The 72,089-nt window shown below is 35.3% G+C and overlaps 5 protein-coding genes across 11 annotated transcripts in view; 4 read left to right on the top strand and 1 right to left on the bottom strand.

Annotated features, from left to right (window-relative positions):
- Positions 1–12,405: 12,405 nt before the first annotated feature.
- LOC140964068 (uncharacterized) lies at positions 12,406–23,542 on the top strand. Of its 2 annotated transcripts, none has more exons than XM_073423572.1 (8): positions 12,406–12,655; positions 13,156–14,438; positions 15,098–16,445; positions 17,207–17,486; positions 19,129–19,236; positions 19,312–19,590; positions 22,572–22,715; positions 22,922–23,542. In XM_073423572.1, exons 2-8 carry the CDS (start codon positions 13,220–13,222, stop codon positions 23,108–23,110), a joined length of 3,567 nt encoding a protein of 1,188 aa, XP_073279673.1. In that variant the 5' UTR covers positions 12,406–12,655; positions 13,156–13,219; the 3' UTR covers positions 23,111–23,542. The 2 variants fall into 2 exon arrangements, with proteins under 2 accessions (XP_073279673.1, XP_073279674.1); XM_073423573.1 differs by lacking the exon at positions 12,406–12,655 and adding an exon at positions 12,710–12,948.
- A 1,435-nt stretch (positions 23,543–24,977) lies between these two features.
- On the top strand, positions 24,978–34,708 carry LOC140964081 (uncharacterized). 3 transcript variants are annotated; one of them, XM_073423602.1, is made up of 10 exons: positions 24,978–25,544; positions 26,050–26,812; positions 27,498–28,122; positions 28,978–29,152; positions 29,735–30,095; positions 30,991–31,101; positions 31,654–31,996; positions 32,883–33,108; positions 33,211–33,432; positions 34,234–34,708. In XM_073423602.1, exons 1-10 carry the CDS (start codon positions 25,030–25,032, stop codon positions 34,385–34,387), a joined length of 3,495 nt encoding a protein of 1,164 aa, XP_073279703.1. In that variant the 5' UTR covers positions 24,978–25,029; the 3' UTR covers positions 34,388–34,708. The 3 variants fall into 3 exon arrangements, with proteins under 3 accessions (XP_073279703.1, XP_073279705.1, XP_073279704.1); XM_073423604.1 differs by having other exon boundaries at positions 29,005–29,152; XM_073423603.1 differs by having other exon boundaries at positions 24,979–25,544; positions 26,050–26,797.
- A 1,539-nt stretch (positions 34,709–36,247) lies between these two features.
- LOC140964090 (glutamate decarboxylase-like) lies at positions 36,248–38,763 on the bottom strand. Its single transcript, XM_073423615.1, has 6 exons — positions 38,535–38,763; positions 38,248–38,452; positions 37,725–37,925; positions 37,162–37,630; positions 36,937–36,989; positions 36,248–36,804 (listed from the first exon to the last, which is right to left on the bottom strand). Exons 1-6 carry the CDS (start codon positions 38,618–38,620, stop codon positions 36,331–36,333), a joined length of 1,488 nt encoding a protein of 495 aa, XP_073279716.1. The 5' UTR covers positions 38,621–38,763; the 3' UTR covers positions 36,248–36,330.
- A 22,458-nt stretch (positions 38,764–61,221) lies between these two features.
- LOC140964669 (probable cyclic nucleotide-gated ion channel 20, chloroplastic) lies at positions 61,222–67,095 on the top strand. Of its 4 annotated transcripts, XM_073424538.1 has the most exons (13): positions 61,222–61,370; positions 62,189–62,691; positions 62,756–62,947; positions 63,190–63,288; positions 63,522–63,659; positions 63,960–64,208; positions 64,348–64,608; positions 64,756–64,901; positions 65,004–65,081; positions 65,244–65,373; positions 65,547–65,793; positions 66,394–66,556; positions 66,666–67,094. In XM_073424538.1, the coding sequence occupies exons 2-13, from the start codon at positions 62,194–62,196 to the stop codon at positions 66,781–66,783; spliced, it is 2,319 nt and encodes a 772-aa protein (XP_073280639.1). In that variant the 5' UTR covers positions 61,222–61,370; positions 62,189–62,193; the 3' UTR covers positions 66,784–67,094. The 4 variants fall into 4 exon arrangements, 3 of the variants coding, with proteins under 3 accessions (XP_073280639.1, XP_073280638.1, XP_073280640.1); XM_073424537.1 differs by lacking the exon at positions 61,222–61,370 and having other exon boundaries at positions 66,666–67,095; XR_012172913.1 differs by lacking the exons at positions 61,222–61,370; positions 66,666–67,094 and having other exon boundaries at positions 65,584–65,793; positions 66,394–66,551.
- Positions 67,096–71,793: 4,698 nt separating this feature from the next.
- The window catches only part of LOC140964925 (homeobox-leucine zipper protein HDG11-like), a 4,162-nt gene continuing 3,866 nt past the window's right edge, over positions 71,794–72,089 (top strand). The window contains exon 1 of the mRNA XM_073424914.1: positions 71,794–72,089. This exon is cut by the window's right edge and continues 417 nt beyond it. The gene's annotated coding sequence lies outside the window, so the exon portion shown is untranslated.

The following is a 72,089-nucleotide window of genomic DNA, read 5'->3' on the forward strand; positions in this document are numbered from 1 at the left end:
ACTCATTTTCTAGTCGATTAGTGATAACCAGCTAAAAAATTTAGAGTAAACGCGTACGTTGTCCGGCAGTTAGCTCTTTCACTAGTCGATTACAGAGGACCAATTAGAAAATTTAGAGTGAGCGTTGTCCAGTGAGCTCTTCCACAAAACCATATTGATGTGAGGAGAATTCCTTGCGTATGTGTTGATGAAATGTGGTAAAGTACCAACATAAGTACCGATATCTATAGGGCAAGACAATGTCCTTGTTAGTGAGAAACGGGATTTCATGATTGTTCACCCTTGTGCAGCTATGTTTGTACATGGAACGTAGCAGTCTCAGACTCAAGATGCATTACAATATATCAAAGTGGACTGAGTGACAACAAAGTGCAACTCTCAAAATTTCTAGGCATTACTTATATTTAAACTCTATAATTAAAAATCATGGCCCAGGAGGTTTGTTTCGGTCTCCAAACCTTATTTTGTCCCCTGGATGAGGCCATTATTTCACTGATGTTACTGTGAAGATTCAAAATCTATTATTGTGAGGCGAGTTGTAGCAGTCGGTTTAATAAGCATTTGACCATCATTAGTAGCCACTAAATGCCCTTAAAACCAAGATTAAAAGCCATTAAATCAACATTTTGATCAAACTTGCAACAACTAAAAAAATCAAGAAAGAAAGAAAGATCCAGAAATGCAGCTCAAAATTTGAAATGCAAAAGGACATATGCAGCTGCTAAAAGTGAGTTGTAACAATACATTCAATGGACATTAACAATCTTGAATGAGTAATAAAGGCTGCACCTTTCAGATGCTCATATTGACCCATAAACAGTGGGCAAAGGCTAGAGAACTCACACCACAAACTAAACACAAAAGCTGTCCAACTTTGGAAGCATTTGCAGCAAATTTTCGAGCCCCTTAGCAACAATATTTCAACAGCATCTTGGAGTTATATCCAATCTAAGTTGCTGCCCATTTTTCGATCAAAGTTACTGTCAAGTTCGAGCTAAATATTACTGTCCAAATTTGAAGCCTTGCAGCAGCAGTTTTCAAAGCAATAATCGAGCAGCCTTCCTTCTCGTAGTCTCGATCAAAGTTCGGTTCCAACTCGAGCAGCCTTCCTTCTCGCAGTCTTAAAGATTTAAAAACGGTAAATGGGTTTTTGCTATACTTTTATATACATGACTTGCATTTCATAAGTGTACTATTTGATATATATATTGACATACTTGTTTTCATAAGTGTGTTCACGTTTGCACAAAAATAAATTATATATGTTTCTTGAAATTTGATCGGCATATGTTATTCCTTTGATTTGCTAACTGATATTTAAAAGCATGTTTGAGAAAAATATTGTTTAAGACACTGTTATGATTTACATTTGAAAGGTCAGGAAATTTCAATATTTGATTTGGCTCTGATGTGGTGGGATATAATAACGGATACTATGGCCTCGCCTCCTTATATGATATAACTTAGGAAACTGATCATCAGTTAGCCATATAAAATAAGATTATTTTCACTGCCTTGTTTGATTTAATATGATATGATATGATTAGAACATGCTGTCTTTATTCGAACGTCGAGTGTTCCACGTCTCGGTCTCGAGGCGTGACAGTTATGTTGAACGTGTTAATCAAAATCTAGTATTTTGGTCTTGTTTAAGTATTCGAAAACAAAATAAATGGCCTTTTTGTTAGTATCATCCCTTAGGCATAGTTTGGTACATGAGATAAGGGAGAGATTGATAAATAATCTTCCTTGTCCCATGTTTGACACCTTTTTAAAAAGCCCATGATAATGATAAATAATTTTTTAAAAGGATAAAATGTCCCTTCTATTAGGTGTGATAATTTAAATTTAATGATAAAATACACAGCAAATGACTTAATTACCCTCAATTTATAAATGATTTTTATAAATCTATGCTAGTAGGTAGAAATTAAAATCAAATAAATATTTGACGGATCGTGTTCTCGGCACCTTAGGGGTGCTTCAACACAATAAATCAATGAGCTGCAATAGCTCGTGTTATAAGAATGTATACATCGATGAATTAGATCAAGTTTGGTATTAAACCAAGCGGAAAACACTTGAAATAATCATTCGTTAAGAAAACTGATATGTTTTATATATTGTGCAACTGACGAACTGAATTTACGGGAAAATCAGTTGGAGCTTATATCAGTTCAGTTATGGACAAAACTGAACTGATATCAACTGAACTGATCAAATCAGTTAAGAACAAAACAAGCAGTTAAACGGTTAAAAGACACAAGATATGATTATGGATGTTCGGAGACTTCAACTGCTCATACGTCACCCCTTCTACCTCCACGGGTAGGATACACTAGAAGACTTAGATTTATACAACACCTTGTATAAATCCTACACAGCTTAGGACTTACCCACTGCCTAACTGAACTCTTAGTCTAGACTGAAGGCAGCACCTTCCAGCCAACACTTGTTTAACGTCTGTGTGTCAAAGACTACATACACAAGTTTATTGTCTTTGTTCAAGACTGTAATTTGGGTGGTGGTGCGTGTGTGTGTGTGAGAACTGAACAATAAATACTACCAAAAAGTGTTCTCACACACTGAGGGAAATAAGCTTCTAATTTAAGCTGATATAACTTTGAAGTGTTCCCTTGACTAGGCTGATTGCTTCTTCAAAGCAGATATGCAATATGCATGCCCTCTCTTCTTTTCTTGTGTTATCTCTTTTAACCACACTGTGTGTATATTGACTGAGTCTTCACTGATCTTCTATTTATAGGGGTGAAGCTTGATCGTACAGTGAGACTCAATTATTGTATCCGTTGCATTTTGAATTTGTTCTTTGGAATCCATTCCGGAACTTTTGGCTTTAAGCTTCTGATGCAACGTTCATGATTGTACTGTGATAGTACAATTGCTTTTGTACCTTTGCGCATAGCTGTCATCCATTACGTAAGCTTGTCGTGATCTGCAACTGATTGCTCTTAACTGAAGTTCTGAACTGGTTCTTCAAACTGATCAGCAGCTGGTCTTTGAACTGATCTAGTGAAATCAGTTGACTCGTCAGCTGAACTAATTTTACTGATTCAGTTTACCTGGTCAGCTTGGATTTTCATCAGTTGAACTCTTCATCAGCTGGCCGGGCTTCTAAAGATCTTCTGCTGAACTACCTCTCAGCTGGACATTCAGTTCAGCTGGTTGCGATGCATCAGTTGAACCGGTTCAGTTCGTTCAATCAGTTGGTTCTTTCAGTTAGCATCTCCGATAACTTTAGTTTTGGCTCGTAAACTGATCATTTCAGTTTCAGCTATCTGCGCACTAAGGTAGGTTATTAGAAACAAAATAACAAGTTTTGTTAACATCAAAATTAAGCAAAGATTGAGAACTTGAAAAGTTCCAACAATATTTTTATTTATTTTTATATATTATATAATATGATAATTATATAAATGAATTCGAGATAATTGTATAAATAATTTTTATAAATCTCAATAAAATTAGTAGTATCAATCGATTAACCTAAAAAATTGATATTTGACTTGACTCACAAAATCAAGGGCTCAATTATCATATTATATAATATATAAAATTAGGTAAAAATAAATAAATCATGCAAACACTATCGGCGCATGATCAGATAAAAAATATGAACTCAAACAACAACTTTGAAATTATAAAATTTATTATGATAAAGTTAATTTTGTTATTACAATCTAATATATAAATTTAATCACTCTTATTAAAATCATACCAAACATTAAATATAATATCGTACATCTTATTTATTCTTAACTTATCCTTATATTATATATCACGTACATGTTTATCTTATCATGTGTATCAAACTATGCCTTAAATGACTTCAACAAATGAGTGTCTTGTTGAATCTCATTCCCGTGTGAATTGGATGGTTGCTGTAGTATATGCATTTTTATAAAAGGGAAAGAGTTTAACTTTTATGCGGTCGATAAATTCTATGTTTATGAAAAGGAAAAGCCAAGCATGATATGTATCTTGAACTTGGATCTTTGGATTCCGGGCCACATTTTGTCTCGAACATTTTATATTAATGGTTTGATTCTGTCGAAAGAGACCCCTCAATGCGCGCAAAATTCCTATTGGAACTGGAGAATGTTCTTAGTTATTGCCGTCGTGTTCTAACTTCTTCTGCTTGTCTGAATCGTATTTTTCTTCCTTAGATGGCTGGCAGTTCTTTAAATTCCGAGGAGATGTAAACGAATCCTAAACATGGTGATCAGGATTAGTCGAGGCGTGTCATGGCTAAACGATTCAAGAAATATCAAATCGATGCGCTAAATGCAGCTTTTGAAGAATCCGAACACTTGACTAAACAGAAGAAGCTTGAGCTTGTGGGATTGACAGGACTGGATGTGGAGCAAATTACGAGCAGGTTCAACCGAGAGCGGTCCAAAAGACGAACCAAGGAGAAGATGGAGGACTTGGAACAAAAGAATGTCCATCTCCAAGAACAACTGAGCGAGAGCAAAGAGAGGGAAGCTGTGCTCCATAAGGAGCTGCAAGCAAGCAAGGAGAGGGAAGCCGAGCTGGAGGCCGAGAATTGGAAATTGAAACAACAGCAGCTGGGAATGGATGAATGCAACTCTCACTATGATCCAATTCTCATGTTCGTGAAAGGGTTAGCAAAGAATTAGGAAAAATGGTTTTTTATCACCAAAAAAAAAAGAGAGATTGGATTATCAAATAAAACAATTTACAATTTCATAAATAAGCTTTCAAGAAACTCATGTTTAATCACATTCCTTAATAGATGTTTTTGTGTAATTCAATCATAGTATTAACATAAGAGATAATGTCTTGTGTTCGATTCCAATGAATGGTAAGATATTCAATTATTGAGATAATGTTGTTATATATGAATTAATAATTGTCTGAAGCAGGTGATCAATCAAAATATGATGTTTTACTATTGTATGATTTAAAATTAAATATTTAAATTGTATCATTACATAAACTATGACTTTTGGAGAGACAGACAAAATTTTAATTGTATTATCAGTATGATTGACATTATTCCCAATTTTTCTTTTAATAATTCTGTTGTCATTGTCACGGATTTGTCTAGAAATTAAATATATATTTTAGCTGTTTATTTTTGGGAAAGTTGGTGAAAAATCTCCAATCAAAACATTTCTTTGGGTTCACTCCCTACCCACAAAATTGTGGTACTATGTCATACAAATTGTGGTACACTTCATGTGGAAATGTGGTACACTTCATGTGGAAATGTGGTACTAAAAAAATAAACAGGGACTGAACACAAAAAAAAACGACGGCTGGGGACTGAAAGCCAATTTCCCGTTTATTTTTTTAATTTTTGATTGCATGCACCACTGCTTGCTGATGGAATAGATGATGTGATGTTGTTCGAATATTAATCGAATCTTGATTTCAATCATTGGCTTCTCCCTGGTGAGGGCCGTGTCAGCTATGGCATTTGTACTCCTGACGTTGCATAAAAGGAATACAAACAAAGATAGAAAATTTGATAATAAAGATAAATATGATTTTATATAGAATTTAAAAGATAAATTATTTTTATCTTTAAAAAAAATTATGTTGTCATCTGGAAATAATAAATTGGACCAAGATATAGTGTACCAAATCAAAATTTGAAAAATAGTCAAATAATGTTCGTTATTTTTTCAGCATTTTCCAATCTCACGTCAATATTTTCAGTATCACGTTAACATTTTGTGATGTTACATAAGTAATTAGACCAAAGTTTAATATATATCAAAACCAAATTTCGAAAATTTAGCAAACAAAAAACAAAAATTTAAATTATTTCAAAATTTTATATTTATTATCGTGACTGATAAATCGATGTATGCTGACATAATTTTAATTTAGAATTTGTTTACCTTCAACTCTCCACTTTGATGAAGACCTATAGTCGTAAAGATGCATGTTGATGGCTTCAATCATTGTTTTGTGATGTTAATTTAATAGTACCTAGTTGAGATATTTAAATTGAGTGTGAGAAGAATTTAACTATTTGATATTTAATATCATGAATTATCTGTAATAATTAGTCCCACATAAATGTTGTTCACCTTCTTTTTCTATGCATAATATAAATCATAATTTTTTTTAAAATATATATTTCAATTAATAAAAATTATATTTATTCATTTATAAAATATAAGTAATTAATATTTAACTATATATATGAAATGTATAAATTGATAGTTTGAATTGATTGTATGAATAATCATTATAATAGATGAGATATTTAAATTGAGTGTAGGCTTTATAAAAAAAAAAGTTACTTAGGTTTTTTTTGATAGCGGAGAGTTGAAATTAGATTTTTTTGATTTTGACGTGGCATTGATGCGACGGAGTGGAGACCACAAAAATGCGGTTGTAAGGTTTTTAGGGTTGTGGATGGCCTTTTATTCATAATATTATGATATTCCAATAATAATTTTTATTTAAGTGTTAGAATTTAAATATCCGGATAGTTTTGCTACATATATCGAGAATTATGTGTGTGTGTGCGCGAAGACGGTAAATATATGTACATAGTTATTGTGAAATATAATAGAAGACATAAAATATAATTCCGAGCATAGGATAAACAACTAATATCAACCTTTTTCACGACAATAGTTAGATAAATATGATAGTTTTAATATTAACATTGAACTTACTAACATCCAAGATTCTAAATAGCGTGAAGAGTGATGAAGTAACGGTATCAATGCTAATTCATCTTATTGCACTCTTGTTACATTTCTATATTTTTCATTGACCAACATTAATAAGTCACACATAATATTAAACTTTGGTTCATTAAATTTTCAATGTTCAGTTTTGATTAACTAACTTTTTTTTTTTGGGATACTAAGTCTATTTCGTCGAAGTATTGATGTGTCACCAGAAAGTACTCAATACTGACGTAGAAGCATAAATTGTTGCCTCATCCGATGACATATCAACAATTGGACTAAAATAACCGAAAATTACTAATTAGCGTACCAAATCAAACTTGAAAACTTAACGGACTAACCCAAATTGGACAATTTGTAGACAAAATAATTATTCTCCCCAAAATATACATGAAAATATTCCTTCCAATAGAACTTATGTTATTCCTGGTCACACCAAACATAACATAAAGAAAGGCAAGCCATTGAGTCAAAGATAATATTTTTAGTCTACATGGGCCATGCATAAGCCGAATAACAAATACAGGCCGTTGATCGTGGAGAATCTCCGCTAACGTCACCGCCACACAAATTTGAAATGATTCCCGAATTGCCAACCATCTTCTACTGCTGTGAGCCAATGGGACAAAAACCACCCAAGCATTAATTTATGGCGAAGATTCCATTCTTCTATGTATCTGCACCATTGCGTAAGACCCACAATGGCGCAATGAATAATTAATTTACACCTATATATATGTGTGTGTGTGGGTGTGCATGCATAGGCCATCAGGAGTTGGGCCTGAATCGGCGGAAGGACTTGTCCGGGGCTTAGATATGGAGTTAAACTTGTATTTCTTTCAAGTTTTTGGAAGAAAACAAGAGGGTTTTACTCCATATCCAGTCCTGGGCGAGTTTCGTTCAGCCGCTGCTCTGTGTTTGACCCAAGGATCAAATTAACCCACAAATATGGAGTTTTTTTTATCAGAACAAATATGGAGTTAATGTACGGAAGTTTACTTTGTTTTTGGAAAAAAGTACGTTTGAAATCCACTGTGTTTTCCACTCCTGTTGTTTTGGATACGTATGGCGGTGCAAGCTATTTGCCAGGCTTTAGTGCTTATTTTATGTCTTTGTTTATGTTCTTGAAAGAAATTTTTGCCAACTTGATCGGTGCTTAGCTGTTTCTTTTCTCTGTTTTGGTTGGATCATGCGTGACGGCTGCAGACTCTTGGCTCAGGTTGAATTTTCTGAGGATTTATAAGTGAATAAATAATTCACTTCCCATTTAAGGTGAGACAACTCTTTTGGACTGAATTTCTTGTGTTCAATCGCAGACCTTTAATGCATTTTTGTTGAGGTGACATTATCTAAAGGACGAAATTGTTTAAGATCAGAAAGTACTTGAAGTGATATAAACAGCAGTAGCTTTTTAGAATGACCGGTTTTCGAATCATTTGACGCGAATGATGAGATTCAACATTTTTTCTTCATCTCATGTTTTAGTTCAAGATTTACAAGAATTAGAGTTGGAAAAAATGATCATACTATTATTATCTCTCAATTTATCATCTCATCTCATCTCACGATTCAAATGATGTCTCTTAATAAAGTCACCAGTCATTCATGTTTAGGTGGTCTAGCATCCATCAATTGCATTTTGTCAAACCAAGTTCTTAAAATATTTTCACTCCTAATTAATAGATGATAAAATAACTTTGCCTATTTTTAACTTTAGGTCTTATTTAACTGGAATGCTGAAATGGCCGAAAAATTCTGACGTAGCATCATAAATTGCTTACTCAGACCAAAATAACCAAAATCTAAAAGTTAATATACGAAACCAAATTTTGAAAAATTCGTGAACCAGAACCCAAAATGAACAAGTTAGTGGACTTAAAAAAAATCATTTTCACTTAATAGATTGGTTAATTCGTATAACTGTCACTGCAAAAAGTTTCACTATAAAAATTACATATGGCTCTAGTTAATCTTATCTTATTCCAGTTTACCTCCTAATCCAGTGCATACACGAGCTTGGCGATATCCAAGCAAGGAAAAGGTTCTGTACCGGGACACTGTCGAATACTCATACAGGGACTGTGTGTGTATACATATATATTCAGCATATACAGCCTCTGTATGACTATTATGTGTGTGTGTGGGGGCGCGCGCGCAGGAATACAGCAATTATTGGGATGAAATTGTATTACCCGCACAATTTGGGTTTGAACTCAAGACCATATGAGATTTAGGACCTCTCACTCGGCTAAACGATCCTTGGTTGCTGGTTATAGTTTTGACATTTGTTACTTTTGATTTTCTGTTTTTAAAATTAAAAATAAAAAAAATCAAACCGATCATTTTATAAATCATATATGCTCAAAAAGTTAAATAGGGTAATGTATCATAAAGATTTTTCTTATAAGATTTGATCGATTGGGTGATCGAATTATTCAACTACATCATATCCAAAATGATTATAATTAAGAATCACAACAAATACCTATTTTTAAATTCTTGATGTGTAAAATAACTAAAAACTCTGTTTGATTTTATGTGATATTTGTTTGGAATTTCTAATTCTGTATAATGATGAAATGTTCGATATTTTTAGAGATCGTAAAAGAGTTTTCCAATTTTATGAGCAATTCATTAGTATTTTACTATTTTAAAACGTATAACAGCCGAATTTGTAGTCATGATCAAATCATAACTCAAAAGTGCAAACTCGGATGGAAAATGTTACTTTACACTCTAAAAAAATGTTAATAACACTAGACCTTAGTTATAAAATTTCTTACTCGAAAAATTTACTCTTATTTATTTTTTCGTTATATTACAAGATTTTAATTTGATATTAAAAACACAAATGTAATATTTTTGAATGTTAGAAAGTAGATTTTTTATATTATAAAAGTTTTCATAAATTTTTATCATCTATAAATAAAATATTGCAGGTTATTCTTAAAATTTAATATTTTAACCCAAGCATTATTAGTAGCATAAAAGATATTCGTCAATATAATTAATTTAACACACAAAATGTTGGGATGTACAAATTTTTTATTTTCCAATATTTTGTTACATTTTTTTTATAAAATACAAAAATATAAAAGGATTTTTATTATTTTATATCAATTTTTTTTTACCGAATATCTTAATTTTTTGGAACATAAAAATATTAATTTGGATTATACTCATTTACATATACACACACTAAATTTTAAAATCAACCCATATTTTTTTTGGCTTTATATTCTGAAAATATTTATCTACAATTTAACTATAAATTTGGCAGACAATATTCTATTTTATTAGTATTGATATTTCCTTTATAAGAAAATACACTCTTGCTTTTCGGATTATACATTTCAAAAAATATAAAATCGAAAATCCAAACCAAAATTTAATAAAAATCAATCTGAAACGACCGTTTTGCACACCCTTAGCGTCCGAGACGCCTGCGGATGATCATTGATCTTTCGGCACGAAGAGGGTCATCTAGAATTTGAAGACGTGAATGAATGACACACATATTTTTGTATTATCGTTAGATGCTAGGATATTTGCAGGCTATATAGCTCTTTTACTATCGCCATCTCCTGGTGAGTACTACAAAGAAAAGAAAAGTTAATGCTGGAGTACTTGGAACTATCCATAAATCCAGAAATGTTGCTAATTAACATCCACCATTTTGGCAATACAGATGGCATTTCTTTGGGAAAAACATCCTCCTACTTTTCGACTGTCTTTCGAGTCCCTTTCGCTTGTCGTAATCAAGTTTTTTTAATCAATAACTAATATTGATACTAGGCATTCCTATAAGTATGGAACTAACGACGACTGCCGGCTTGGCATGAGAAGCCATGGCTAAACTGAGAAGTACTGTCAGATTGTTAAGGCTCTCATGTCCACATTCGAAGCCGAGCCCGAACACTTAACCAAGGAGAAGACGATAAATTTACAGGACTGGATGCATAAGGAGCAGATTGCTAGCTAGTTTAATCCTAAGTAAAAGGTTGCGCAAATAAAGCTTCGATAGGAGCTTGTTCAAGACAACATACCAAGGGAATTAAAGGGATCATGGAGAAGAAAACAAGCGTATCCATCGGGTGAATCGAAATTCTATTACAGCTATACATATAAAAGTTTGGATTGAGAAGCAAACTTATAGCTCGTCAGGTACCAAGGTCTTAGTTTGTGACGAAATATCGAGTTTGAGATTCATTTGTTAAAACCCCACCCCGCAAAAAAAAAAAAGAAAAGAAAAGAAAGTGTAACTGAAATAGAGATAAATTGGAAATCCTTTACAATTATGATTTTAATCATCGTATTTTCCTGTTAGAACTCTTTTGTTGGTGTCTAGACATTACAGCTGTTACAACATTTCCCTGCTCAATGTTAGATTGAAATATGAGAATCTAAAATTATTATTGATAAGGGTAAAATGTGGTGAATACAAGAGCATTTATAATTTAGTTCAATTTATTTTGTCATATTTTATTATCATGCATATATACAAAAAAGTGTAATAAATTTTATCCGACTTTTTTTTTAAGGGGATTTTTTTTTTTTTGATATACTAATGAATTGTCTAGTTTTATGTTTTGTTCATTAAAATTTCAAATTTTGGTTGTGGCACACTAGCTAACTTTTAATTTTCGACTATTTTTGTTTAATTGTTGATGTGACATTTAAAAAGGTAGCAATTTTCGAACGTCAGCATTTCTCATGACACATCATAAATTGGACCAAAATAGTCGAAAATTAAAAATTAGAACATATATCAAAACCAGATTTTGGAAAGTTAGTAAACCAATTAAAACCTAAAATTGAACAAGTTAATGAACCAAAAAATGATTCTCTTACAAAAATAACTGATAACAAGATGTAAAATGATTAGAATTTATCGTGTTAGAAAATGATGTAATGTATATTATCATTCTTCTCAATATTTTCAGAAGTACAAAAACTTACTTTTACAACAACAATTTATCTCCTTTAATACGTATATAATATATACTTTCTTAATTTTTTTTAAAAAAGAAAGAATATATACTTTCTTTATGGTTAAAAATTAGAAACATTCCAAAGAAAAAGTCGGATAAAACGACTCAAGTTTGTTCACGAGCAGAAAGAAAATAACAACCGAGAACAAGAAATAAGAATATTTTGTGTGATCGTAAAATAAGTAAAACAAAAACAAAATGTTCTTGTTCGTAGTTTGGCATTCAAAATAAAAATATTACTAAAATTTAAATTAAATCATAAAATATAAAAGAGTCAAGCTAGAGCATGGAATATGTTTGGTACAACTAGTGGCCTAACTTGTACCATACATTCTTATTCATGTAATTCATTCTTGGCCTAGGCTAGATCTTTCTTAGGTCAGTAACATAGGAGTGAAGAAGAATCAATCATTAATTTATGTTTACATAAATGAAAAATTATAATTTCAGTTATTTCAACATTTTTTTCCGTAAGAAGTGTTAACGTCAATTTTGCATCAGAGTCAGTATAAAAAATGATTAAAATGAAAAATAAAAATAAAAATTTGAAAACAATAGATATAAAAAATATATAACTAAAATTGAAATTCGATAACATAGATAATGAAACCGTAAAATATCAAATTTGATTTTATTCGAATACCGGACAAAACCTTAAACAATTAAAATCAGGCCAAACAAGGGTTCCACTTAACTCCCAAAGCCAATTCCGAAAAAAGCCTAACTTCACAAAAAAAAAAAAAAAAAAAAAAAACCATCAAAGATTCAAATTAAATGTCTAATATTTGATAAGAAAAGTGGACAAATTCCTTTTCTTTTTAAAATTTTTTTAGCAACTTTATCTTACTACTCTTTGCTTCCATGTTTTGTTGAACCAATTCTTGAGTTTGGGGCAATGTATTCAATAGCACCGTGTTTGGTTTCTCATGAGGAATATTCTTCGATCCATGAGCTTCGTTTTTACTCCAGGTTTACTCTATTATATTATTTCCTGTTTCATGTTTTCTTACCCGTTTGATTTGTTGTGGCTATCGTTTAGCATTTTTGGTTTTTATTTGTATATTATGAAGAACTATTGGTGCTTATTAGGGTTCGTTAAAGAGCAGATCTTCATGCAATCTCCGTTGGTTTTTAATGTTGAATCCCGATAAAAAGGGTTTTTTTTCCCCAAGTGTGGTGACTGTAAATCTAATTTTCTATGTTGGGATCCATGAAGTGCCGCTTCTACTTTTTTTTTCCTTAGCTCTTGTTTCAGTATTATGGTACTTGTAGATTTATTTTTTCTTCCTTTATTGTGGTATTTGTTATAGTGAGTAATGCGTGTTTCTTTTATTCAGTGTGTGGAAGTTAAAGACCGTTTACTCGATTCAATTTCTAATTTGTGGGAGTAATCTCTGATTATGGATTTGAAAAGTAGTGAATCTGGTTTAACATATTCGATATCCTCTCTTTTTGTTTTTTAATTCCAGGGTTAACTGAGTGGTGGTATCTCTAGTAACTGGTGGTTGGATTGAGCTAATTGTATCTGTATAAATGGCTGATTCTAATCCCGTTGATGGGATACTAGACTTTCTGCGAAGGAACAAATTTGGAAAGGCGGAGGCTGCTTTACGCAGTGAATTGAGCAATAGACCCGATTTGAACGGGATTCTTGAGAAGCTTACTCTTAATGATAATGAGCCAGCTGGTATGTCAGGAGAAGAAGCGAATGCAGGAAAAGTGGTGGAAGAGGATCGGAAGGCGATAAGTTGTCGACATGGTGGAGAAGGTTTGGATGATTCGAAGATTTTGAGTAGTGCTGAGGCTTCTGAGGAGATAATTGTGAAAGAGGTGGAGTGTGGAACATGGAAAAATGCGTCCGAGGGCAAGTGGAAAAGTTGTGGTAGTGTTGGAGAACGGAGTAAGCTCAGTGAGTTTGTTGGAATCAGTGATAAAAATTTTACCTTCTCCAAAACTGCTGATGATGCTGTGCTTGATTTGTATTCATGGAGTTATAGCACAAACAATAGTCCAGTTCCTTCATATCAAAATGATGGTGACAATGCCAATGAAAATAATTTATTGGGATTCCGGGTTACTGGGAAGGCGTCGATGAATTCAGCTGAGGCTCTTGAGATTTGTAATGTTAATTCCGAATCTGGGGAAAATTGCTTTTCTAGTGAGAAGGGATTGTTTTGGCCTGGTAGTGTTAGTGACTCCATTGTAGAAATGAGGCACAAGAGTGATAAAAGTGAGCTCAAGGAAGTTGATCAACAAAGAGAGCCTAGCATTACAAGCTCTAAAAATGACATTGTGGGTAATTCCTGGTCCAAAAGTGATGTATCTGCCCATCTGCCTTTTCCCATCAAAACTGTTTTTCCCTTCTCCAGGGAAGGTACTTCAACCAGTTATGATTGTCCTGTCTCCATTGTTGATAAAAAGGAGGAGAAAAGAAAATTTGAACAAAACGACTCCAGGACAGCTATAAAGGAGCAAGTGGATGAGGTGGGAAGAGCTCTGTACTTTGGGAAGACTCAGGGTGTGCCAAAAGGTTTTGATGAATTAGAATTTCATCTTGCATCCGAGAACCGAAAGGAAGAGTTGCCAAGGCTAGCACCAGTAAGACTTAACTCAGAAGACAAGTCTTTCAATATCCATTGGGAGGAGAAATATGAGCGTGATGATAGTGATGCAAAGATTTTAAATGCTGACAACGCTTATCTCATTGGATCATTTCTCGATGTGCCTATAGGCCAAGATGTCAATCATTCAGGTAGACGCTGAAATCTTCAATATTTAGTTGATCATTTTCTCTTTGTGCTGTTACTGATAACACACGCAATGAGTTTTTCTATCCCGCCCATCGTTTGCCCCATTAACTCAAATGCGAATAAATGAAAAGTATTGTCGTGTAATATCAGAAGTGCGGCTTAACCATTTATGAACTTATTATTGGATTGAAGAAAAAAAATTTTGAATGTGTGATGTGTACTTGTAGATCACTTACTCATTAAAAAAAATGCACCCCAATAAGTTCGTCCAAAAACTTTCAGTATGTCAAATTGTATAAGATATTACCTGTTTTGAACAATGTGGACCAAAAGTTACTTGATCACAATCTTGATGCTACTTGTTACGAGATTCACTATTTGTGTGATTAGGAACAAGCTTTCTACGATATCTGGAGAGGGAGAACTTATAGAAGTAGATTTTGGGTAAACTAAGTTAGGTAATTTCCTCGTGAGTGCGCTGTTGTCTATTCTCTCCCTTTCCTTTTCAATTTTTATTCCCCAAATCAATTTATACTCGGAACTATTCTACACTCTTTTCATTCCCACAATCCCATCTTATTATCATTAATAAAACATTTCTTCTGTCTCTTCCATGAAACCAAGAGACCTTGATATGAAGTTGTCTTGTATTGTTTTATAGGGAAACGGACAGGAGGGAGTTGGCTCTCTGTGAGTCAAGGCATTACCGAGGATGCTTCTGACCTTGTTTCTGGTTTTGCAACTATTGGTGATGGATTGAGTGAATGCATCGACTATCCCAATGAGTACTGGGACTCTGATGAGTATGAAGACGATGACGACGATGGATATATGAGGCAACCTATTGAAGATGAGGCCTGGTTTCTGGCTCATGAAATTGATTACCCGAGCGACAACGAAAAGGTTACAGGTCATGGAAGTGTTCCGGACCTTAAAGAAAGGGAGCAGGAGAAGGACGATGAAGATGATCGGTCATTTGCTGATGAGGATTCTTACTTCTCTGGAGAGCAGTATTCGCTCTCAAAAAATGTTGATCCAGCTGTATCTTCAGATGATCCTCTTGGTTTGACAAAGAAGGAGATTTACCAGAAAAGTAATGAGAATGGGTTGATTGGTCCATATGATGGGAAGTTGATGGATGAGGTGGAGCTAAGTTTAATGCGCACAGAGCCTGTCTGGCAGGGCTTTGTCGCTCAGACTAATGAACTAAGAATGCTAAGAGATGGAAAGGTCGTGGATGATCGTGGAAAGCCAAATCTGGATGATATCTGCTTGGATGATGATCAGCATGGTTCAGTTAGGTCTATTGGTGTTGGAGTCTGCAGTGATGCTGCAGACGTAGGCAGTGAAGTGCGGGACAGTTTGGTTGGAGGTAGTGGTGAAGAGGACATAGAGCACTTTCACTATCACAGTGGTGGTTTCAATGGATCTGGACACTCACTGCATGAATCAGATAAGAACACTGGTGAAAGATCCAAGAAACAGATGCACGGAACAATGAAAGATAGTTCTGACAGTTATGTAAAGTGTAATGACAGGAATGCATATAAACAGGCAAAAAGCCACATGGATGGGGGCTTTTCTTTTCCTCCTCCTAGAGATGGGAAGTTGGTGCAAGCAAGTTCTGGTAAATCTTTGTTGTCAAACAAGGACACTGCAGTCAATGGTGTGGGTGAAGAGTCTGTAGTGACTAATGGTGACATATTTTTATCAAGAAGACGTAAAAGCAGCGACTCTTCTCCGTATAAGAGTTCAAGGGAAGGAACTAATGCTTATGCTGGGGAATCAGCAAATTCTAGTCCTTCTTCTCTTTCAAAGTATGGTTATATCGAAAATGAACTTGCAAAGAAAGAAAAGGATGCTTCCATAGAAGATGGAAGAGGAGAAGATCCTTCGGCATTGTTGGAGGATGAGGAAGCTGCTGCTGTGCAAGAGCAAGTGAAGCAGATCAAAGCACAAGAGGAGGAGTTTGAAACCTTCGATTTGAAGATTGTTCACAGGAAAAACAGGCATGCGAACTTTTTTGCTGCTGATCACATAATATGATGAATGGTCTTCTTATTTAGAATTAAGTTTTGTGAACGAACTCTTACCGCGGTTCGCTATGCTAGTCTCCACACCCCATAGATTGTCGTAAACTAAAAATCAATAGCAGTTCAATTTCTATTGAACTTTTTAGTTTATGATATGATTATATCACAGGTTACAGCAAACTTTGACATGTGTCTTGTTTTAATTTAGCAATTTCATAAAAAACTGGGAAATTGGGTTCAATCTCTGGTATTGGTGGCAATATATCATGAGTTGAGAGTGCAGCACACTGTTGGCTATATTTAACCTTGTTTCTACTTTCTATGCAACATAGCTTTAGCCTTTATGATTTGCGAATGGGAAGATATGAAGCACTGGCTTTGACTGAAGTATTGTGGAAATGTACTGTCTGCAAAGTTAATAACTCTGAAAATTTTCCACAAGATTGAGTACAGTTTATGTTATCACCAGGAACCACGTACTTTTTATGTTCTAATTAGCCTATCATGCTGCAAATTGTAGTTTGTTAGAATTCGATTTAAGTAGCTTTCTTCTGTTAAGTGGCATATTTGCACTTCACCTTTTTAACCTTTTTATGAAATTTAGTTTCCACTATGATTGTTTTCATTTCTTCACACTGCCTAATGTTGAAATTCCACTTATTCAAGTGATCAAGTCTCTCATTTTTACACGTGTAATTTTGGAATGTGTTTCCTTATATGCTCTGCTTTTTGTTCAGAACTGGCTTTGAGGAGGACAAAAACTTTAATGTTGTTTTAAATTCGGTCATCGCTGGGCGCTATCATGTTACCGAGTATCTTGGATCAGCTGCATTCAGCAAAGCCATTCAGGCACATGACCTTCACACAGGCATTGATGTTTGTGTGAAGATCATAAAGAACAACAAGGATTTTTTCGATCAGAGCCTTGATGAAATCAAGCTTCTCAAGTATGTGAACAAACATGATCCTGCTGACAAGTATCATCTTCTTCGATTGTATGACTATTTCTATTATCGAGTAAGTTAGCATTTCCTTCATCCCTTTGGCGAACACAACGCTTATGGGGTCTTGAATTGTCAATATTTTATTCTTTAATAGTTTACTAAGTATGTATCGTTAATTTTTTAGAGCTTGGATCTAAGGTTTGAACTTTGAACATACTTTCTCTATGTCGGTTACCCCATGGTGGGCTGGATTTCCTTCTTTTTTCTAACCTTCTTCATTTCAAAGTAATTATTTTCTTGAGTTTACTTATCATGGGAAAAGGCAGTGCCAGATCTAAATGTCCAAAAGAATTATGTTGAAAGGTTATGTAGTGCTTGGCAAAATACTTATTTTGTGTCATTGATACAATCATGCAGAATCGTCCAAATTAGCCCTTGGTTGGCATTAAAATGAGGGAAATAATAGTACATGCAATCAAAATTTTCTCATCTCGAGCACACTCACCTAGCGTGAACATGAACTCGATAGGACTGACTTGTGGTGACTAGCGCAACAAGCACATGTCGCATTACCGTCCTTACAGCTGATCCACTCAACCAAAATCCCATTTGATTTCCGAATAACCTCAGATCAACATAACATATCTATTAAAAGCCCACAAGGTGTGCATCTAGACTTAAGACTCGTTGCAAGGCTCTGCCTTTGCACCTCAACACAAGGTAATGTACAGTCCTTTAACGAAGCAGGCTCCTTAAACATAAAGCCCTAGTGTTGATGCGCGATTTAAAGGCTCCAGACCATTTATAAGCACGCCTCCAGTATGGAGATAGAAAATTCACGATGAATGCAATATAATGAACTTATATACTAATGTATTTTGTTTTGTTCTTTAATAATTTGTAAAATACATGTTTAGATTCTAGCATGTCGTTATTCATGGTGCTTCACTTCAATGAACACCAATCTACAAAGTGTACACAAGAAGGCAAAAAAATAAACCGGAAGTTAAGTTACTGCATATGGGGGGGAGGGAGTGGGGAGAACGTGTAGGGAGTTAGGGAAAAATATTTTGTTAGTTCGAGTTATCTCTTAAGATAGGGGCAAGGAGAGGGTTTGCAATCTGAATATCTGATGATCTCCTTGTTGTTAGTTTATTCCTTGTAATTATTGATGAACACTGTTTCTTGTTTCCTATTGTAAGATATAATAGCACTTTGATATTTTCTATATATTCTGGGGAGCTTTCAGTACCACTCTAGTTTCAGCTTTTTGAAATGGGGCCTAAGATAGGATTAGCTGAAACAAGATGTGCAACTGCATTGATGAAGCCACTGCAAGCTTTAGAGTGTCTGCTTCATTGTTTAAAAAATGCAATTAACAATAGAGAAATGATTTTCATTAGGGGCTGACAGGGCCGTCTTCAGCAGCTTAAAACGTAGATGAGAATCAAAATTTCAGAAATAGTTTAATATATAGCTTATTATTTCTGAACAACTTTACGCGTCAAGTTTAGTATATTTGGTAACAATGCATAAAAGCCTATCTTCTTACCTGTGTATGCTCCTGGTACATGTCCCTGCTGCCAACAAAGTGTGTTACTCGTTTTGTGTGTTTTTAATTATTTTTGCATTTTTTTAATTATTTGGGATATGGTAAATGCAATTTATGTTTTGTAAGCTCATCTTGCTTTTATTGATCTTTGTTCTTTATGCAGGAACATTTGTTGATTGTATGTGAACTGCTTAAAGCAAACCTGTATGAGTTTCACAAATTCAACAGAGAATCTGGAGGAGAAGTCTACTTTACAATGCCAAGACTGCAGGTTTGTCTGACACTTGTGTGCTTGTATCTTTTTTTATGTATTCCTCTCTAACTTTTGCAGCCTGGATTTGTGCAGTCAATTACAATTCAATGCTTGGAAGCACTTCAGTTCTTGCACGGTCTTGGCCTCATACATTGTGACCTGAAGCCTGAGAATATATTGGTTAAAAGTTACAGTAGATGTGAGGTGAAGGTTATTGATCTTGGAAGTAGTTGTTTTGAGACGGATCACCTTTGCTCATATGTTCAATCTAGGTCCTACCGTGCTCCGGAGGTCATTTTGGGGCTTCCATATGACAAAAAGATCGATATTTGGTCCCTCGGCTGTATCTTGGCTGAACTTTGCACAGGCAATGTAAGCTTTTCTATTCTTAGTTCATTTTCATCTGTGATCAACTTGGTAATTTATAGCTTTCTTTTCCCATACTAACCTAGAAATCATGAATCTTGTTATTTCTTTTCTTAGATCTGGGTTCGTGCTTATTTGGCTTTTCTTGATTTTGACACTCCATTTGTACTTGGAACACATTTCAAAATCTTAACTGTATTGTAGATGTGATTACCTCTCCTTGTATTCCTTGCATCCTTACTCTTGTACTAGGAAAATTCTTGTTGCTTAACTTGTTTCTGATTTCCTTCGAGTATTGTGCAAAAGTGTAGTCTAATACTTTCTTGCAGTTGATGTTTCATACCTGATGTTTAGTTGTTCTATTCAGAATCTGAGTTCAGGGCAGGGCTTGTCTTAGGCTGAAAGTTGGGAAACCTAACAGGCTCTAAATTGCTACATGTCTATAAATTCTGCAATTTGCGCAACGTGCTTCATTTCGTGTTCTTCTTCAAGTATCTCACTATTAGAACACTTCCATGATGTTGCTGTTTGTTATGGGCCCAATATTACTGGGCCTAGATATTTAACAAGATTAAGGCCCAATTCCGGAAGGCCCATAGGTGTTTTACAGTTCGCGTGGAAGGAGAGGAAATGAGAAGAATAAAATGAGAGGCCAGGGAAGGGGGATATGCATTGAGTTCTTCTTTGAGAGTTTTGTTACCACCATTGTTAGGGTGAAGGGAGAATTCTCTTGTACCGAGATTTCTTCTATGGGAAAAATATTTAAATATATATAGTTCATTTAATCTGTTAAAGTGCAAATACTAGATTGTGTTCCTAACAAATTGGTCCGACCTAACGGATTTCTCAGCGGGGAAGAAGATGGCGACCACAGATTTTGACGTGAGGGTTAGCGGATTGGAGGAAAAGGTGCTGAAATTAGCAGAGGATATGAACTCGATGTTGCTGGATTTACAGGAGAATGTGAATTCAATAGGCAACACAGTGAAGAGTTGGTAGATTTAAAAAGGTGGTTGGAGCAGCTAATTAGAGGAGAAGAAAGGGCCAAAGTGGGAGACAAGATTGATAACCAGTTGCTGAACAAAGAGGAAGAGAAACCCAACAAGCAAGCTGTTAAGGAGAAAGTCTCGACCGGCGAAGAGAATGATCAAGGCAGAGGAGTTGCATATCATTGAAGGGAAGCAAAATATTGAAGAAAAATCTGAGGACATAGAGATAAAGAAGAAGCAGGTTCTCAAACAAGGAGTTTTACCTGAGATTGCTGGAATAGACCTATTTGGAGGGGCATTCGAGGCTGAACCAAACTCTGAAATAACCATGGGTTATACGATCAAATCACTCAGAAATCACGTTCAGTTGTATGAATGATCCTGCGCATCCTTGGTTCCGATGGTTTAAGAAGAAACCTCCAGATAAGGCAACGCCTCTGTGAAAAGGTCTCGCTGCCTGGATGCAGGGCATCACGATGGAGTGAGTGGGATGTGGCTAACCCAGTGGGCCGTGCAGGAAGAAGAATTTGGGGCAGAAAGATGGCGTGTGCAACATGTGGTTCTGGTTTTTTGTGAGAGCGGATGAATTGGACTTTTGGGAGGAAAGAAGACGTACACACTCAGGGGATAGGGGTTAGGTTGGAGCAGATGCAAAATACACAGAGCAATGACCCTCCTCCTCAAGTTATTGTATTATTTCAGGCCATTGATATGAAAGTTTGGGATGATCAGGAGTGGGCTAGGGTTGTAGAAGAATATTTGGGCCTTATCATCCATGGGGCCCAAAGAGGTGTTATAGGCCAGCCAAATCAGTGCGTATGCGCCACAATCCACAAGTCGGGCAGAGGAAGAACTTGGAGAAGTTAATCCTTTGATAATGAAGTCAATTACATGAAAGTTGTGGAGTAAAGGTTCTTGTAAAAGGAATGAAAGTTGTGGAGTAAAGGTTTTTGTTAAAGGAATGGGTGGACATAAACAACATTGGTTGTTTTTCCACCAAAAGGAGGTCTTCTTGAGCTTAGCAAAAGTGCTCCTCATGGCGATCAATTTATTGATTTGCTGCTCTCAATTCGTCAAAACTCCTTTGCGTGTGTAATGCCTGAACGGTCCAGACCTTACCTAAGGTTACGACCATTGGTTCACCATTGTTGTTATTGACTAGGCATGTTGAGTTGAGAGAAATAGAAGTCCAAGGCCACTTTACCAACTTGGCAGCAGGTGTAACCAACGGCTCCATTCCAGACAAAGGGAAACTGAGACCACTTTTTGAGAAAGCTCTTTCTCTGTTAATAGACACTATACTTGAAATCAAGGAGCATATCTGTGGCAACGACAAGAATTTCCAGCCTTTAGTTGGTGATGACTCACAAAGCAGAGTGACATGTGAATTTATTGACGACATGGCCAAGGCCTTCGACGAGGACCAAGAAGAGTTTCTTTCCACATCTCTTTCGAAGGCTTTTACCTCACTCTATCCACAGATTGCTTACCTTTTCCCAGCCAGGACTGTGTTGGAAAAATCACGCATAGAAGTGGAAATTCAAGTTGACAACATGTTATCAAATTTGAATTCTGGAGCCAAGCAGAAAAGGAACTTTAAAACCCAACTACCAACTCTTAGCCTTGAGGACAAGGCTAATCTTAAGGAGGACGGTATTGTTACGGGCCCAATAATATATTTAACAAGATTAAGAAGGCCCATAGGTACGTGGAAGGAGAGGAAATGAGGAGAATTAAATGAGAGGAGAGGGAAGGGATATGCGTTCAGTTAATTTTTGAGTGTTTTGTTACTAGCGTTGCTAGGGTGAAGGGAGAATTATCCCTTGTAAAAAGATTTCTTCTCTGGGAAAGATATTTCAATATATATAGTTCATTTGATCTGTTAAAGTGCAAATATACTAGATTGTGTTCCTAACACTGTTATTGTTTGTATTATTATGATCTTGACGTTGCTTCCTTGGAACTCTAAAATGGAGTTATAATTTTTTATTCATGTAGGTGCTTTTTCAAAATGATTCTGCTGGCACTCTACTTGCTCGAGTAATTGGAATCATAGGCCCGATCGACCAAGAGTTGCTTGCAAAGGGACGAGATACATTCAAATATTTCACCAAAAATCACATGCTTTATGAAAGAAACCAGGTAAACTTATTTTATGCCATGTCTTGGCTATATTCCACTCACACGCAAAACTTGTTACCAACTTATCATATGCTAATAACTTGACAAACAGAATTGAAAAGGATGCCTATTTTAAGGTTCCCAAAGTATGTATTGATTGAATGCATGAATGATTTGTATTGCTGTTGTACTCTTTTTCACCATGTAATCGGTTCGATAATTTTCAGGACACTAACAAACTGGAGTATTTGATACCCAAAAAGTCATCCTTGAGACATAGGTTGCCAATGGGAGATCAAGGCTTCATCGACTTTGTTGCGCGTCTGCTCGAAACAAACCCAAAGAAGCGGCCTTCTGCAATGGAAGCATTAAAACATCCATGGTTACAATATCCATATGAACCAATATCTTCTTAAAAATATGAAATTCTTGGATGCATTATTACCTATGAAGGCAGCCTTTTAGTGTGCGTCCACTCACAGGATTGGAGAAAATCTCCCTCCATCTCGGCTTGCTCATTGAATCGACGGGATTGTAAATTTCAAGTGCCTTCTCAATCGATAAGTGTAATTGCTATTAACGGGTGGTTGATCTTCCTTTATCCACGGTCATCTTGCATTCTCCTTCACCATGACTGAAATGTAACTCGCCAACGGTATTGATGCTTAGGATTAATTTTTCTATCTTGTTTGGTGGAAAGGAAAGTCTTACACTCTTGTTGTACATGATGTGTGATCTAGCAATTGCATTAGCATGGCAAATCTCAGAGAAAAATCTGTTGTATTTTCAAGAGATTGCTCAAAAAATTAGTGTCTGGTGTTATTTTGAGTCCTTTGTTTGTTGTACAAGTGATCTTTGAAATTGTGCTGTGAGGCATTCTGTCTTTTAAGCCTTCCGCTTGGTGGGAAGGATAGGGGCAGAGCCGGAATGGCCGAGTTTTTGCCCAGTGGATGCTAACCTTCATTTTTTCGTTTAGGTAACTTTAAACTGCATTCACATGTTCTTGCATTGTTTTGTGTTTTAAGTTTTATTAAACTATTACACCAAGTAGATAGTATGTGTATGCGTTTGTTTATTCTCTACGTGATGCATAAGTAGACCAGCGTTCTAGCTTTGCTCGCGCGCATCGCAGCATGATGAATGGCGAGGAAGGAACGGTTTGTGGTCGAATATGTCTATTCATATTAATTTTATCCTAGCAGATGTTCGAGATGAACAATGGTCATCCTGACGATCTGAACCTTGCAGCCAGGTTCTCGTCATCGAGCTCGTCTCCCGAATAAAAATAAGTCATTTCTCATTTGATATGATTCTGAGTGTGAAATTATTGACAAAAATTGAGGATGCTATTTTGCAACTTCATACGTATTATTTATGATAATAGATTTAGTAATCATTCGGATGTAGTGGAACAGTCACGAAATGTTCACATCATCCTTAAACCAAACTAGTGATTTTTTGCATGAGTATTTAAATATGATGATTTTGTAATTTTTAAATTAATTAGTTTTACATATTTTTAATTGAGACTGATAAAATATCTAAAAAGTTAAAAATATAAATAAAGATATTATTGAAATAAAAAATATAAAGTGATAAATTATTTAAAAATATATAAATAAATATATGACTGAATTTAAATTTTTTTTAAAAATGTGAATATATTTGGTATTTTAAATAAACTTCAACTAAGTCAATTAAAAATTAGTTAATAAAAGGCTATAATTTAACTAAATTGTAAGATAGTAAGATATAAAAAATAGAGTTATTTCTCTTGAGATTTGTCATAATAATAATAATAAATCTTAACTATATTTAAATATTTCATATATCTCATTTAAAGTTGGTAAAAAGTAACAAATAAATATGATAATTTTTATTATTATATACATCATTTCATGTTTGTATTTTTCTTATATTCAACCCTTAAAATACGATATCAACACAAATTTAAGAGTGTAAAATATAATATAAAGACAAACTTGATGATGATGTTTGTAATTTAAAAAGTTTTTAGATTTATTTGTTATTTTTCACAAAATTCACAAAGATAAATATAACATTTAATAATATTAATTTTTTTTATAATTTTGAAAAACCTCGGGATAGATGCAATTATCCCTAAAAAAATATATTGTTGATCACCCTAAAATTTTAAAAAATACAAAAAATATCTTATTTAAGTTATTAATTATTAAAATATAAAAAATTTGTTTTTATTTAATTTAATTGTCCAAAAATCTAATCCAAAATGTATAAATATAGATATAAACAAAAAAAAAAAAAAAAGAAAAATGGTGCGTTCCGTTACTTCTGCGCAATTCAATCACTAAGCATGGAGGAAGGAGAGGAACCCTCCTCCAATGCGACGTCGCTCTTCCCCGCTTTTCTCCCCTCTAAACCGCCCCAAATTCCCTCTGCGGCGGTAGCCGACGCCGACAATACATCCGCCGCCGCCGTTAATTGGTTGCAAAACTCCAGCTTCACTACCGACCTCTCCGTCATAAACGATGCCGTTTCAAAATATGAGCTTCCGTACGATGCACTCGACGATGAAGAACAAGTACCTGAAGAAATTGACGCCAATAAACGGCGGGATCAGTACGAGATGGTGGCTTCCTCGGCTTCTGATGAAGATGCGTCCGAAGGTGAAGGCCGGAAGAAAAGGAGAAAGCAGAAAAGGAGGAGTGAGGCTCGTTCATCTTCATATGATTATCCAGCTGCTCTCTCTTCTTCGAGAAAACCAGGTGTTCAAAAATGGGCTTCTTCTACTACTATGCCTGGCGAGAAAGAGTATTTCTTTGATTCTCGTGGGGATCGCGATAATTTGGCTTTTGGTTCAGTTTACAGGTAAAGTTCATCATTTTTTCTGCTTTTCTAGTGCTTCATGCATTGTAGGAAAGGAATTTTCACTTGACTCTTCGTTTGCCGTTTGTTCTTTTCCGCTTTATTTCATTGTCTACGAAAAGGATGTCTTGATTTCAAAGCTACGATGTCAGTCTCAAATTTGATTAATTATTGATGCAAACCTCTCGAATTGTATGTATTCTGTGTTAATTTGCATTGATTTGAAAAATGTAGTAACTTTTATTGCAAACAAGTAATCCGTCCCTTACGGTAATGGCACTTAGCTCTGGCTTCTGTTTTTTCTGGTCAAGTGGGAAGATCTTAAGTCTGTTAGTGCCCCGCTTTTTTGTTTTCGTTGGTGTTAGTTACTTAAATTATTTACCGCTGCGTCATCTTTTTTACCAGCACCAAATGGATATTCTTGTGTGAAAGGAGGAAAAAATTTTGTTTTAAAGCAATGTATTATTGTGTGCTGATTTTGAAAGTACATTTATTTGATAAAATGCAGAATGGATGTTGCTCATTACAAACTTTATAACTCTAAGGAAGCTTCTGGGAACAGCAATTTTCGACAATATACTAGAGTTGGAGGTATTGATGGGGATGAGGACATTGATTGGTTAGATACAAAGCTTAAATCTGGGGGTCGGTATTGGTCTGCGAAGTATGCTGCCGTCGAACGTCATAAGAACCTGAAACGAGTGAGAATTCTTGTTCCTACCAAGCCTATAGGGAATATGGTTACTGATTTTATTCCCTTATCACCAGATGAAGATTCAGGTAGTGCACCGGTTTTAAATATAACAGTCATTGAAGAGTCTTGGGAAGATGAGGTGCTGCGAAAAACAAAGGAGTTCAATACTATGACAAGGGAACACCCGCAGGATGAGAGTGTTTGGTTAGCATTTGCGGAATTTCAAGATAAGGTTTCTAGAATGCAGCCTCATAAAGGTGCTCGTTTACAGACTCTAGAAAAGAAAATCAGCATTTTGGAGAAGGCGACTGAGTTTAACCCTGATAGTGAAGATTTGTTACTTGCACTTTTGAATGCTTATCAAACTAGAGATAGCTCTGATGTCTTAATTAGGAGATGGCAAAGGATACTAGCGTCCAATTCAGGGAGTTGCAAGCTGTGGAGAGAATTTTTGAGGGTTGTTCAGGGTGAATTCTCCAGATTTAAGGTTTCTGAGATGAGGAAGATTTACACAAGCGCAATCCAAGCCTTAGGTGGTGCTTGTATCAAGCAGCATAGGCAGGTTCTCGCTTTGATGGTTCATATTTTCTTCCCTCTGCTAGAACTTCAACAAAAATTTTATCTTGGCTGCATCGTGTATTTTTCACATTAATTAAGTTTTAGAACTGTTTTGACATCGATTGAAATTGATAGATGTCCACGACTGTCGCCGTGTTTTTTTGAAGATGAGCTTTGCGTTGTTCTGATGAAATTGCTTCTCTTGAAAAAGAAAGACCATTGGTTGATACCTCATTAGGCTTATTTAAATAAAAACCTATCTGCAGACAACAGGAGTGATTATAAGTAACTTGGTTTGCTGTCTCCACTTATTTAGCAGATGTTCTGCGAGGAGAAATTGACTTGCTTTTATATACTGTTATTTTCAGTGGTACACTTGCATTTTATTTATGGGACTGGGTAGGGCAAGTTTGCAGTTGCCAAATTACTGGTTAAACGCATGTTACTGAGATGTGGCAATCAGCATCATCTTACCAAACTCTTGTAGAAAGCCTTGTGGGCTTTAATGCTCTTTGCTTCTTACCATGATTTGTCATTTTCTGTTTTATTCCTCCCTTAAACCTGAATGGTCACATAATTTCTCGCAAAATGGTTGTGTTTTTTGTATTTAGCTACATGGCTCTCTATTTTGGAATCATACATGTCATTCATGACAAACTTCCAAGATGTTGATCCTAAATCCTCACAGTTAGTTCTGAATGCAGGCATTTCCATCTGGCAATGAAACTCATGTTGATCCGTCAATTGTGCAATTGGAACTTGGTTTAGTTGATATATTTCTTAGTCTTTGCCGCCTAGAGTGGCAAGCAGGTTATCAGGAGTTGGCTACTGCTTTATTTCAGGCAGAGATTGAATATACTTTGTTTTCTCCCTCTTTAGTTATTTCTGAACAAAGTAAGCAAAGACTGTTTGAACACTTTTGGAGTAGTAATGGTGCCAGAATAGGGGAAGATGGTGCATTTGGATGGTCAACATGGCTAGAGAAAGAAGAAGAACAGAGGCAGAGACTTATTAGTGAAGAGACCTCAACAACAGCTGAAGAGGGTGGCTGGACAGGTTGGTTTGATCCGATATCACAGAATAAGGAAATTGATGAATTTCCAGTGAGTAATGCTGAGAATGATGTCATTGTTGGGGAGTTTGATGATGAATCTGATGCTAGAGATGTTGAGCAGAAGGATGATATCGAGTTTCTGCTTAAAGAACTTGGGATTGATGCAGCTTCTGAAGCTGATATCAAGGTCAAAGATACAAGAACATGGATTAATTGGTCAAAGGCAGAGTTGGCCAGAGATTTTGATCAGTGGATGCCTCTTCGTTCAAAATCTGGTTTGCCTTCACTCATATTTACTCTGATTAGGTGATTGATTGTGTCGCAAAACGATGATTTGAAATGTGAAATGAAATGTTGCTGAAATTACATTTTTTTAATCTGGAATGGAATGTAATGGTGAATGTGTTTCCCATACCTAGTAGAGAACCTTAACCTTTTCCAATTATATTTCTATCAGGGTGTAATAAAAAGATGGAAACATCGACTCAAATTTTTTGTTATTAAGAAATAATAGCTATAGCTGAACCAATTGAGATGATTTATATTTTATGCATTCTGGCACGGTACCATCTCCAGGTGCATGATAGCTTAAAATTAAGGTGTTTCACTTACTTATTAGAAAAAATGGAAAGAGTTTCGAGAACATTGGGAAATGTTTCAGTTTTGGTCTTAAATTGTATTGCTCAAGAAACTTAGAATCTTAAATTTTTTAAGTTTTAGTACTTTTTCTTGTATTGCCATTCTGTAGCTTGATCATTACCAAAATGATTGGATAAAGATTTGTTCAATTCTAACGCGCTAGAAATGAAAAAACAACTTTGATAAAGAAACCAATAATTTTCAACGCACCTCCTATTTTTCTTTTTCTTTCATGTAAATGGAACTTATTGGCATATTGATGGAGAACTTATTGGCATATTGATGGACACTTTTGGAAATTTCATTGCATGCTCACTATGTCTGATGTTAAGCCTGAGAACTGACTCTGACCGGTTAACATGATAATATCAGCACCTGTCAACTATTCATGCTTCGTTGTATGGGGACATGTTATATTGGTTTTTGTGGTAAATGTTATTGTTTATGCATTATTTTCTCGGCATAATAATATCAGACAATTGGCGAAACAGATCCGAATTCATGTAATGGTGATACAGCTGATGATGAAGACAATGAGCAACTATTCAGGACAATATTATACGAAGATGTGTGTGATTACCTGTTCTCACTAAAATCTGAGGAAGCCCGGGTATCTCTCGTTGCCCAGTTTATAGATTTCTATGAAGGGAGAATAGCTCAATGGTGGTGAGTGTTGTGGTATTTTCAAAGATATGTTCCTTCTATAAAATTTTCTACCATCAATTCGTTGTGGAATTCCTCGACTTCTGTTTGTTTAAATAATTGTTGATGTGCTTAATTGCTGTTATTATTGAGGGAAAAAACTGATTTTATATGGAATTTCCAGTAGAATGTAGACATTTGGTTTTTAACTGTTTGTTGACAGTTGACTTTATCTAGATCCTGTTGCTGCTTGAGCAATTTTTTAGATAAGAAACACAATGACTATTAATATTAATAAATATAAATTGTGCAATTGAAGGATAAAACATTATTCCTATCAGTGTTTCCCAAATATAGATTGACAACCCTATTTGTTTCTTGTGCCCTAAAACCTGCATATACTATACCTCAATTGTTTATACCATAAAATATAGCAATTCCACATTCAAAACACACACACACACACACATGTATATATAATGATAACATAGAACAATTGGCTATGACCTGGTTCATACCATGACTAATAATTTCTCAACTTTTGTCTCTCACTTGGCAACAGAGGGATGTTGCTGTTGCTGTTCTGATGCTGTCTCATGTTTACAGGACTTGTACAAACAGTCCAAGTTGGGTTGAAAAAACCCTCAGTTTGGAGACTCTTCCGTATTCTGTTTCAGAGAACTTGAAAAGAGTGCATGATCTTCTAACAGAAAAAAGAACCAACTCGAGGAGTATCAGTTTGGAACTTCTTATGCACAGCTCCAATGACAAAAATGTGAGGAGTGACACCATGAAATTCCTTCGCAATGCCACGTTGCTTTGTTTAAAAGCTTTTCCTCAGAATTACATGTTTCAAGAAGCTGCTCTCGTAGCTGAAGAGCTATCAAACACAAGTACTAATTCAACCGGCAGTTCTGTAACCCCGTGTCGAGCTCTGGCAAAAACTTTATTGAAAAATAATCGGCAGGTTTGTCCTTTCTCTCCCCATTGACTTTAATATTTGAAACATGCCAATTATATATTTACTAGTGTGTACTATCCTGTAACCAAATTCGAGAAACTAATTACATATTGCGTTTCTTACTTTCTTTTAGATGCTTGTGTATATGCATTATTATATTCTAGGGACATTTGTTATGGAAGAAATTGTGATTTGATGTTTTCTGCTGAGTATTTACCACAAATGTAAGTGCAACTTTGTTTTGTTATATATAAAGGTTTTTTAGCACCGCCTAGATAGCAGCCTATGAAAGGCTTCCAGCATCAAGATGATTCATAGCATAAGTCACATGAGATTATCTTTTAATTAGTTTAACCAGCCTTAAAAATGTCAATAGAATCTTAAACATATTAAGCTAGATTGTTTTTACTGGTAAATTTCTTATTGGTCATATTACTTTGTTGTGCATGATACCCATCAATCGAACCCTAATTTTGTCTCTTATTTTCAGTCTTAATGAACTATATTTCTGCTAAGCAATCACCAATTGAATGATTGACGTGTTAACATTGTTAAACATGTTGGAATATTTGTCTTGGAAGTGTTAGAATGGTATCTGAGACTTGTTGAGTGTGTCGTCGAGGATTTGTTTGTATTCTTGCATAAATGCACGAGGTCTAGGCGACCCACTTGTGTCAACGTGTGTGCGTGCTATTTTCTAGGTGTTTTTTAGTATCAAACAGAAAGATGTCCAAGAATAAGTAATCCTCAATTGATAACTACCTTGTTCTTATCATTTCTTGAAATCCAACTGAGGATTGTCAAGATCAGTTGACGGTTTGGCTGATACTTATTCATTTTTTTTATAATGAATGCTCTTGCTTTGATGCTTTGACTGTCTATTTGTGCTTCATCGTTATAGGATGTATTGCTCTGCGGAGTTTATGCACAAAGAGAAGCACTTTTCGGCAACATTGATCATTCCAGGAAGGTTTTTGACATGGCATTAACATCTGTCGAGGGGCTTCCACAGGTATGAGTATATGTTTACTTTTTACAGCTCTTGATGTCACTTGCTAACACTAGTTCAGTTGAAAGACTGTTGTCAATTTACTGAGTAGCTTTTTCCCTACTAGAAGTGAATAAAGGATTTTTAGCAAATTGTAATTTTTTTAGTTTGATGATTATCTGCCAAATTAGTATTTTCTGCTGGTATTTTCCCTAACCTCAGTGCGCATATCACTGGAAAAAGTTTTGGACCGGAGAGAGAGTATACTAATTTTTGTTGAGTCGTTTTATTTCTTTGTTTTGGTTGAAGTTTTTTCCTTTCTTTTTTGTCCCTTCCTTTTGTTAGTCAACTAGGTGAATTTAGATTATGAAAGGAATGTATTTATTATTCCGATTAATAGCCTTGAATCCTACTAAATCTAGTGCACTGCATCTGGTGATACTGAGATAATATTCTTGCATTGTAAAATCCCTCCCTACATCATAACTGTGCTCTCCTCGTACAGTCCTCTGTCCTTGAAAAAAGTCAGTCCAAATGATGATGACACATTTGTATGTTATTAAATTTGCAAAGCAGGATGCTCGTCTGAAGGCTCCTCTTTTATATTTCTGGTATGCTGAAATGGAGCTATCAAATGATAATACTGAGTCAACATCGCGTGCAACACATATCTTGTCTTGCTTAGGCAGTGGAGCAAGATATGGTCTGTTTAATGGTCAACCATCAGCTTTGCAAAAGCTTAGAGCCCGCCAGGGGTTTAAAGATCAAATAAAAATGCTAGGTTCAGTATGGGCACGTGGTATCATAGATGATCCTTCTGCTGCTGTCATTTGCTCAGCAGCTTTATTTGAAGAGCTGACTTCTGGATGGACTTCTGCTCTGGAAATTTTGGAAAATTCCTTTGCAATGGTGCTTCCAGGTGAATAACCTTTTTCTGTGATTTTTTTTATCCTCGAATTTTTGAGCTCTTTTCTCCGAACTAATGAATTGGGAAGTTTTCCAAATGTCCCAACTAACAAGTTTCAGTTGTCTGAAGAGAAATAGAAGACTGGTTCATTGAATGGCTGCGAACTGCTCAATCTTCCTCGTTCAATTTTGGGAGATTTGTTATTTTGAGAAATAGATGTTATCCCTTGATGAGATTAGATCTATCTCGAAGTCTTTCATAAATAAACAGTTCATATTTCAATCATGTTAAGTTTAAGCCATTGCATTCTGGTGTGGATCCACAAATTTTTTAAACGAGACAATAGTAAATAAGAGCAAATAAAAGATATGCGCAAGTTTCGTTTGGCAGATAGTTTAAAATGACTAACCTAATTTTTTGGCTGGTTCACACAAGTGAAAAGAAATTAAAAACCAAATCCATTACGTATACTTCATGAGGTTTTTTTCCCCTTGAAAAAAATTCTGTGTCCCAGAAGACAATGTGGTCATGGAACTAATAATATCCAACCCTAAACTATGATTTAGGGCAGTGATCATAACCAATATACTTCATCCACCAAAATTGAGTCTATTTAAGCATCTTCTTGCACTAGTTATTGTATTTTAGTCATGTCCATGAATGGATGATTTATGTTAGATTAAAGATGATTTATTATCCATCTGTGTATACTGTATCTACGGTTCTTACTTTTATAGAAGGGGATAATTTTTTTTCTTATTTCACCAAGTAGAAACGTAATATCATACCTTGCTATTGGTTTCACTGTTCAGTCTAATGTTTTCATTTTGTCTGTGTGTATCATAGCAATTATTGGTCGTTTCCTCAACAGAATGACCATGTACTATTTATAATGCAGAGAGAAGACGGCAAAGTCGGCAACCTGAATTTTTGATGAACTATTATGTGAGGATGCTTTGTAGGAATCATGTGGAACTTAATATTTCAAAAGTATGGGAAGTTATCAAGAAAGGGTTGCAGATTTATCCTTTTAATCCACCTCTACACTATGCTTTGGTTGAAATCAGCAATCTTTATACTTCACCCAATAAACTGCGGTGGACTTTGGATGATTACTTTCACAAGTAAAATCTTTTATCCTCTTTCTTATTTGGATTTTTGGTGACATTAATAACGCAAGATGCACAAATTCTTAAATTTTCTTGCACTTTTGCTTGTCGTCACAGAAAACCATCTGTGATCACATGGCTCTATGCATTGTCATTTGAGATGAGTGCAGGGGGCTCCAAGCACAGAATACGTGGACTTTTTGAAAGGGCGCTTGAGGATGGCAAATTGCAGAATTTGGTGATTCTCTGGCGTTGTTATCTGGAATATGAGATGAACATAGCATGCAACTTTGCTGCAGCTAAAAGAGTTTTCTTTCGTGCAATACATGCTTGTCCCTGGTATCATTTCTTTCGCATTAGTCGGTGCATGTACATATATACTGTTGGACATAAAATTTCTGTGCATTAGAGTTATCATCCTTATACTTCGAAAAATACATAATTTTTTGCATGTGCTTCTTCCAGTTCAAAGTAATCTGGATGCATGCGGTTATGTACTGAATCCGTCCTCAAATTCAAGCAAATCTTTTTATCCCCTACTTTTTCATTGTCCTTTCGAGAGTTGTCTTTGGTTCAAAGCTTTGGAGGAAATGAGTTTGGTTTGGGTAGTTCCAAGATCTTTGCACGAATTTTTTGCTGCAAATCTGGGACGTGATCTTAGCAGGAGGGGTAGGGAAATTTTGGTCAGTGATAGTTCGTTGAATTTGATAGTCAATTTGGCTGGAGCGAAGTAAAAGGATTTTTGACAATCTATAGAGCATTTGAAAAGTGTTGGGACAAAATCAAGACTTTGGATTAAGATTATTTAGAGTTTAAGAATTTCTCGATCTCATATTTAGTGAGAGATTCTTGTCCCTTTTTTTAACTATTATTAGCTTTTAATTATTTAATATTATATTGTTTCCTATATAAAAAAAAAATTCATATTTTATTTTATATGGTAACGAGAAAGCCTATTCTTGTGCTAATGATGCTTTTGCTTTACCAAGCAAGAAGTGAATGAAAAATAGAAATGAACAATAGGGCTTGATAGAAAGCATGAAACATATTTGTTTATTTTCGTCATGTTCTCTCCATTCTAATTTTTATATGACATTGACGTTCCAACCTATCTTTCTTTCTTTGTTTTTATCTTTCCAGGTCTAAAAAGTTGTGGCTCGATGGATTCCTCAAACTCGATTCCATACTGACTGTTAAAGAACTCTCCGATCTCCAGGAAGTCATGGGGGACAAGGAACTCAATTTGAGGACAGATATATATGAGATTTTATTGGAAGATGATATGGATGTGTAGCTTTTCAACTGTCTCGCCTATGTTGAGTCGAGCTCCCCACTTTTGAGTCATTGTTGTTCAAGTCAGTTCGATCATAGGCCAATGAATTACTTGTGCCATAAATAGCTGTAAATCAAGATCACTAGTGTTGCTGGAATAGGCCAATTCAATTGAGAAGTCTAAGGAATTGTGCTCTTGTATATTGCCTGTACTGGTGGACACTATAATATTTGTGACAATTTTGTGTTCACTTTTTGCATGTTCGAATATTATGAATTTTTCGAGATTCGATATTCTTCACAGTGATTTTATCATATTATTTGAATGAAGTTGTTTTGAAAAGTAAGCTCTGAAAGCCACCATATAATTGACACTAAAGGGGAGACAACTTGTCATGAGATTGGTTTGTCATTTTTAAATAAAATAGTATAAAGTAGAAGTTATGCGCGCGTAGATGTCAATTTCATAGAATAAAAATTAAAATTTTTTACTCATATTTGAAATTATTGCTTCTAATTTTTTTTTTACTAAACATGCAGTGTTACTTAAATCAAATGAGATTTAAAAAAAAAAAAAAAGCTTTTAACAAATTAAAGGTTCAAAAAATATCATTCTCAAGTAAAAAAAGAGTGTTTGTTTCTTTTACCTTTTTATGTTCTCCATTTCGTTTTTATTGTTTGTTTAGATTTGTAACTATGTAATTAATCGATGTGGAAAGACAATCTAATAATGTTTCGTAAGATGATCATTCAAAAATCCAACCCAAGGCAAAGCACAACATACTTGTTAGAATGTCATCAATAGAGTGAAGTCAAGAACTTTGAGCCACATCTTCCATTGTTGTCGTCAGACCCAAGGCAAAGTAAAACATACTTGTAAGAATGTCATCGATAGAGTGAAGTCAATAACTTTGAGCCACATCTTCCGTTGTTGTCAAAGGGCAGATAATTCAACCTGTCGAGAGCAAGGTCGATAAGCCACGAAAGTGTTATCATTTGAGAAGGAACCAGGATTAAAGCATGTAATTCCTGTGTAATTGAATGCCTTTTGCTCACTTGTATCTCCCAGTACTATCTGTTCAACAAAACAAAAAGAGTCTTTTAACAGATAGACCAATTTACATTTTCAAGTTATATTTATGATCAACAAAAGCTTGTTACTGTATGTGGAGTTGGGTAGAGGCGAAGACAGTGATCGAAATTCCAAATGATCGGCTGTACGCAGAGGACAGAGATTACTTTGGAATCAAAACAACGGAACACTACTGGATTCATCCAAGATAAGCACCACATACATGTGAAATAATTTCTTGATTGAGTCATATCGAAATTTCTTGATTGTATAACCTCGCATCTTGAATTTCCTCTCCAGTTTGTTTCGTATCACGCCGTTCATTTTGTTCCAAATCAAAGAATGGTGGGATTTGTGCTCTGTTGGAGTTCTGATTCTGAGTATGGAGTTGGCGGGAAATGGAGGAAGGGGTTTTATCTTGAGTTGATTCAATGGGCTGAGATAATTGTCTTTTCAACACAAATTTGGTTATTTGGACTTGAAAGTTAGATTTTGTTTTGTTCTTTTTGTTGGGGAAGATATGTCAGCGTTTTTCAATGTCACATCAAACAAGCAACGACTCTGCAGCTCACAAATCCAAGAATCGCAGGTAAGGCCTTGTGTTTGATGGTGTAAACCCTCATATCATGAAGTTCCTCTCTACCTTGTTCCTCATCATGCCGCCAGTTTTCTCTCTTCCGAAATAGAGAATTGGAAGATTTGATTCTATCGGGGTAGAGAGAATCGACATGATGTTGTCTATCTAAAATATAAGCAAGATAAACTATCCACACAAATAAATTTGTACTCGAAAAATAGTCTTTCATATACAAGGNTATAATGGAAAAGCACACGTTAAACTATACACTCCAAATATAGAGAATTCATTCATATATAATGCGTATGAGCATAATTTAACAGACACCACTAGTTTTCTTGTTTGCAATCCTCTTCCAGTGGCTGCAGATTTCTCTCTGAGTCTCCACAATGTTCTTTTTCATCGGTGGCCCATTCGCTTTGTCGACCGTGACATGGGCAGTTTTAACGGAAGCGCGAGGCGGAAGCTCATCCAACTCCTTGGTCACTTTTTCAAAGTCGGAGACAAGTCTCTGTGCCAAGCTGTGGCTGAAGTCCTCTCGAACTACCACTCGAAGGACAGCAACGTGCTCAGCATCAGCAGGCATGGTGTAAGCGGGAACTATCCACCCGAATTTTCTAAGGGCCTCGGCTATATGGAAAACTGTGAACTTGCTGCTGTCCTTGAGAGAAAATGCAACCAAGGGCACACCAATGTCTTTCGAGATGATCTCGAAAAGCCCTGTCTTGACGAGTCCTTCTTTAAGCAACCTTGAGTTTTCCATGCAATTTTGCATGATGTTTTTATAGCCCTTTAATACAAAAACATCAGCAGAAAATGAGATAACATCGATAGCTGTGACACCATGTTATTTTCGTTCCCAAAATTAAGAGCTACAGTAACTAAAAGCATTCACACTTTCTTGAGCAGTTACAGGAATTACCTCAAATCCAAGTCTTATGAACTGATAATACTGAGCAATGATCTGGGAAGATCCTGAAAAATTAAATGATGTAGGTAAATACCACATCTTTTTTTTTTTTTGAAGATGACATGAATTCTATCTACTTTTATCAGTTATGTGCATTGTTTAGTCAAGTGTCAAACGAGAACACTATCTTTGTAAACAACAACCCCACAAGAGCGAAGATATATAGATGGGGATTACCTTTCGAGAAATTTAAGGTGAATGTAGGTTGGTCCGACCCTAGGTAGTTGATATGGAAGACAAGCTCCTCCGGCAAGTCCTCCTTACTCCTCCACACTACCCACCCGATACCGGCGTAAACGAGCCCATACTTGTGACCACTGACATTGATACTCTTCACCAGAGGCAAACGAAAATCCCATTCAAGTTCAGGGTAAAGAAACGGAGCTATAAATCCTCCACTAGCTGCATCAACATGAATTGGGGTGTCCCATCCAGTTTCCTTGTTCTTTTCTGTCAGAAGTTCATTGAGGAGCTTCACATCCTCAAATTCCCCTGTCAGAGTAGAACCAAGAATGGCAGAAACGCAAATAGTATTCTCATCCACCATTTCCACTGCTTTAGCAGGATCCATTACATAGTAACCTTCCCTTAGCTTCACCTCTTTTAGTTCTACCTCAAAGTACCTAGCAAATTTCTCCCAACAAACCTAAGTAACATAAATTGCATCAGAATCTTAGGTGACAGGAAAATCGACAGATGCTCGACAATGGCTAAAAGAAAGAAGAAACTGCTAAACAAACCTGCACATTAGCCCCGGTGACAATATTTGGCTTATCGAAAGGCTTGCCCTCTGCCTTTCTCTTTGCTTGCCATTTCCTTTTAAAAGCAAGGCCCGCAAGCATTATAGCTTCCGATGATCCGACCGTGCCCACACCAATCGCTGTTTCATTCTCACCAACAGGTGCGTGGAAGAGATGGGCTATCATATTGACACACCGATTCTGCCATATCCACAATTAAATTATTCACCAACTAAAAAGCCACAAATAGTTTCTTCAGAATGTTGCAGATAATCTGGACTCAAATATATTTTACCTCTTTTTCTCAAAAGAAAATATAATTCAATACTTTCTACTACCACAATCAAATTAAACAAAACCCAGAATTCTAAAACAAGATGGTATCGAATCCAATCCTCACGAAACCAGAACAATTACAGCCCACATAAAACAGGTTCTTTCCGTGAAATTAGCAAGCATAATGCGCAACGAATGGAATTAATGATGGATACTCAAAAAAGACTAAACAAAAAAAGAGAGAGACCTGAAGCTCGGTCGTAACAGGGTACTCATCCATGTCGACATAATTCTTGTTGATGGAACCCATGATCAGCTTGTCGCACTCCTCCTCCATCCACGTGGTCACGAAGGAGGCCAAGTTCAGGCGAGGGTTCCCGTCGAGCATCAACTCGTCCTTCACTATCTGATACGCCGCATCCTTCGGCATCGAATCCTCCGGCATCTTGAACCTGTAAAAACCACGAACCCTTTACTCAGAAACCATCCAATAACAGGCAGAAACGAATGTTACCCCCGATAAACCACCCGTACCTTGGGAGAGAACTGCGGACATATCTCGAAGCAAAGGTGGAGTGCAGGTGCTCATCCGAGCCCGATATCGTCGTTGTCACCACCATTTTTCCCCAGAAATTCCTCCAAAGACGACGATTTTGGGAGCGATTATCGTATCTTTAAAAGAAAATATTCGAGAAAGACGAAGATGGAGATGATTGATTCGAAGTATGGAGAAAATATGTGTGCTGTACTGCTGTGTGTGTGCATGTATACGTACAAATTCGCGGATTCTACATTCCTGTGTGGAAGTTGTAAGGTGACACGTAGTGCGGGGTAATTGGTCGCAACTGTCCTCTTGTAAGTGGGCCTACTCGGTGGAGTGGCCCATTTCAAATATTTTAAGGACCCATTCACTAACGGGCCTAACGTGTCGATTAGATCCCGTACTCCAAGCCAAGCCACGTCTTGTTCCACTTTTTTGAATTATAATTTTTTGAATTATAATAATTATTAATTAATTATTATCTCTTTTACTTATAGTTTATTATTACTAGTTGTTATGCACACGCGATGCGTGTGTGTACAATCTTTTTTATTATTATCGATGGATTAAAGTGAAATTTGATAAATTATGGAAGGACTAAATTGATATTTGAATTGTTGAAATAAAAATAAAAGTGTGTGTTGAAATTAAAACAAAAACAAAAAAAAAAGTGTAATATTAATATCATATAAGGGTAAAATTGGAAAAAAAAAAGTTGATGTCCCTCTCTTTATCGATTATATTTGAAATAGCATAATTTCCTATGGAGGGCTTTGTAAAGGCCTAATAATCCGTATTTGAAAATTTGCGGAAAAATTAAAAATTTTCTTTTAAACTAAATAAAATATCCAGTTCATAAAATAAACTGTTGAATAACATGTCATGTTTAAAAATAGCAGCGGAAGAAATTAATGTTGTAAAAATAACTGTAAAAATTTTATCCAACGGTAGATAAAAATGTTTGAGCGATAACAACAATAAATAATAAATGCTGAACAATCAAATAATAATAAATGCTGAAAATGAGGTCCTCGGGTCCCACTACTGCCGACTCGAGCTGGCTCACTGATCCCCGCCCTCGGTCCCGACATCATCAGTACCTACAACAATCAAGTCTAGTGAGCCTAAAGACTCAGCATGCATATATCGTAAATAACAAGTAAATAAATAATAAAATCGCATGCAAGTGAAAATTTCCTGTACTGAGGTGTAACGTAAAATATCATTTCATTGGTAATTATAGTACGTGCATAACTGAAATGAAAATATCATAGTGAAAATGTTTGCTCCTTGGAGCCCTGTAATGAAATAACTTGTAATAATTTTCTGGTGAGATTATGGTCTACGCAAGTGGTCCCTGAACTGAACTGAACTGAACTGACCGGTAACTGGCGACCGGGCCGGTAACTGGCGACCGGACTTAATAATGTATGTCTGATCAGACTACTGCCACAGTATACTGGGTGAAACAACTGAACTGACCGGTAACTGGCGACCGGGCCGGTAACTGGCGACCGGACTTAATCATGATAGTAAAGTGACCACAAGCAATATCGCATAAATCTCAAAATGAATATTTGCACGTAATATAATTAACTAACATAATTAAATATGAACAATTTCGATCTTCTTGCAATAAAATCATGTACTTGCGATATTTAAAAATACCTATATGGCTTGATTGAAGAGTGAAAGAAGATATAAACATGCCTTGGTTTGTTTTGACAGAAAACAAACGAAATAACGACGCGGCGCGGCGGAGACGGAGTGCTCTTCACGTTCTTACTTTTCTCTCTTAATTCCTTTAAACCAAGCATGCACCATAATTATTATAATGGCATAAAAATCGTAAATGTGATGCATGAACATTTAAAAATATCATGATTTGTGCTCAGGGAGTTGCCAGGTCCAAAATCTCGCCCCGGGTGCAAAATGACCATTTTGCCCCTGGAATCCAAAAATTATCGTTTCACTCCTAGACGTAAAATTTCACGTTTTCGACATTTTCTTAATTCCATTGACTCTAACATGTCCCAAATAATTATTGAAGCCTACATGAATTTTCCCATATTTTTATTTGGCTTAAATCGATGACTTTTAAATTAATCCTTAAATATAACATAATAATGCGCTTTAATCCCGAATTAAATCAAACCTTAACATAAAATTCCCAAATTAAAAACTTAGGCTTCTAATAATTATTTAAGCTTAAATATAATTTTTCATAATTTTATTAAGCTTAATTCTAGGCGTTTCTATTAATTCTTTAATTAACGTTTCGTGTGGCAATTAAATCTCGGATAAATCCAAAACTTATTATTTTGATCCGAAACTTACCAAACTCCTTAAAACATCTCAAAACATATTTAAAAGTATTTCTTAGACCAAATCTCGACCCCATTTCAAAACTTAACTGATTCGTTTTAAAACTTGTACCGGAGTCTCGGTTTTAACCCGAATCGACTCAAAACTTAACCAAACACACTTCCGAAAAATATTTCGTGTTTGAAAGATTTTGAAAATATTAGCCGAACCCTTAAAAAAGTCCTCCGATTTGATAAAATTTGCGTACCGTAACAATTAAAAATCATGCGGGTAAAAATACCCAAAAATTCCCAATTCTTGAAAAATATCTTTAAAACATCTTATAATAATTAATAAAAATTAATCATGTAATAAAATAATTTTCGTGAAAATTCTCCGGTCTCCAATCCTCGTTCGGGCATGAAGTGCACCTAGAAACCTTAATGCATGAACTTATAAAATAACATGAAATAAATTTTAACATGCATGAATTATGCATCAATGCATAAAAATAATTAAACACAATTTACTGAAATAAACATGTATTTAATGCTTTAAAAATTAATTAAAATGCCAAGGAAATTCAATAACTTGCATGCATGCCAACTTTTTAAATTATATTTACTAACATGCTAAATTACCATTTCTTAAATAAGTCTTTATAAACTTGTCTCAATACTCATCTCCAATCCGGCCTCACTTATTTAACTGAAAAGGTGACAATTAAACTACTACGTAAAATAAATAAATATAAGGAAAAGAATTTAAATACTCATGCAATAAAATCATTTTAATTTAAATACTAGAATTATGCATGGCTTATACGTAGTCTAATTTACGGGTTCTACAGGCTTTCTCCCAGAAATTGGAGTGTGTGTGAAGCACGTCTCTTTATCGGAGCATACGTGAGGAGTAGCATCTGTATCAACCCACCATTTATTTAGGTTGTTCACCAGGTTTGTCTCAAAAACCATCGTAGGTTTGTCTGTGTCAATTCCATTCAGAATGTATCTCTTACATAGAAAATAACTTTGATTTCATGCATCCGCTGCAGCTCTACAGTGAGGATCAACATCATTTCCGAGAATGGTGGTAGGATCCCCTTCAGAAACCTTACCAAACTGAGAGTGGCCAGGTAAAACAACATTTTTTGTAGTCATTGTCGTTGAACTTTTTCTGGAATTTATCCTTGTGACAATGGAACATTAGTCTTCGTTGTAGATGAGGAAGTCATCTTTAAAATTTCAAAGAAATCTTCTTAAACTTGTTAATGATGAATCTTGAAGATGGTGATAAACAACAAAAATTTGAGGCTAGTGTTGAATACGATTTTCATAAAAAGATTTTGTCCCCCTCTTTGTACTTCAGTAGTTGGTAATTTTTCCTAAGATACAACAACTTCCACTTGTAATAACAACATAGTAAATCACAAGTTTAGTAACCAGAAAATGATATAAACTTTCTTTGTTTATGAAAGAAAAAGTGCAGACACAAGATGAAGCCTAGGTCGTACCTGCAACACTGGGGCACCTATAATGGTCACCCTGACTTAATTCTTAAATGCTTGGAAAATACAAGTAGTTCATGAGGAAAGGGCGCCTTGTCGGCAAAGTATTTAGTCAAGTAGGGCGGCTGCACATTTAGAAGGAATAATTAAATTTCAAACCATGTGTTCAGACAATGAAATTGTGCAGAAGGTTCCTGCGTTCAGACGATGAATTGCATATATAAATAGATGCATTCCTTCATAATTCAAATCATCCATTTTCGAGTTTTCCCTCATCTTATAGCATTTGAGTGCTTAGTTCTATACTATTTGTGAGGTGTTTTGTTCTCCTGTTTTAAGATAGTGTATGTTCTCTTTGAAAACACAATGAGTGGTTGTACACCGTAAAATATTATAGTGAAATTCTTTTCCTCTTGCCCATTATTTTTACCCTAATAATTTTTAGGGGTTTTCTACGTAAATCTCGATGTCCGATTTATTCTTTATTTTCATATTATTATCTCAAATTTCATCAATTGGGACCAACGAGTGGTATCAAAGCCTTAGTTTAGAATTTCTTAAAATTCTGAGTATGCTCTGTGATTGCAGCCTAGATTGATTTTTCACATCAGAAAAGTTCTTTTGAAATTTTTTATTAAGGCGGGATTATTTTGTCCAGTCTACTAAATTGTTGACATAATGGAAGGTAGGTACGAGATACCAAAGTTCAATGAAAGCAATTTTATTCTGTGAAAAATAAAGATACAACCAGTTTTAAGAAAGGAGAATTTCTTGACGGCTATTGGAGATAGACCGGTGGAAATTACGGATGATGAAAAGTGGAATGAGATGAATGATAATGTTGTTGCTAATTTATACTTGGCTATAGCAGACGAAGTACTATCAAGTATCTCTGAGATAAAAACGGTAAAAGTTATCTGGGATACTCTGACAAAATCACAAAAATGCATGAGGTCAAGTCGCTACACAACATGATTTTCCTAAAGAGAAGGCTTTATACTCTTCGGATGACGGAATCCTCATCGATGACCGACCATATCAATACATTTAATACTCTATTTGTCCAACTCACTTCCATGGAGCATAAAATAGAGGAAAATGAACGTGCGGAACTTCTACTTCAAAGTCTACCAAATTCATACGATCAACTTATCATCAACACAACCAACAATATTCTTATGGGCTCTCTAAAATTTGACGATGTCTTAACTGCGGTTCTCGGAGAAGAAAGCCGGCGTAATAAATAAGGAAGATAGGTTGGTAACTTCAAAGCAGGCAGAGGCTTTGCCGATGATTAGATGAAAATTTATGGATCGTGATTCTAGTGGGAGCCAAAGACGAGGTAGATCAAAGTCGAGAAGTAAGAACAAAAATATTTACTGCTTTAAATATGGCGGTAAAGGACATTTCAAGAAAAAGTGTACCAGTATCGACAAGAGTTCTTAAGAAAATGTGGGTGTATTTCAGGCGGTGGTGAAATATTATTCAGCGAAACAGTAACAGTTGCAGAAGACAGATACAAATTTTGTGACACATAGATTATGGATTCAGGAGCAATGTGACACATGAAATCTCGGAGATTATGGTTTGATCATTATGAACCAGTCTCAAGAGGATCTATATTCATGGGAAATGATCATGCCTTGGAAATCGCTGGGGTCGGTACTATCAAAATAAAAATATTTGATGACATCATTTGCACCATACAGGAGGTACGACATGTGAAGGGACTGACGAAAAATCTTTTGTCCTTGGGGCAATTGGATGATATCGGGTGCAAAACTCGTATCAAGAACGGGATCATGAAAATTGTGAAGGGTACACTTGTGGTTATGAAGGCGGAAAAAATAGCTGCAAATATGTATGTACATTTGGGAGAAATACACAAAGATGCAGAATTAGTTGTTGCATCAATTGGTTCAGGAGAAGAATTAACAGTGTTATGGCATAGAAAGCTCGGGCATATGTCAGAACGAGGGTTGAAAATTCTCTCAGAACGAAAGCTGATGTCGGGACTTACAAAAGTATCGCTACCCTTTTGTGAGCATTGTATTACCAGTAAACAACATAGGTTAAAGTTTGACACTTCTACTATCAGAAGAAAAAGTATATTGGAGCTGATTCATTCGGATGTTTGGCAAGCGCCATTGTTTCCCTAGGAAGAGCGAGATACTTTGTCTCGTTTATTGATGATTTTTCTAGGAGATATTGGGTGTATCCAATCAAGAAGATATCAGATGTTTTCCAAGTCTTCAAAGATTTCAAAGCACATGTTGAACTTGATTTTGAAAAGAAAATCAAGTGTTTGAGGACTGGCAATGGAGGAGAATATACCGGTGATGAATTTGATGTATTTTGTCAACATGAGGACATCAAAAGACAATTTACGACAGCTTACACATCTCAACAAAATGGAGTGACGGAGCGGATGAACAAGACCTTGTTGAAAAGAACAAGAGCCACGTTGAGGACTGCGGGTCTAGACAAGTCATTTTGGGCGGAAGCAGTCAAAACCGCTTGTTATATTATCAATCGTTCTCCTTCAGTGGCGATTGATCTGAAGACTCCGATGGAGATGTGGACCGTGAAGCCGGCAGATTATTCTCATTTGCATACATTTGGAAGTCATGTGTTCGTTTTGTACAATAAGCAAGTAAGATCGAAGTTGGATTCGAAACCCAGAAAGTGTTTTTTCTTGGGTTATGCTAATGAAGTAAAGAGGTTTCGCTTGTGAGATCCTACTGTCCACAAACTTGTCATCAGCAGAGAGGTTATCTTCGAGGAAGATAAGTAAAGGAAGACAAAGGCACACTCTGTGGCGCCCCAAACCTCGCCACGTAATCATACAACATGTGACGTCATATGCATAAAATTTTTTTCTTTTCAACGACGTAATAATATAATGCATATACGACAAAATAGTGCAATCAACACACTATCTACGTCAATGCAGCAGAAACAGTATAATACATATACACATACAACTCAAGTAAGACAATAAACTATACTGTTTCTATCTACTATCAACTACAGGACTGTTTGACTAGACACACCTAGCCCTTCACCACTATCATGTCTCACGGCATAGTCCTGTAACCTGTCCAACAGAAACAGCCCCCAAAGAGTGAGCATACACAACAATCATCATCGTAATACATAACAGTTATATTATCAACAATATAAAATATAACTGGAATAATAACATAAATACTCCATTTGCTGTCTCTGGACAATCAAACCACCAACGATATCAATGTCATCACTCCCATACTACTGCAACAACAACGTCGACGATACGTCGCACCCCAACACCAGCGACAGCAATATCGTCGAACGAATAACATCAACGATACGTCGCACCCCTACTCCGGCGACAACAATATCGTCGAACGAATAACATCGACGATACGTCGCACCCCAACACCGACGACAGCAATATCGTCGAACGAACAACATCAACGTGTCGTCTCCCAACAAGGACAGCCAACCATATCAACGATAATAAACAACAACAGATATAATATCAAATCACCCAATACCAGTGATTTATCATCGTTCAACGCAATAGTATTCATCGATACTAAACAATAACAACATATGCTCGTACGTCAACACGTACCTGATAATCGAGTATATATAGAATCTGGCTATTTCTTTGATCCCGAGGCTTGTGATGTATCTAAATAATTCAACAACAATTATCAGATCATTATCAACGTATCAACACAATCATAACAGCCTCAATATATAACATCAAATAGCCCAACAACAATTAATTCAACAAAATATAAAACTCGATTATAAATTCTTATCGTTCAACAATTTAATATTCTGGTGTATTTAATTCACAAATCTACCATCAAATACACCATAATTAATTAACTTCAAATAATAGGCTATTTTACAACATCCGTCAAATTAGGAAAACTCTATATCAACATGTAGCCTATACTTGGTAGACTCCGAATATATAATCAGAATTAATAACAACTCACAAACAACTCTCCAATTTCAGTCCAACGATTAAAAATCCTTAATTATAATAAATGGAGAATAATTCAAAATAACACCACTATAATCTTCTCTACTTCGTTAAAATCATGCATTATTCAACAATCTTCAACTTCTGTATGATTTAACAATTTATCGGATTTATTCCAAAAATCGACGAATTTCAAACATCACCAAAACTATAAAATTTATACCTCAAATCGAAGACCTCGTGTCAACGATCCTAGAACTGAAGTCGGTTCGTCGATTGGATAAACCGATAAATCGCAAGATCGAAAAGAAAATCGAAAAACCTTATTTCCTATTTCTCTCACCTCTCCGTATCCTCACTGTCAAAAGACTGAATTCATTCTCGAACAAGTTTTTCAAATTTATCCTCATTTTATTTTTTTTATTTTTTTCTATTACATTATATTATATTAATAAAATAATATAATATAATATATTTAACATTTTTAACACCAGTATATCTCTTTGGACCAGTACAACGATCAAATTTTCCAAAACTCAAAACATGAAACTTCTGTATCTTTGAGTTTTCTGCGTTATATCCAAATTTCAAATCATTTGGACTTCATATGAGCAAGATATGTTACTAATTACCATTTTGTCCTTAAAATTAATTCATTATTTTTCAACTTATTTACGAAAATGCCATCAAAATAAATTGAATATTTTTCAACTTATTTATAAAAATGCCATCAATACTATTTTATAATTGTAATATCTCAGGCATTACACAATGAATTCAGAAACTATTATATTTCAGGTGGAAAATAAGACGGACGAAGCTCAAATTTCTTATGAAGTAGTACCAGAGCACGAAGAACAAGAACATGTTGAGTCTGAGGTTTCCAATGTGAGGCAGTCTACTCGAGACAGAAGACCACCAGGTTAGCTTTCAGATTATGTCACTTAAAGCAATATTGCATATTGTCTATTATTATATAATGGTGAGCCATCGAGTTTCCACGAGGCTACTCAAGGCTCATATATATATTCTTGTGGATGATAGCAATGCAGGAAGAGGTGGAGGCATTAGACAAGAATAAAACTTGGGATCTTATTACACTACCACGAGGGAGGAAAGCCATTTGAAACAGATGAGTCTATAAGATTAAGCATGATCGCATTAACCAAGTGGAGCGGTATTGTGCTAGATTGGTGGTAAAATGATATGCTCAGAAAGAAGGCGTTGACTTCGATAAAATATTTTCTCTTGTGATTCGGCTTACAACAGTCAGAGTAATGTTGGCATTGTGTACAGTGTTTGACCTACATCTAGAACAGCTATATGTGAAAACAACATTTCTTTATGGAGATCTTGAAGAAGAAATCTAAATGCTCCAGCCAGAAAATTTTGCGAAAAAAGACAAAGATAACTTAGTCTGCAGGTTGAACAAATCTTTGTATGATCTCAAACAGTCAAAGATAACTTCGTTTATCGAATTAGTTATTTACATTTATATTATTTTTTTCCATAACCAAGGCAATTTCCAAAACTCTATGTGATCATTTAAGAAGAAATTATGAGAAAGAAGAGACAAAAATTGTTGAATTCAAATTATCTGATAAGAATTTATCAAAAAACCAGATAAATCACGGTTTATATTCTTATATAGCAACTATATCTTGCATTGAGACGATATATAGAAAGTTGAGTAAGCGACTATCCCGGAAATATAATCATTCGTACTATTTTGATCTTAATGAGTGCGCCGACCTCTTGTACAAAGAGCTATTACATGTGTGTCATTTGCTAGAGAGAAGTGAAGAAGTGAGAAAAGCATATCAAATTTCCTGGTCAACAAAGAGAATAAGATATATTCAAATTACTATATTATTTGAGGAGTCATTCTCATAACAAAACCACATTTTTTAGGTGTGAGGCGATGAATAATCCACTTTCTACAATGAATATTATATATCAAATTAATATTCTCCTGCGTTTTTGTTGTAGTATCTAGCTATCAAACAAGAACCCGTCATTTGATGGAATAGAGTGCGGGCTTGCCTGCAATCTAACATTTGGCAGGTTTGGACGGACGACACGACGTGTCAACCTTCCCATTTTGACATCTCTAACACATACATCAATTAAAAGATATAAACTGTAAAATTTATTAGCAATGTTTTAAGTATAATAGTTCACGATCTAAATATATAAACATCAAAATATAAAAAGCAATCATAAGTTCCGTCACAAGCTCAACCACGGTCACTGTCGCTACCCCCCTCCCAAAAAAAATCCATCTGCGATGGCCTCCGCCATCACCCCAATGCCACCTGATCACCGGAGCCCACAGCCGCCTACACCACAACATGTATGCTCGAAGCAACCAAGCCGATCTACTGTCATCGCTAACCACTCCGATAACCTCAAATGCCGTCACCCCGTCCCCAACAACGCCAAAAAAACCACCCTAATTGAAGCGAACCCAACCACCTCTGCTACTCCACCAAACACTATTCTCGAACACCACCGTCGCTCCTCGAACTCCACCCCATGGCGTTGCATAGGAAAAAACACCACGTGTGCCCTTCTCGCACCAAACCTAGTAAACCATCCCCTTATACCCATTGCCGAGTAGAGCTCGCCCCCAACACATTGTTGCGCCATCGCTTGCTAGCGGCCAAGTCCAAAAAAATAATAATCGAACAAAAATGATGGAAAACAAAAGCAGAGGACTCTGTCGCCGCCATGCTCCGACGCCCCATGCATATATGCAGAAAGAGAAAGACTAACGAAAAGTAAAAGAATTTTTACTTGTAGTGTGATTGCTGCTGTTTGGACTCACATATATTATCTACTTTTTGGTCGAAACCCTAATTAAGGTATAACAACATTTCCAACAAGTAGCTTAATTTATTTTATATCGTCAATTTAAAAACTTATGTTAACAAAAAATTAGAAATAAATTTCAATAAAAACACATAATTTATGTTAATAAAAAGTTGGAAATAAATTTCAATATAAAACTAGATTTTAGTACGTTATTTCCAGTCCGAAACCAGATGAATCACGGCTTATGTTCTTATACAACAACTATATCTTGCATTGAGACGATACATAGAATTTGGGTAATTGACTATCCCAAAAATGAAATCATTTGTACTATTTTGATCATAACGAGTACACCGACCTCCTGTACAAATAACTATTACTTGGGTGCCATTTTCTAGCAATAAATGAAGAAATGCGAAAAGCAGATCAGATTTCCTGGTCAACAAAAAGAATAAGATCTATTCAAATTATTATATTATTTAAGGAGTCATTCTCATAATAAAACCACATTTTTTAGGTGTGAGGTGATGAATAATCCATTTTCTACAATGAATATTATATATCAAATTAATATTTTCCTATGTTTTTGTTGCAGTTTCTTGCTATCAATGGTTCATTGCACAATTTATTAGTAATGTTTTAAGTATAATAGTTCACAATATAATATAAATATATAAACATCAAAATATAAAAAACAATCCTAAGTTTCGTCACCCCCCCAACCACGATCACCCCACCCCACCCCAAAACCCTTATGCGATGGCCTCCGCCATCACCCAACGCCACCTAATCACCGGAGCCCACAACCGTCTGCACCACACCATGGATGCTCGAAGTAACCCAGCCGCTCTACTATCCTCGCTACCCACTCCGATAACCTCATAAGTCGTCGCACCATCCCCAGAAACGCCAAAAAACCACCCCAAGTGAAGCAAACCCAACCAACTCCGCTGCCCCTCCACCAAACACTACTCTAGAACACCACCACCGCTCCTCGAACGCCACCCCATGGGGTCGCATCAGAAAAAACACCACGCGAACCCTTCTTGCACCAAACTAGTAATCCATCCCCTTATTCACATTGTCGAGCAAAGCAAGCCCCCAACACATTGTTACGTCGTCACTTGCTAGCGGCCAAGTACAAAAAAATAATAATAGAAAAAAAAAAAGAGAGGGAAAACAAAAGCAGATGATTATGTCGCCGCCATTATCCGATGCCCCATGCATATATGCACAGAGAGAAAGACTAAAGAAGGGAAAAAGAATTTTTACCTGTAGGCATGATTTGTGCCGTTCGGACTCACATATCTTATCTATTTATTCGTCGAAACCCTAATTAGGATATGACAATATTTCCAACGAGTAGCTTAATTTATTTTATATCTTCAATTTAAAAAATTATGTTAATAAAAATTAGAAATAAATTTCAATAAAAACACCTAATTTATGTTAATCAAAAGATGAGAATAAATTTCAATAAAAAACCAGAGTTTAGTACGTCATCTCCAGTTTGAAACCAGATGAATCACGACTTATGTTGTTATATAGCAGCTATATCTTGCATTAAGACGACATATAGAAAGTTGGGTAAGCGGCTATCCCAAAAATAGAATAATCTCTACTATTTTGATCTTAACGAGTGCGCCGACCTCTTGTACAAAAAACTATTACTTGGGTGCCATTTGATAGCAAGAAATGAAGAAGTGCGAAAAGCATATCAGATTTCCTGGTCAAAAAAGAGAATTAGATATATTCAAATTACCATAATATTTAAGGAGTAATTCTCATAATAAAACCATATTTTTTAGGTGTGAGGCGATGAATAATCCACTTTCTACAATAAATATTATATATCAAATTAATATTTTCCTGCATTTTTGTTGCAGTTGGACGGACGACCTGACATGTCATCCCTCCCATTTTGACGACTCTAACACATACATCAATTAAAAGATATAAACTGTAAAATTTATTAGCAATGTTTTAAGTATAATAGTTCACGAACTAAACATATAAACATCAAAATATAAAAATTAATCCTAAGTTCCGTCACCAGCTCAACCAAGGTAATTGTGTCGCTACCTCCCCTCCCAAAAAAAAAAATCCATCTGCGATGGCCTCCGCCATCACCTCAATGCCACCTGATCACCGGAGCCCACAGTCGCTTGCACCACAACATGTATGCTCGAAGCAACCCAGCCGATCTACTGTCATCGCTACCCACTCCGATAACCTCAAATGCCGCCACCCCGTCCCCAACAACACCAAAAAACCACCCCAAGTGAAGCAAACCCAACCAACTCTGCTGCCCCTCCACCAAACACTACTCTCGAACACCACCACAGCTCCTCGAACGCCACCCCATGGGGTCGCATCGTAAAAAACACCACGCGAACCCTTCTCGCACCAAACCTAGTAATCCATCCCCTTGTTCCCATTGTCGAGCAAAGCAAGCTCACAACACATTGTTGCGATGTCGCTTGCTAGCAGCCAAGTACAAAAAAAAGGGAAAACAAAAGTAGAGGATTCTTTTGCCGCCATGATCCGACGCCCCATGCATATATGCACAGAGAGAAAGACTAAAGAAGGGTAAAAGAATTTTTACCTGGAGGCGTGATTTGTGCCGTTCGGACTCACATCTTATCTATTTATTGGTCGAACCCCTAATTAGGATATGACAACATTTCGAACAAGTAGCTTAATTTATTTCATATCTTCAATTTAAAAAGTTATGTTAATAAAAAAATTAGAAATAAATTTCAATAAAACACCTCATAATAAAACCACATTTTTTAAGTGTGAGGTGATGAATAATCCACTTTCTACAATAAATAATATATATCAAATTAATATTTTTCCTATGTTTTGTGGTAGTTTCTAGCTATCAATGGTTCATTGTTACAACTATCAAAACATGTTAACAAGAACCCGTCATTTGATGGAATAGGGTGCGGGCTTGCCTGTAGCTTGACATGCAGGGTTGGCAGGATTGGACGAACGACCTGACATGCCAACCCTCCCATTTTTACAATTCTTATACATACATCAATTAAAAGATATGTTAGAACATAAGGTGACTCTCAAGTTGGTAATTGTTAGTATACTCCAAAGGGTTGACTTATCTGATAGTTAGTATACATAACTGTAATTCAGTTAGTCAGAGGCTTTGGGTAGAGGTTCAGTTGGACAGCTGGAAAAGGCTTGAGAGAGATCAACCGGTAGTTATCTTCTTGTTGACAAGTATATATAGCTTGGTTAAAGAGGGCAAGAGGGGATCGGGAACTTGACAGAAAGCAACACAAAAGAAAGTGCATTGATAGGGAGAAATATTGAGAGCATTTGACAGATAGAGAGATCATTTGTGATTCAATTTTTGGCTATTGTTTTGTGCACTTGTAATCTGTTTGTGAAGTTCATCAATAAAGGGTTTGGCTGGTTCTCCCGTGGATGTAGGTGTTTTTCATCGCCGAACCACGTATATGATCGTGTTGTGTCGTATGTAGAGGAGTCTTTTCGATTCATTGTTGTGTCATGATTGTGTTAATATCAAAGTTGGTCGATTATTCTTTCAAGATATAAATTGTAAAATTTATTAGCAATGTTTTAAGTATAATAGTTCACAATATAAATATATAAACATCAAAATATAAAAAGCGATCCTAAGTTCCGTCACCAACTCAACCACGATCAACGTGTCGCTATCCCACCCCACCCCCAAAACCCATCTGCGATGGCCTCCGCCATCGTCCAACGCCACCTGATCACCGTAGCTCACAATCGCCTTCACCACGCCATGGATGCTCAAAGAAACCCAGCCGCTCTACTATCCTCGCTACCCGCTCCAGTAACCTCAAAAGTCTTCGCCTCGTCCCTAGCAACGCCAAAAAACCACCCCCCAAGGGAATCAAACCCAACTACCTTCACAGCCCATCCACCAAACACTACTCTCGAACACCACCATTGCTCCTCGAACGCCACCCCATTGCGTCGCATCGGAAAAAACACCACGCGAACCCTTCTCGCACCAAACCTAGTAATACATCCCCTTATGCCCATTGTGGAGCAAAACAAGCCCCTAACACGTCGTCGCTTACTAGTGGCCAATTGCAAAAAAATAATTTGAAAAAAAAATTTAGGGAAAACAAAAGCAGAGGATTCTGTTATCGCCATGCTCCGACGCCCAATGCATATATGCACAGAGAGAAAGACTAAAGAAAAGTAAAATAATTTTTACATGTAGGCGTGATTTGTGCCGTTTGGACTCACATATCTTATCTATTTATTGGTCGAAACCCTAATTAGGATATGACAACATTTTCAACAAGTAGCTTAATTTATTTTATATCTTCAATTTAAAAAATATTGTTAATAAAAAATTAGAAATAAATTTCAATAAAAACACTTAATTTATGTTAATCAAAAGTTGTAAATAAATTTCAATAAAAAAACCAGATTTTAGTACGTTATCTCCAATCTAAAACCAGATGAATCACGACTTATGTTGTTATATAGCAATTATATCTTGCATTAAGACGATATATAGAAAGTTGGGTAAGCGGCTATCCCAAAAATGGAATAATATGTACTATTTTGATCTTAACGAGTGCGCCGACCTCTTGTACAAAAAATTATTACCTGGGTGCCATTTGCTAGCAAGAAATGAAGAAGTGCGAAAAGCAGATCAGATTTCCTCGTCAACAAAGAGAATTAGATATATTCGAATTACCATAATATTTAAGGAGTAACTCTCATAATAAAAGCATATTTTTTAGGTTTGAGACGATGAATAATTCACTTTCTACAATAAATATTATATATTAAATTAATATTTTCCTGCATTTTTGTTGCAGTTGGACGGACGAGTTGACATGCCAACCCTCCCATTTTGACGACTTTAACACATATATCAATTAAAAGATATAAACTGTAAAATTTATTAGCAATGTTTTAAGTAAAATAGTCCGCGATCTAAATATATAAACATCAAAATATAAAAAGCAACCCTAAGTTCCGTCACCAGCTCAATCACGGTCACTGTGTCCCTAACCACCACCCCCCCCCCCAAAAAAAAACAAAAATCCATCTGCGATGGCCTCCGCCATCACCCCAATGCTATCTGATCACCAGAGCCCACAGCCGCCTGCACCACAACATGTATGCTCGAAGCAACCCAGCCGATCTACTGTCATTGCTACCCACTCCGATAACCTCAAATGTCGTTACCCCGTCCCCAACAACGCCAAAAAACCACACCAAGTGAAGAAAGCCCAACCAACTCCTCTGTTCCTCCACAAACACTACTCTCGAACACCACCACCGCTCCTCATTGTTACAACTATCAAAACATGTTAACAAGAACCCGTCATTTGATGGAATAGGGCGCGTGCTTGCCTGTAGCTTGGCATAGTAGGGTTGGACGAACGACCTGACATGCCAATCCTCCCGTTTTGACGACTCTAATACATACATAAATTTAAAGATATAAATTGTAAAATTTATTAGCAATGTTTTAAGTATAATAGTTTACAATAAAAATATATAAACACCAAAATATAAAAAGCAATCCTAAGTGTCGCTACCCCACCCCACCCCCAAAACCCATCTACGATGGCCTTCGCCATCGCTCAATGCCACCTGATCATCGGAGCTCACAATCGTCTGCACCACGCCATGGATACTCGAAGCAATCCAGCTGATCTACTGTCCTCGCAACCCGCTCCAATAACCTCAAAAATCGTCGCCTCGTCCCCAGCAACGCCAAAAAAACCACCCCCAAGAGAATCAAACCCAACCACCTTCGCAGCCCCTCCACCAAACACTATTCTCGAACACCACGACTGCTCCTCGAAGGCCACCCCATTGCGTCGCATTGGAAAAAACACCACGCGAACCCTTCTCGCACCAAACATAGTAAGCCATCCCCTTATACCCATTTCGGAGCAAAACAAGCCCCCACCCATTGTTGTGTCGTCGCTTGCTAGCGGCCTAGTACAAAAATAATGAGAGAAAAAAAGTGAAGGAAAACAAAAGCAGAAGATTATGTTATCGCCATGCTCCGACGCTCCATGCATATATGCACAGAGAGAAAGACTAAAGAAGAGTAAAAGAATTTTTACATGTAGGCGTGCAGTTTGGACTCACATATCTTATCTATTTATTGGTCGAAACCCTAATTAGGATATGACAACATTTCCAAAAGTAGCTTAATTTATGTTATATTTTAAATTTAAAAAATTATGTTAATAAAAAATTAGAAATAAATTTCAATAAAAACACCTAATTTATGTTAATCAAAAGTTGGGAATAAATTTCAATAAAAAAACCATATTTTACTACGTTATCTCCCGTCCGAAATAAGATGAATCACGGTTTATGTTCTTATATAACAACTATATATTGCATTGAGACGATATATAGAAAGTTGGGTAAGCGGCTATTCCAAAAATGGAATCATCTGTACTATTTTGATTTTAACAAGTGCGCCGACCTCTTATACAAAAAATTATTACCTGGGTGCCATTTTTTATCAAGAAACGAAGAAGTGCGAAAAGCAGATCAAATTTTCAGCTCAACAAAGATAATCAGATATACTCAAATTACTATAATATTTAATGAGTCGTTCTCATAATAAAACCACATTTTTTAAATGTGATGCGATGAATAATCCACTTTCTACAATAAATATTATATATCAAATTAATATTTTCCTGTATTTTAGTTGCAGTTGGACGGACGACCAGACAATCCAACCCTCCCATTTTGACGACTCTAACACTTACATCAATTAAAAGATATAAAATATAAAATTTATTAGCAATGTTTTAAGTATAATAGTTCACGATCTAAATATATAAACATCAAAATATAAAAAACAATTCTAAGTTCCGTCACTAGCTCAACCACGGTCACTGTGTCGCTACCCCCCTCCCAAAAAAAAAAAATCCATCTGCGATGACCTCCGCCATCGCCCCAATGCCACCTGATCACCGGAGCCCTCAACCGCCTGCACCACAACATGTATTCTCGAGGCAACCCAGCCACTCTACTGTCATCGCTACCCACTCCGATAACCTCAAGAGCCGTCAACCCGTCCCCGACAACGCCAAAAAACCACCCCCAAGCAAAGCAAACCAAACCAACTCTGCTACCCCTCCACCAAACACTACTCTTGAACAGTGCCACCGCTCCTCGAACGCCACCCCACAGTGTCGCATCGTAAAAAACACCACGCGAACCTTTCTCGCACCAAACCTTGTAAGCCATCCCCTTATGCCCATTGCGGAGCAAAGCAAGCCCCCAACACATTGTTGCGTCGTTCCTTGCTAGCGGCCAAGTACAAAAAAAATAATGAGATAAAAAAAAGTGAGGGAAAACAAAAGCAGAGGATTCTGCCATCGCCATGCTCTGACGCCACATGCATATATGCATAGAGAGAAAGACTAAAGAAGGGTAAAATAATTTTTACCTGTAGGCATGATTTGTGCCGTTCAGACTACATATCTTATCTATTTATTGGTCGAAACCCTAATAATGATATGACAACATTTCCAACAAGTAGCTTAATTTATTTTATATCTTCAATTTAAAAAATTATGTTATTAAAAAATTAGAAATAAATTTAAAAAAAACACCTAATTTATGTTAATCAAAAGATGGGAATAAATTTCAATAAAAAACCAGATTTTAGTACGTTATCTCGAGTCCGAAACCAGATGAATCACCGTTTATGTTCTTATATAGCAACTATATCTTGCATTGAGATGATATATAGAAAGTTGGGTAAGCGACTATCCAAAAAATGGAATCATTTGTACTATTTTGATCTTAACGAGTGCGCCAAACTCTTGTACAAAAAACTATTACCTGAGTGTCATTTGCTAGCAAGAAATGAAGAAGTGCGAAAATCAGATCAGATTTCCTGGTCAACAAAGAGAATATGATATATTCAAATTACTATATTATTTAAGGAGTCATTCTCATAATAAAACACATTTTTTAGGTGTGAGGTGATGAATAATCCACTTTCTACAATGAATATTATATATCAAATTAATATTTTTCCTATGTTTTTGTTGCAGTTTCTAGCTATCAATGGTTCATTGTTACAACTATCAAAACATGTTAACAAGAACCCGCAATTTGATGGAATAGGGCACGGGCTTGCCTGTAGCCTGACATTGCAGGATTGGACGAACGATCTGACATGCCAACCCTCCCATTTTAACGACTATAATACATACATCAATTCAAAAATATAAATTGTAAAATTTATTAGCAATGTTTTAAGTATAATAGTTCACCATATAAATATATAAACATCAAAATATAAAAAGCAATCCTAAGTTCCGTCAACAGCTCAACCACGGTCACCGTGTCTCTACCCCACCCCCAAAACCCATCTGCGATGGCCTCCACCATCGCCCAACGTCACCTGATCACCGGAGCTCACAACCGCCTGCACCACGCCATGGATGCTCGAAGAAACCCAGCCGCTCTACTGTCCTCGCTACCCGCTCCAATAAGCTCAAAAGCCGTCGCCTCGTCCCCAACAATGCCAAAAAACAACCCCCCCAAGCGAATCAAACCCAACCCCATTCGCAGCCCCTCCACCAAACACTACTCTCAAACACCACCACTGCTCCTCAAACGTCACCCCATTGCGTCACATCGGAAAAAACACCAGGCGAACCCTTCTCGCACCAAACCTAGTAAGCCATCCCTTTATACCCATTGCGGAGCAAAGCAAGCCCCCAACACATTGTTGTGTCGTCGTTTGCTAGCAGCCAAGTACAAAAAAATAATGAGAGAAAAAAAATGAATGAAAACAAAAACAAAGGATTGTGTTATCGCCATGCTCCGACGGCCCATGCACAAACATAACTTAGTTTGCAGGCTGAACAAATCTCTGTACGGTCTCAAACAGACGCCAAGGTGTTGGTACAAGAGATGTGATTTTTATATCATGAGACTTGGTTACAATAGGCTAAATGTAGACCCTTGTACCTATTTCAAAAGGTCTGATAATGATTATATCATTTTGTTGTTGTATATGGACGACATGTTGGTAGCAGGCCCCAACAAAGATCAGGTCCAAGGATTGAAGGCACACTTGGCTAGGGAATTTGATATGAAGGATTTCGGACCAGCAAACAAGATTCTAGGAATGCAAGTTCACCGAGACAGAAGTAACAGAAAGATTTGGCTTTCTCAGAAAAATTATTTGAAAAAAATCTTGCAACGCTTCAACATACAAGATAGCAAGCCAATATCGACCCCTCTTCCTATTAACTTCAAATTATCCTCCGAGATGTGCCCTAGCAGTGAAGCATAGAGAATAGAGATGTCTCGAGTACCATATGCATCAGCAGTGAAAAGTTTGATGTTCGTCATGCTCTGTACAAGATCGGACATTGCTCAAGCAATAGGAGCAGTTAGTCGGTATATGGCGAATCCTGGACGAGAGCATTGGAGCACTATCAAGAGGATCCTTAGATATATTAAGGGTACCTCAAATGCTGCATTATGTTATGTAGGAATTTTACACTCAGTGGCTATATCGATTCAGATTATGCAGGTGATCTTGATAAAAAAAAATATATTGCTGGTTATGTGTTTACACTTGCAGGGAGAGCTGTAAGTTAGGTTTCAAAACTGCAAACAGTTGTAGCATTATCTACAACGGAGACATAATACATGGCAGCTACTCAAACATGTAAGGAGGTAATTTGGATTAAAAGATTATTGGAGGAGATCAAGCACAAACAAGAGAAGGTTTCTTTGTTTTGTGACAGTCAGAGTGCCTTACACATAGCAAAAAATCCAGCTTTTCATTCCAGGACGAAACATATTGGAGTCCAATTTCACTTTGTACGGGAAGTAGTAGAAGAAGGAAGCGTGGATATGCAGTAGATCTATACAAAAGACAACATAGATGATTTTTTGACCAAGCCAATTAACATTGAAAAGTTCCAGTGGTGTAGATCCTCAAGTGGCCTAGCAGAAACGTAAGCAGCATGGAATGACAAAGATTGAAAAGATGTGTGGAGATGTGTTTAATTCTGAATCAAATCTCCAAGTGGGAGAAATATCGGCAAAATATTTAGTCAAGTAGGGTGGCTGCACATTTAGACGGAATAATTGAATTTCAAACAATATGTTCAGACAATGAAATTGTGCATAAGGTTTCTGCGTTCAGACGAGGAATTGCATCTATAAATATATGCATTCCTTCATAATTCAAATCACCCCTTCTTCAAGTTTTCTCTCATCTTATAGCATTTGAGTGCTTAGTTCAATAATATTTGTGAGGTGTTTTGTCTTCATATATTAAGAGACTGTGTGTTCTCTTTGGAAACACGGCGAGTGGTTGTACACCGTAAAATATTATAATGAAATTCTTTTCATCTTGCCCGTGATTTTTACCCTAATAATTTTTAAGGGTTTTCTACGTAAATCTCGGTGTTCGATTTATTCTTTATTTTCGTATTAGTATCTCAAATTTCCGTAAGTGATACCAACACACCTTTCCTACGACCTATTAAATCAAGGTCACACATGGGACGTTGGGTTCCCTACGGTAGCTTCGATGCTAAATGTGAGGGCATTGCCCCCACATGATTTGGATGGACAAGATTCACACACATATATGATTTTAAAAAAATTAGTGAACCCTATGTATGTGTGGCTAAATTTGGGCCATTGATTCTATCATGGGGTAGTGTCCATACATATAGGATGGAATCAACCGTTCCTCCCTACGCCTCCCCTGTTGTCCAAGAAATTCACAGATAGCTTTTAGGTACATGTTTCACAGCCATTTTGTCATTCAAGTTTTATTCGCCTTTTTCTTCGTTTAATTTTTATTCATTAAATTTAAATCATTCCAATCATATTTAAAATAATAATAATAATAATAATAATAATAATAATAACTATGCATATTCCGTGGACTTCAAACTAATAAATTTATTTATTCAACGTATTTTTAAATATATTTAGATATTTATCTTGCATTAATCAAATCAACATATAAGGGCTTAGATTTAGTGTGTATGAGTAATTTTTTTCTTTTAAATCCTAAGATGGATTTCCTCACAATTCGATTTCGATTCTTTTAAATCCTAAGATGGATTTCCTCACAATTAAGATTGTGAACATTTAATTTAGGAACCAAAACTGAATATAAAAAAATCATTGATTTACATTTCTATTTTGAGATAAAACAAACGACTAATTGTTTAAGAAAGCTTATCCACTACGTGGAAAATTTAGAAAATGACATCATTATTGTGTGTATAATCTATTAAATAAATAATTTAATTTGTTTAAACTATTAATTGATGAGAAGTATAATAGTAATATTATTTTGGTTTAATTTAGTCCTACCAATATGAAATTTTTGAATTAATATATAGTACATATAATTATTAGAACCAGTAAGTAATCTTGTCTACGCATTATGCGCGTAAAAAAATTAGTAACAATATTTAATATAATAATAATTTTTTTGGTAAAAATATAGATATCATGTTTAAAAGAAAATTTTAATTGAAAAACTTTATGCAATTTGTAAATTATAATATCAAATAATATTTTTTTTGGATTTTTTATTCAGTAAAAAGAAATCAGCAATCTTATGCACGTATTGTGCCCGTAAAAAGAANAAAAAAAAAAGAATAATTTTATGTAATTTTTAAAATTGATAATATCTAATATAAAATTTTGGATCTTATTATATTAATATATTTCAATACATAATAACAATACATCAATATTATAAATTTAAGACAAGATTTCGAGTTCATGACCGATTATAATAAGCTCGAACCTCGATTCTCAAAAAAATAATATAGATAATATCTACAAATACAAAAGAATGAAAAGATTCGGCGTTCGAGTTGATAAAATAAATGAAAATTTTAATTGATATACTATGAAATTCGATTTTTCTTTCAATATTTTTCATGTCTAAAAGAGTTTAAATGGTAAATCGAAAATTAGCGCCGGCGGCCAGCGATGTCCGTTTGTACTTTGTCTTTAAAAAAAAATTGATAAAAAGTGATGGAAAGAAGACAATAGACTTTCGGGCAGTCAAATACGGCTAAACATTGTTTACTACGTTAATCCTTCACCACGTAAAAGTCCCGGAGCTAGAATGGCAACTCGGGAAGCTTCCTACGGAAAATTCTTCCCCGATTGAGCCACTGTTCGTTTCTCTGCGAAGTACGTAAGCCCCTCCAACGCTTTCATTTTTGTCGCACTTTTCTTAAGAGACTGGTTGTTTTACGGGCTGGTTGGTGCTTCCCGTTCCCCTGATCGAGTTGCTCGGTTCTTTTCTTTTCTCTTGTTTTTCTGTAATGGGTTATTTGATCACGTTGCTCTTGGGTGTTTTTTTTTTGTTCAGGGAGTTGTGAGAGATGTTCTTCTTGGTTTTTGTTTTGCATAAGTTTTCTGTTGTTTAATTTGTTTCTTTTTCGAGTTTCTGTTGTTTGCTGTAGTTAATGAACAGTTCATAATCTGGGGTTATCCGAGTAGATTCGTAAATGGCCTCTGTAATGTGTGGGCTTATGTAATGCGAAAGAAGGAAGAGACTGGTGAAATGACAGAAAACGGAGGTTTTGAGCAATTTATTACAGTCCATGTTAAGCATTTATACCTATGTATTGGAGTAGAATCAAGAGAAACAATCAATTGCAATCCAGAGTGTGATTTCTCAAGATAATTGAAAGAAAACCAAAATTGAATGAACTCGATATGTAGCCATTTCTACTGAGTTAATATGTTGTGTACTTCCATAGCTGAGAATGAGATGCTCATGGAGCGTGCTGGATTCCAAATTTGACCCTTTATTTCGTCTATGGATGAAAGTGTGCGAAAATGGTGACTTGATCGTTGTAAAGCGTTGCATAAATGATTCTTTTTGCTGCGCATTGTGGCTTCCTGGGATTGTTATTGTGGACATTTGCATTATGATAATTGCTCAACCGAAATATCAACAGCCAAAACATTTTTCCTTCAATCTTAAATTTCTTTTTTTATAGGTATAATGGAAAAAGAAGAGATACCAATGCCATCAGCCACATATTTCCATGTAGATGACAACAGCAGTTCAACAGGCAGGCAATTTTCAACTAGGACAAGGAGTGCATCGATGTCTATTCCTATGAACTCTTTCGACACCTCTGAAAATGCGAACAATATCATGGGTTTCACGGGTCCTTTGAGGAAAGAAAGACGTAATTCCTTCATTCAGAGGAGTGGTCCTTTGTATATCAACCGTAACCACGAGGCTGTTTTTGAACCACCCCAAAGCGTATTGCAACATAAGAATACTGAACCTAAACCTGAAAGATTTTCTTCTTCTATTAATGGGACGTATAATAATCAATGGCCATCAGACAACTATGTTGACAAAAATGAACATCTTCTAAAGTCTGGACAGTTGGGGATGTGCAATGATCCGTATTGCACGACATGCCCTACTTATTACAATCTAAAAGGGCGCCAGAAGCAATCAAGAACATCAGAATTATATGATGCCAAGGTATAGTTCTTATGCCAGCTATTCTCCTTATAGAGTGTCTCATAAGCATATATTTTCTTTGCAGTTTCACAATATGTTCTATGGAGATGCAAAAGGTTGGGCAAAGAAAACATGTTCAGTTCTGCTTCATTATATTCCTGGAATCATGAATCCTCATTCAAAATTTGTTCAACGGTGGAACAAGTTCTTTGTGATTTCTTGCTTGTTTGCAGTATTTGTAGACCCACTATTCTTCTTTCTGCTGTCCGTGCTGCAGGTATACTTCTTAAAGTTTTTCATTTTTAGATCCTTATGCATTTTTCTTATGTGATTAATAATCCCACTTAGATGGTCGTTTTCACTTGTACCATAAAATAGTTTTTGCAATCAAATGGACAAGTTATCATTCAAAATCCATGTTATAATAAGTCAATAATTGTGTGGTAAAAGGGGTTATACAAGGACTTTAGTAAATGCCCAATGAAAACGTCCTTACTTTTGTGTTACCACTTTTGTCAGGGTAACAAGTGCATTGTTTTGAATTGGCCTATGACAACAACCGTTGTGGTCTTGAGGAGCCTGACTGACTTCATTTACTTGATTCATATCTTCCTTCAGGTATCTGTACTCGGTATCGTGAAGAAGCTTTGTATTTTATTACTTGATATTGTTAGACCAACTTTGTTATTATTGTGATTTTGCCTACAGTTGATATATTTTTTTTTATTTCTCTTGTTGTAGGTATCTTCTTGAGTTGTCAAAAGCGTGAGAAGACTCGTAAAATTATTTCTTGTGTGTATTTCTTTTGATGCACATGTTTTTACAATTGAAGATACATCTTCATTTTGCAGTTTAGGTTGGCATATGTTGCTCCCGAATCTAGAGTTATGGGAGCTGGAGAATTAGTTGATGACCCTAAAAAGATTGCCCGGAACTATCTTTCTGGATATTTTACAATTGATTTTTTTGTTGTACTTCCACTTCCACAGGTAAGTATCCTCTTCCCTTGCTCTTCTGCTGAATTTATATTATATCCCAACAAGTTTTAATTTTTCGTCATGATATTGTGATCATTGAGACATGCCAAACTTGTTATCAAGATTTAGTACTTATTTTGTAACTTCCATTCTCATCCACCAATTATTTGATTTGTACCATTTTTTAAATTAGGCATTAGGTCTTAAATGAATTTATGTCACAACTATAAGCATATGGTCTAGTTCTTTTCTCGAGTCTAGTCTGTGGTCGAAACGTGCCATACCTTGATACCTGGTTATTGGTTTCTGTAGATCATCATACTATTGATCTTACCAGATTCCGTGGGATCATCTGGAGCCAATTATGCAAAAAATCTTTTACGTGGAGCCATACTTGTTCAATATGTTCCGAGGCTGTACAGATTCTCACCTTTGCTAGCTGGTCAATCTCCTACGGGATTCGTTTTCGAGTCTGCATGGGCAAACTTTGTCATAAATCTTCTCATTTATATGTTGGCTAGCCATGTGGTGGGCTCATCCTGGTATCTCCTCGGTCTACAGGTTGTGTCCTGCGTTGCTTATATTTATTTTTCGCCATTCTTCATATTTTTTCAAGCTTCTTCCGTCTGAATTTTTTTGTGGCTAAACAAATATTCTTTTTAAATGTTGATGTTGATTTCTTCCTGAAATGCAACAATAGAGAGTGAACCAATGCCTTAGAGATGCTTGTCGCAGCACCAACATGACGAGGTGCATGGAATTCATTGACTGCGGACATGGAAATGACTATGGGGATTTTAGAAGCGATTCAACATGGGAACTGTGGAAGAGCAATGCCAATTCGACTGCTTGTTTCGGGCAAGGCAGTTTCAATTATGGAATTTATCAGAATGCTGTTAATCTAACCACTGAACAAAGTGTGATCACGAGATATGTGTACTCTTCGTTTTGGGGATTCCAGGTATTGTGTCGCCCTATCATCAATTTATTTTCTGACACAGTTTAGCAAAACAGAAGATAAGTTTTGGAATTTCGTTTTTGTATTGTGGGAGAGGTGGACTATTTCACTTTATTCCACTGATACTATAATGTTTTGGTGTTGACAAAGCAAATTAGTACCCTGGCTGGGAATCAGGTTCCGAGTTATTTTGTGTGGGAAGTTGTTTTCACCATGAGCATCATAGGGGTGGGCCTCCTGCTTTTTGCTCTGTTGATTGGAAATATGCAGAATTTCCTCCAGGCGCTTGGCCGCAGGTAACACCTTCTGAGCGATTTCCGTTGCAGTGAACTTGATATCTTCTCAATTAGAAAATATATTTTTGACTAATGGATATTATTCTATTCTTTTCCCATTAGGAGGTTAGAAATGTCTTTGAGACGCCGTGATGTTGAGCGGTGGATGAGCCATCGTCGCTTGCCAGAAGAACTAAGACGGTCCCATCTTTATTTATCCTGTTACAATATTTCATCATCTCATTTCCCGTTTATTTTTAAATTTATGATCATCTCTGTGAAACCTTTACAGCCCAGTTTTATCCTATCAAAACAAGTAGCAGCACCAAATTGATTGGACGGAGTGTGGTGTCTTTCATGCAGGCAAGTCCGAGAAGCAGAGCGTTTCAATTGGGCTGCCACTCGGGGGGTAAATGAAGAAATGCTAATGGAGAACCTACCAGAAGACCTTCAAAGAGAAATAAGGCACCATCTCTTTAAGTTTGTCAAAAAAGTATGTTCCCTTGAGAAATTAGTCTTTTTTTTTTGCTTACAGGTAGCACATAGAAACATGTTTTGAAGATGTCACATGAAACATGAGATACAAATAAGTACTCAAGATTCTGCATTATCTGATGAATTTCTTAATCATATGCCAAATGCACTTTGATTATATGCCAAATGTAGGTCCGGATTTTTCAACTATTGGATGAACCTATTGTAGATGCTATATGCGAGCGGCTAAGGATAAAAACGTACATCAAAAGAAGCAAAATCCTATATCGTGGCGGTCTTGTTGATAAAATGACATTTATAATTCGAGGCAAGATGGAGAGTATCGGGGAAGATAACAATGTGGTTCCCTTGTCTGAAGGAGATGTTTGTGGAGAAGAACTACTCACATGGTGCCTAGAACATTCTTCTGTAAATAAAGGTAAAATTGCGGCTGGTGCTCAGTTTTCTTTGTATTGCTTGTGTACTGCACTTGTATCCTGTGTTAAATTATATAAGCCTTACTGAACCAACTCCCATTGTTTCGAGCTTTTGGCTCAAGTGATTTCGAATGATAACAAAATAGAAGTTCTCAAGTTTGATCAACATACATATGAGCTACTTGTATATTGTTTTCGAGAATATATTATCAGTTATCGGCTTACACGGGAGGAAGAACGTTAATGCACTAAACTATTCTTGGGTCATTCATACGTTCAGGTTCTAAAATCCTACTAAAATTTAGGTTTGTTTGGAGCATCTGTTTCTGCATTCGAAGTTTTACTTGCCCTTTAGAACCTAGTGAAGAATGAGATAATTAAACATCCGAACCGACCATCAACAAAAGGAAGACGGACATGCAGGTTGGATAGCCTTAAGAAGAAAGCATTTTAGATGCATTCATTGGGATCAAATTCATTGCAGCAGCAGCTTTATCAGATTTGCACTTGTTAAATGAGTTTTGCATTGACCTTTCGAGTAAAGTACATTGAAAATCATCTGAAATTGGTGAAAATTAGTATATTTATCTTCTATTTTGCAGATGGAAGAAGAATCAGGATTCCTGGACACAGACTGTTGAGTAACAGGGTGGTAAGATGCATAACAAACGTGGAGGCATTTATTCTGCGAGCGGCAGATCTTGAAGAAGTTACCAGTCTCTTTGCTAGATTCTTGCGAAGTTCACGAGTTCAGGGGGGCATAAGGTACTGTTAAAGCTTTATATTCACCAACAAAAAGAAAATGTCAGGGCACGACAACTTCCTTGTATAGCATCGATTAAGAAACCCCTCGTAACTCAACTCTCCCTCGCAGGTACGAATCACCTTACTGGCGTGCACTTGCGGCTAGACGAATACAAGTTGCATGGAGGTATAGGAAGAAAAGACGTCTTAGCCATGGCGACTCCTCCATCAGCCCACCAAATAATTGAATTCTCGTACCATTTCTTGAAACTAGCATCATATGTTCTAGTATACACACACATGCAGTCACATCCTCTATACGTACTACAGTATTGTTATACATCCCATAGGTCAATATTATAAGATCCAATAGTATGTCTTCCCATTTTCTTCAAACACAAGAACACGGATGATACACATAAAATTCGATCGGTATACACATATATCAGCATATATAACTTACATATCATGCTCTTTTTAATTGTTTGCTTTTTTTGTGCTTTGCTACTATCATACCAAATTCAGTTTGGGCAGAAACTTGTCATTATTTTGCATAATTGTATATGCTTCTAAAGTTAAGATGCAAGCTGTTTCATTACATGGATGGGTGCATTATTGTTATTAAAAGTTCCAATTTAATGGAGTTTCTGGGGTCTCAACTCTCAACAGTAACAGGTGAGGAGAGGCTGTAATATCTGGACAGTGGTTGGCATGAGAATTAAGGTTATTGAATACTGTTTCATCTTCTGTCTAGCTATTTTGTCCATAATAATTCACACGCAGTCATTTTGGTGAGTGAGTGTATATTTTTTCAAAAAATCTAATGTTCTTGAATAGCAATAATACATTCAAGTGAGAAACTAAATGGGGAGCACGAGCAGAAGTAATTGATAATGAAAATTTGTGGGCATATATTATTTTTGAAGAATAATAAATGGTTTTATTTGCAAAGTTGGAACTTGGAAACCGATAGAATGATGCATAAATGATACATATTTGACATTATAGTAAATGATTCTGTGGCCATAATTATTTTTTAGCAATAATAATAAATGATTTGGCTTCGGACGCTCGCACTTCCAACCAACCAATGTTATTTGTTTTCGGGTAACGTCGATTCATTATTTTCTTGCCAGAATGAATGTATATATATATATATATTTTGGAGATCAATTTTTACCCTTCATTCTGGCATATATATATATTGTGAATATCGTTAAGATTGATCCGTCTCACAGATAAAGATTCGTGAGATCGTCTCACAAGAGACCTACTCAAAACCAAAAGACCACCAAAGAAGAAAATTTTCGTTCCTATAATTTTAAAAGTCATGCCGACTTTTTCATAGGGATTTTCTTGTCAAATCACAAGAAATTGTAAAAATAAAAAAATTAATAAAAAATTCAACTTTATTTTCTCAAAAAAGAAAAATTAAATGAAAAAACTAAACTATTTCATTGTACATATTCAAGGAAGAAATATTAATATAGTTAAGTAAAGCTAGGCTAGGGTGGGTATATAAATGGTTATTATGACTAAAATTCCTATGAAGTTCAATAGGTTTTAAATTTGAGAAATTAATTTTGATGATTGTATCCTTGAATTAAGTTTGAACTCTTAAATAAATAATATTACGAAAAGCTTTTAATTTCATTTACACACTCAATCAAAATTTAATTTGCATATGATCATTAATATTCAATTATTAACATTTCAATCAAATCCTTGCCCATAATTGTTAATTTTAAAAAAGATTTATAGGCACTAACACTACCTCAAAATCCCAATCACTCCAAATAAAAATATTTATGATGTCCTTTCTCCATTCATGTCTTAAAACTTTCTTACACCAAACTAAAAATAGTTTATTACACAAATTCATGTGTAATAATTTCTCTAACCCCATCTTCTTTTATTGTTGTTGGATTGGATTCATGTGAACCGGTCCTTCATAAATCACCAAGATTAAATTATAATATTTAAATATTGATATTTTGCAATCAAGATCTTATTATTATCCTTTTTTCAAAATTAATTATCATATGACAAAATTATATATTAANTATACACACACGATGAGAAACAGTTTAATGTAAACGAGCATCAATTATCAAAAATTATAGTTTATGATGACTTATTAAATATAAGGTCATTGAAATAATTAGTTTTACGTACTTTGGCATATCGAAATTTGTGTATATCTTTTGTAATACGGTCTCACAAATCTATAACGATGAAACGGCTTAAAGTGAAAAGTATTGNATAAAATATACTTTCAAGACTCAAATCATATTTAAAATTTTGATTATAAGTTACCATTCATTTATTAATACGTGTGGAATTTGAACAAACACATGGAAAACACAAAAAAAAAAACATCCACAGAAATCAACGGGGAGGACAGAATTGTACTTCGATATTGTTCCGCGGTGGCCGCCGGGCGTTAATTTTCTCCGGCGAGCTTTGAATATACGTTCATATATACATATACCATGAGCAACCGTTTAATGTAAACGAGCATCAATTATCAAAAATTATAATTTATGATGACTTATTAAATATAAGGTCATTGAAATAATTAGTTTTCGTACATTGCATATCGAAATTTGTGTATATCTTTTGTAACACGATCTTACAAATCTATAACGATGAAACGGCTTAAAGTGAAAAGTATTACTTTGACATAAAATAATATTTATTCATACATTTGATCAAGTAAAAGATTTGTATTACAAATTTGATCCGTGAGACGGTTTCATAGATGTTTTTGTGTGAAATTTCCATAAACCACATCCTTAAAATAATAAAATAAAAAACTCTGAACGTAATGTTTTTTGGGAAATTTAACAGTTCCAATATAGTCATATCTTATTTGGAAATTTAATAAACTTAAATTATAGTTTATTTATATTAAAATTTAATATATATTTACGCGTCACATGAATTTTANTTTATGATGACTTATTAAATATAAGGTCATTGAAATAATTAGTTTTCGTACATTGCATATCGAAATTTGTGTATATCTTTTGTAACACGATCTTACAAATCTATAACGATGAAACGGCTTAAAGTGAAAAGTATTACTTTGACATAAAATAATATTTATTCATACATTTGATCAAGTAAAAGATTTGTATTACAAATTTGATCCATGAGACGGTTTCATTGATGTTTTTGTATGAAATTTCCATAAACCACATCCTTAAAATAATATTAAAAAAAAATCAGAACGTAACGTTTTTTGGGAAATTTAACACTTCCAATATAGTCTTATCTTATTTGGAAATTTAATAAACTTAAATTATAATTTATTTATATTAAAATTTAATATATATTTACGCGTCACATGAGTTTTAATATATATTTACGCGTCACATGATATTAATTTTTTGGATGATTCATGCTTCAAAATGAAAATCATTTTCTCTAATATCAATTTGAACTTTGACTTTTCACAACAATATCTGAAAAGTTCTTGAAAAAGGAGAAAATACAAAGAATGAGAGTTGAAAATAGAGAGTCAAGAAACAAATTTTTTTTTTTTTAAAACGTAAATGAATGGTTCTTCCTATCAAAATTTAATTTTCCCTCATATTTTCCCTAAAATTATTTATTTATACACGTTAAAATATTTCTCAAAATTATTTTCATAAAAATATAAAATAAATTTTATTTAGAAGGAAAAATAAAATACAATTTACACATAATATAGTGATGGTAGCGTATTACAAGAAGAATCATTGAATAGCCCCCTACCCCCCTCTCCCCCTCTATTAATTACTTCCTTTTTATCTCTATCTCACCCACTCATCACTAATCTCTAAACCATATATATTCGTCGGTTACAACTTATAAGTTATTAATATTTAAATACAAAAATTCTTCCTAAATCGTCTCGTACATTAATTTCATGAGATAAATCTTAGATACAAAATATAGTACACTACTGTTAGATTTGTGTATTACATTCGAAATATTTCACAATTTCATCGAATCAATTCGAAGTTTTGTGTTTACTCGAAATCATTGTTCAGTTATCATTCTTACTATATATATTATAGAGTATGTCTTTTGTGATATGATCTCACGAATTTTCATCTGTGAGACGGGTCAACTTTACCGATATTCAGCATAAAAAGTAATATTTTTAGCATAAAAAGTAATACTTTTTCATAGATGACTCAAATAAAATATATGTCTCACAAAATACGACTCGTGAGACCGTCTCATACAAGTTTTTGCCAATATATTATACCAAAAGAAGACGTGACTCCAAACCGCGTTTAATTGTTCGAAATTCACTTTTGCAAAAAAGATTTTGTTTCAAAAAGTACTTTTTTAAGTTAAGATTTTAAAAATAATTTTTAAGTAAAAATTGTAATATGTTTGTGTTTGTATACATAGATAAAAAGACACTTTTTAATATATAAAATTTCACAGAACGAGTGCTTTTATTAAGAATTTGATTACCAAAGTATTTTAAGTGTTTTTTTAAAATTGAAAAACTTTTTAAAAGCTCCAAAATTTTGTTTTTTTTAAAACACAATGATTTTAGTTTAATTAAGTTCTTTTTAAGCCAATCCAAATTCCAATCACACATACAATTATAAAAGCATTTAAGAAAACGTTTTTCTAGTACAGCTTTTTAATCCAAACGGACTCTAAACTTGTGTCGATAACTTTCAAATCTATTATTTTAAATTTTTTGACTTGTTTAAATAAACAAAATTAAGCTAAATTTCAAATCAACTATATATTAAGTTAATCGATTTCAACAATAAATGTGATGCATATCAAATTAACTCTAATCAAATTACATCGGCTCGAACCAATCTTTATTTTCAAAGAGTATGTTTCTTGTGAGACGGTCTCACGAATATTTATCTGTAAGACGAGTCAACCTTACCGATATTCACAATAAAAAGTGATACTCTTAGCATAAAAGGTAATATTTTTTCATTGATGACTCAAATAAAATATATGTCTTACAAAATACGACAGGTAGACCGTCTTTTTAATATAACTAAACAAAGAAAATTGTTGACTCCGGGGAAAAAAAATTAAAATATGTCAAAATAATAAAAAAAATTTGTAGAAAATTGTAGATAGATTACACATAATATATGTTCCCGATATACGATTTCTGTGTGTCATAGAAGTTTATATATATATTGTGTAGTAAAAGTGTATGGACGTAGCAGTATAGCGTAGGTAGCCAGCCTACTGTTACAATTAATACGGTTCGTATTATTATTACGAGGGGCGTTGGCTATCAAGTCTGAATTCATCTCTCCTCCTTGATTTTCTGCAATGGCTCTTTTACCAATCTCCTTCCTCTCCTAAACTCGCTCTTCGTTTCCATATTAACAACACTATACATCGTACTTTTCATCTCCACCAGACTCCAAATGCCACCCCCTCTGTGTTTTCTTTAATCTTCATCCGTACCGTACATATATGTATGTGTGTTTGTGTGTGATTGATTGTTCTTTTGGACCGTTACACAAGCCAAACTTCCAAAAACGGGAGCTTTGCTCGTGGCTTGACCAAT

This window comes from Primulina huaijiensis, chromosome 18, assembly GCF_012295235.1.
Source record: "Primulina huaijiensis isolate GDHJ02 chromosome 18, ASM1229523v2, whole genome shotgun sequence".
NCBI lineage: Eukaryota > Viridiplantae > Streptophyta > Magnoliopsida > Lamiales > Gesneriaceae > Primulina > Primulina huaijiensis.

Excerpts from the sequence above, each read along its gene's own strand:
- LOC140964068 (XM_073423572.1), top strand. The coding sequence starts at position 13,220 with ATGGCTGATTCTAATCCCGTTGATGGGATACTAGACTTTCTGCGAAGG. Across the intron at positions 17,487-19,128 it reads ATGACTATTTCTATTATCGA|GAACATTTGTTGATTGTATG; the intron begins GTAAGTTAGCAT and ends TTCTTTATGCAG. Across the intron at positions 19,237-19,311 it reads TTACAATGCCAAGACTGCAG|TCAATTACAATTCAATGCTT; the intron begins GTTTGTCTGACA and ends GGATTTGTGCAG.
- LOC140964081 (XM_073423602.1), top strand. The coding sequence starts at position 25,030 with ATGGAGGAAGGAGAGGAACCCTCCTCCAATGCGACGTCGCTCTTCCCC. Across the intron at positions 30,096-30,990 it reads TATTGAAAAATAATCGGCAG|GATGTATTGCTCTGCGGAGT; the intron begins GTTTGTCCTTTC and ends TCATCGTTATAG. Across the intron at positions 31,997-32,882 it reads CTTTGCAATGGTGCTTCCAG|AGAGAAGACGGCAAAGTCGG; the intron begins GTGAATAACCTT and ends TTTATAATGCAG.
- LOC140964090 (XM_073423615.1), bottom strand. The coding sequence starts at position 38,620 with ATGGTGGTGACAACGACGATATCGGGCTCGGATGAGCACCTGCACTCC. Across the intron at positions 37,926-38,247 it reads CTGTTACGACCGAGCTTCAG|AATCGGTGTGTCAATATGAT; the intron begins GTCTCTCTCTTT and ends TGGATATGGCAG. Across the intron at positions 36,805-36,936 it reads TCATAAGACTTGGATTTGAG|GGCTATAAAAACATCATGCA; the intron begins GTAATTCCTGTA and ends TTTGTATTAAAG.
- LOC140964669 (XM_073424538.1), top strand. The coding sequence starts at position 62,194 with ATGGAAAAAGAAGAGATACCAATGCCATCAGCCACATATTTCCATGTA. Across the intron at positions 62,948-63,189 it reads TTCTGCTGTCCGTGCTGCAG|GGTAACAAGTGCATTGTTTT; the intron begins GTATACTTCTTA and ends CACTTTTGTCAG. Across the intron at positions 65,374-65,546 it reads TCTTTAAGTTTGTCAAAAAA|GTCCGGATTTTTCAACTATT; the intron begins GTATGTTCCCTT and ends TGCCAAATGTAG.